This window comes from Python bivittatus, unplaced genomic scaffold (genome assembly GCF_059951505.1).
Source record: "Python bivittatus isolate LINGU-HERP-01145 unplaced genomic scaffold, Pbiv_v1 ctg000330_np1212, whole genome shotgun sequence".
Classification (NCBI taxonomy): domain Eukaryota; kingdom Metazoa; phylum Chordata; class Lepidosauria; order Squamata; family Pythonidae; genus Python; species Python bivittatus.
The window spans coordinates 11,156,685-11,228,773 of record NW_028277058.1 but is presented as its reverse complement, the minus strand read 5'-3'; the positions used below and the strand labels follow the sequence as shown (position 1 = coordinate 11,228,773).

The 72,089-nt window shown below is 38.5% G+C and overlaps 1 protein-coding gene, 1 long non-coding RNA gene and 1 pseudogene across 2 annotated transcripts; 1 reads left to right on the top strand and 2 right to left on the bottom strand.

Annotated features, from left to right (window-relative positions):
- Positions 1 to 27,082: 27,082 nt before the first annotated feature.
- Positions 27,083 to 38,745, bottom strand: LOC148215895 (uncharacterized). The gene is made up of 4 exons (XR_015796375.1): positions 38,587 to 38,745; positions 31,321 to 31,445; positions 28,989 to 29,035; positions 27,083 to 27,336 (listed from the first exon to the last, which is right to left on the bottom strand). It is a non-coding gene; the product is annotated as an uncharacterized LOC148215895 (long non-coding RNA).
- On the bottom strand, positions 31,452 to 36,026 carry LOC148215896 (ubiquitin-fold modifier 1 pseudogene; annotated as a pseudogene).
- A 2-nt stretch (positions 38,746 to 38,747) lies between the features above and the next one.
- Positions 38,748 to 68,821, top strand: TES (testin LIM domain protein). Its single transcript, XM_007432627.4, has 7 exons — positions 38,748 to 39,121; positions 49,338 to 49,423; positions 53,425 to 53,677; positions 54,773 to 55,108; positions 58,793 to 59,008; positions 61,011 to 61,169; positions 66,044 to 68,821. Exons 1-7 carry the CDS (start codon positions 39,095 to 39,097, stop codon positions 66,233 to 66,235), a joined length of 1,269 nt encoding a protein of 422 aa, XP_007432689.1. The 5' UTR covers positions 38,748 to 39,094; the 3' UTR covers positions 66,236 to 68,821.
- The last annotated feature ends 3,268 nt before the right edge of the window (positions 68,822 to 72,089 follow it).

Below are 72,089 nucleotides of genomic sequence, written 5' to 3'. Positions count from 1 at the left end.
AATGTTTCCCTCCTCATTGCTTTGGTAACAGATCTCACTTCTCTCTGTCAAGGCCATCTCTTTACTCTCTACAATAAGATGGTGGAAGTGCAGAGACCCTTTGTTAACCTTCTCCGCCTCTATTGCCCCTACTTGTCAATAGATGTATACATGCAGAAAGCCAGCGCCATCCAAAGTTGAATTCCAACAGTTTCCCTGTTTTAGGTGAAATGCAATTCTCTCCAGAATAAAATTAACATCATGTAACCAAATAGATAAAACACTCACAAAAGCATCCTCTCTTGTGTGGATTAAGTCAGTTTATTTGGCCTCAGCCCAGCCCAGGAAGTCAAGTCAAATCTCCTTATTTTGGTGACGGAACAGCAAAAGTGGTTCAGAATATTTATTGCTTTGTATTCTAGGAAAATGGTAAATAAAGTTGGGGAACATCCACATAATGCTGGCACTTCAATCCACATCCTGATTTTATGGTTTTGTGCCAATAAATATACCAATAGAAAGCATAAAAAGCAATAACACAAGACCAATAATATAATCCAAACATATAGACATTTGGCAGTAATACCAAAAACAGAAATATCAAAAACAGTGAACAAAAATCAAGTTGTTCCAATAGCCACAGACCAAATCATATATCCAGTGGAGGCTGAAGGATCTTGCTAGAATGGTGAAATCAGTGTTCCTGCATTCTGTCACAAGCTCTGCCCCTTTGATGTATTCATATGATGTCACAATGCATGTACCAAAGGGGTGGGGCTTGTATTGCAATGCCATAACATTGCTTCAGTGGTGTAGACAGTAAGGAAGATGGCCTTGATGAAGATATGCAGGATCTGTTGCTTAGACAAAAGGGCTGAAACATTTTTTAAAGTTCAAAACAAGGTAACATTTGGAAATGGATCAGGCAGACACCTCTCTAACTTACTGAGCTCTAAGAAAAAGAAGAAAGAGAAAACAATCTGACTGGCAAGATTCTGTTATTACAGCTAATCTCAATAAAACTAGTTTTAGCCTTCCTGTGAGGTTGATTTCATGATCTGGTCTACCTAGTGGGGCTGACAAGCAGACATTGATGAACATAGCAACAGTAGGTCAAATAGCAGACAGCAGAAAAGAACTGGGATACCCAAATTCCACATTTTTGATGCTACAACTGGGAAGGTTCTGTCCTACCTAGTACCATTTAATTTTAATTAAATTAAACATGGTTTCACATATCCCTGATTTCAAAGTGGCTTCCATTCTTTATGTTAATGATGCTAAATCAGGATTATTGCAAGAATGCTTAGATGCCAGACTACTAGACCAGGTTTAAAATATGTTAAGGAAAGGCCCAGAGTAATCAGTGAGCTGCTGACCTGAGGGAGCTTTAGGTGAGCACAACCATTTTGTAAGAAAAAAGTAGGTTCTTATTTCAGTGCAATTTATTTTAAGGTGCCAAGCAGATTGGTATGAATTGGGGGAATATATAAATTATACACTAAGCCATCTGCAGAGCACAAAGATAAAATCTGATGGAAAAGAAAGAAAGTGCAGGGGGAAAAAAGACATTTTTTTGAAGCTGAGTTTCCTCCACTAGATGTCCTTAGTGATTCATACATTGCTTTTGGAGACAGAAATTGAAACATCTATAATAGTATATATTCCTCTTTTAAAGAGCCTGATATTAAGAAATCCTCTTTCAAGGCTTTCACTACAAACTTCATTTGTATTTGGAAGATTAACAAGAAAAAAAGCTACAAGTTGACTGCAATAATTTAATCCAATACCTGCCTAAAGTTTATAGGCATCCTAATTTAAATAGATTTTAAAGTTATGTCTGGTTTCTACTTTGGAAACTACTTTCTTCCTAAGCAACCAAAAATTAAAACAAACTTTTAAAAAAAAAAGTAGGATTTTTAAAGCAATTCTGGGAAAATATTTTTTCCGCTAATTGTATTGGTTTCAAACACATTTCATTTCACAGGATATGCTATAGTTACACAGGGCATTCATACTAATCTGCATTCAAAAGCAGGGATTTTCTTTGAATTTTAAAAGCTCTTTAAAAGGAAAACAGGAGCCAAACTCTCAGGAACGATCACAAGTATCACTTTACACTTGCCTCCACCAAACCTATTCGCCACAAAGCTTAGAAGCATGAACCAAAGCAATCTTTTTACGAGCATGAGCAAACTGAACTAAGTCCATAACATTTCTCTCTTGAAATGGCCAGAAATGCTTTAAATAGAATTACTAATTACATGCAGCTATTCTAACACAGTTGAAGGCTTTGAACTTCATACATTCAGAAAATATACAGAGATTTCTGAATTCTGATTTCCTCTGCACTAGGGAACACCAATTTGGCGATGTTCTGGCAGCATGTCTGATTCTGGGAATATTAGGAATGATTTTGCAAAGCTTTAATTAGCAATATCTTTCCAGGGGAGCAAAGAGAGAACACACACAAACAGAGGTACACTACATAAAGAGAGGATTTTGAATGTCATTTTAAGCCTTAGCTCTAGCATGTAACTCCATAACAACGATCAATAATAAGTCAAAGATCTCAGCGCCACTGGTTTTGTGCCTTGCTGCTATCAGCATATGACAAAGATGACCAACGATCCAAGAAAAAAACAACTGAAAGTTGGTGTTTCAAAACAAGCAAAAGAAATGTGTTTTGCATACTAGCCAGTAGGGCACATTTGTGTCAATCAAATGTGCAATAACCAGTTTTCAATAAGTATATTACTTTGTATTGGCCATTAGTGCAAGTGTTAGAAATATCTATGTTTTATTGGGGGGTTTAAATTCTTTTACCATAAAATAGAGACTAGCAGACGTTGAACATTTGCTGTGGCGGGAAATGGAAATTGGTTTGGAGATTCTATAATGCAGGCATGGGGAAAACCAAGTTATCTGTGACTCTGTACCCTTAGTTGTGCACCCAGCACACTCCCAGGCACTCCCTATATCTAAATCAGAGCAAGTGTACATGTCACACAGTTCAAAATGGAACTTGATGTTTATTTATGAAATATCAGCAAACTTTAAAAACAGTTAACTGGCAAAATGGGACAAAAGGCAGGCAAAAGCAGGGAGAGACCAAAAGAGGAACAACTGGCAAGAAATAAAAAGGCAGAAGACAATAACAATTACCTATATTATTTCTATCTCTCTATTTATATATCAAAAAGCACAGAACTTTCCAGAGCCACTAGAAACAATACACGGGATAATTAGCATGGCCCATCCCACAGTGAATTGCCTTTGGTTATTCCAGGGTTAACCCTTTTATGTACATAACAGTGGCAGAATAGAGAGAAAGAACGATTCTGAGTCATCTGTCCTCTATTTTGCACCATGAAGGAAATAATTTGGTGGCAGGGATATACATGCAGTAACTTACATTGTAACAGAATAATGCAAGTGACTGTTATAAGTCCTCCCCTTCCATTTCACTGTGAATTCACATTATTTGTGACAAAGTTAATTGATTAACTTCCTCAATCAAAGGTTTATTGTGCTCACAGACCAGCATAAACACTGAACATCAAAACTAAAACTTAAAGCATTAAAATCAGCAGTTCAGAGTCTTTTTTTTCCCCCATGTCATTTGCAAAACATTTTGCTAAATCTTAATTGTCGTCTCTGTTTACAATATAGAAATATTTGATTTTCTTACTTAAAGGGTTCCTTAACACTTTTTGACTTATTTCACTGATGCATTTAATGAATAAAATGGATCATATAAGACATATACTTGGCTTTTTCAATCCCAGAAGGATATAAACCACAGGGAAATTATACATTGAAATCTAGTTACTGTTAGAAAACACTATTATTTAGAGAGATATTGAACTCTCTCCATTAATTCAGTAATCAGGAGCATATTTGGAGTAGGTGGGTCTACAATTCTAATTCTGTAAAGATGATGGAGTTTTCAAGCATTATGTAATTGACCAAAACTTCTATAGCTTCACTGAGAAAAATTAAATTAAATTAAAAATTCAAAGTCAGGCCAAGATGGTTGTTACTGCTGTATTGAGCAGCAGTTTTAGATAGCAGACTGGGCATAAAACAGAACTTCACCCCCAAAGCAAGGAAGCACAGAATAATATTAATATCTTCCCTAAAACTATCTTAATGGATCTCAATCAGGTGGAAGCTACTACGTTCTTAAGAACTACACAAAGTGGTAGCCTAAGATCAGTACTCTAGTTACCTGGGATTAAATGAAATGGATTTTGAAGGAATGGAATTTTAAATAAAGGCTAAAAAATTAGGGGCTGTATAACTGAACACTTTTAATCCACTTTTTTTAATAGAGTGAACTATTTCAGGGCAGGGTTAGTGGTGGCTTTCTAAATAAGTAGGTGAACAAAAAAAAAATATCTATAGTACGAACTCAGAATAAGTTCTGTAATGGAGAAGGCATAAGATTGCACTCCAGACACATACAATTATTTAAATGTTGTTTTCTTCTTTTGTCAGCATTATTCATAGACTTATCAGTCTCCCTAGACGACTTTCAACTGATTGATCATGACACGTATGATAACAGAGGGTTATCATACAGCATGGCTGAAGGCAAGCCAGATCATTGGCACAATGACCTTCTCCTTCTTTTCATAGCCTTTTTTAAAAATTAGGAAATAATTCAAGAAAATATCCAAATGAAAGAGGACAAAAATAAACAATGTTTATTATATTTAGACTACCTTATCTGGGCTGCAAAGACATGGCAAAGTGTGTTTTCTGTATTTCTCTGCTGCCATCTAGTTGTACGGATTCTTGCAGCCCAAATAGGGGAACCCTAGGGTATAAAGCAGGGTTCCTCAATCTCAGCAACTTTAAGATGGGTGGACTTCAACTCTGGCTGGGGAATTCTGGAAGTTGAAGTCCACCCATCTTAAAGTTGCTGAGGTTGAGGAACATTGGTATAATGGATTAAAATGCATATTCCATGTTAGAATTAAATGGTTATGTTATTAAGGTCAAGTAGGAGAGAGTCCACTACGGGGACTATAAGGAGGAGATGATGCTACAGCCACAGAGAGCAGAAGCATCAGCAGAGCAGAAGCTGGAAGAGAGAGATCTGTGCTATTTTCTTTACTGGGTGCTTTCTAGCCCTCCAGTTTCATTAGGAGTATCTCTATGAAATGACTGGGCAACTGCACCTCTTCAGTTTTGTCTGAGGTATCCCTCCACTTCTCAGACTTGATCTGAAAATACCAGTGCTGGAAGGCATATTACTTCTAAATCCATAATAGCATACAATGATCCACAAAGCCTTCACAGTTTCTATTGCACCATTATTAAGCACTTTATCTCCAGTTTACTGGCTTTTTGAAACATGAGCAGAAATTGGAATTAGATTAACACTTTATATTAAACTGAAATATAAATATAGAAGAGCTTCTACAAGTTTCTGGAACAGGACATCTTGTCTTGATTTGATTTCTCTTTCACTGCTTGTCTTTATTTCTTTGGTTCTACGTGTTGCAGTTGCTCCCTCTGAGGACCATACAATCCAAGGAAATGAAGATTCCCAGATTCTTTTCGATCCTACCTAATAATTTTTTGCATTCAACTAAAGAAGCAACATCCTTATGATATAACTGCCCATAGTCTTCTGACAACTTTGTTTAACATGATTGTTAAATGCATTTCATAAATGTATGCTGAGCACTAATGTGGAACTGTTCAGGGATGGAAAACACAAAGAAGAATCAACTTATATCATGTCCAGAACTCCTGAAACAGCTAAAGCTGCCAAACAGTTCAAAATCATGAATTCTATTCAGTCAAAATATTCAGACAATTATGCAGACAGTCTAAGTCTTGTTTTAATTAATCTTCAAACAAATTTGCAGTGTCGGAATTAGGATCAGAGGAGGAGCAGGAAAATTTGCCTATGGGAGGTTATCAACTTCTTCCCAAGTTACAATAGTGTTATTGTACCAAGGCTGCGATTTTACCAGCTGATAATCAAGAAGAAAGGAATGACTGGCTGCAGGGCTATGTTGCTAATTTTATTGTACCCCAGTGTTTATTAACAGCTAAGAGTGCTATTGCCGTCTTTAACCAGTCTCTTTTGACATAAAGTGGATAAATTTAAAGGCTCTTTTGAGTAGCTTACCCAGAACCATATGAGTTAATTCCTTCTCCCAGCAGAATCAACAGAAATAGTCAGTGTTGTGCCCATTAGGGGAGAAGCTAGAGAAAGTAGAAGACAAAAGAAATCTGTCCAAACCTGTCTCAGATAAAAGATCTTAAAAGCCAAGATGTCTGGCACGTCAAGCTGAACAAATCGGTACCCTTCATGTTCATTTGCTTGTGCTTTCAGTTAATTGAAATAAATGGGCAGTGGGTAACATGATGTGCTGCCATCCACTCTAAGTCTGATGTCATGATAAATATAGAGATCTAGAGGCTTTTGCTGAGCCAAACCTTTAGAAAGAGAATTCTGCTAATGTTCAAGAATTCCTGTATCCCAATCATGCTACTAAAGAGGATTTTTTTTTACATTTTTATTTCAAATCATAACAATTTGAGGTTGCTGGGTTTTTGTTTTGTTTTGTTTATTTTTGTGATAGAATGCCTCAACCTTTAATAACTCCAAATTATAACTCTGCAAAAAGCAAGAACAATCAAGAGAGATTGGAATGTTTAGATAATACACCAAAAAGTTAGATAGATCGTAAGTTAGATAGGCAAAGAGCCAGTAGGGAGCAGGATGATCTTGTAGAAGACAACTGATCAACTCTTTTGGCCTCCTTCCAGGAGAAGAGCAGACTAAGATTCTTTCAAAGCTACAGTTACTAAAACTTATTCCTAAATGCTGTTTGTGACATCATTAAGCCACTTGTTGAGCTGTCAAAATTTCTAGTGGGGGGGGTATTGGGAACAGTGGGTATGAAAATTTTCTCTGCCTCAAATTCAGCATCCTGATTTGATGTGTTTTAATCACAGCAGCCCACAAGACTTGGAAAGGTAAATATAGCAGGAAAATAAATTTGAGCACCCTTCTAGTTGATTCAGTGCTGCTGTTGTTGTTCTTATTGTTACTGTAAGGTGGTTAATAATGCCTCAAAAGGTGACCAACTCATTAGGCCAACAATTGGTGAGATGAGCACAATTCCACCAATGAGCAGACACTATGACCATTTTAACTTCTCAGGTTATGTTCTAGCAACAACTATCAGCTTCTCTAAGAAACCATCTAAGCATTTAAAAATGAAAATGATTCACTCTTACAAACAGGGAAAGGCTGTGTGTAGGAGTGGGAGGTGTCTGCATGTATTCACACATAAAATATAAAATCCAGCTAGCAATTTCAATGGTGAGAATTAATGTTAAGAAACAGACATTGCACAGAACTATTAAGTCCATGCAAGATCTGAATGAACAATCTCCACTGGTCTCCAAGTGGTCAGAGTTCATTGGAGTTGGGTGGCTTATCAATTCAAATAAATAATAGATAATAATAATGTGCAAAAGAGAATCCAGAAATCACTGCAAACAGCTTGCTGGAAAAAAATTAGCAGGACCTAGAGCTGTTGTCCACAGGTCCACAGTATAACAACCATCTCCATGGAGAGGTGCCAGAAGTAAAGCTTTTCTCTGACTTCCTCAGAAAGTCATTGTCTAAGAATACAAAAGAAAACCTTGATGAGCCTGAAATGTTTTGGAACAAAGTGCTTTGGACTGATGTGTGGTAGAAAAAGGTACCCCCCCCATACACATGTAAGCTGCATTCACTACCAAACCTATGAGATCTCCCCCCCCCCAGCACATATATATGAATTGCTTAAAGTATCCTGCTTAAGAAAACATTCACAGCAAGCTTAATTGACCCTGAGTGGCCACAGAAGAAGGAATCATACAGGGACTACTGGCTCAATAAACCAAATTGTTTACATTCACTGCCACGCTGGCCTAGTAGGAAGGAATAAATAATAACAAGGTCACCCAGATGAGTTTATCTAAAACATTCCAACAACATGCTGTAATTTACACTACATCTGCCTTTTTCTTTGTCTTGTCTTTGAAATGCAGTAGGCCAAAGGTATAAAATTCTGGTTCTGCTTTTGCTCAGGGGTGCCCAGCAAGCTGCCAACGCTTTGCTGCTGGAGCCCAGCATACACTTTATTGTTTGCGTGCCTAATAATATTATGTTGTGTCTTCAAAGTGATTTGGTTACTTTAGGTGAGCCAGAATTTGACCACAACAGGTGAAACAAAAATTGTATTGTTTTCTACAACCACAAAAGATACCTTTTGGATAAAAAAGGGTAGAGCAATTGAAGAAAAGAATCAACCATAAAGTACTTACAGGACAGAAAGGAAACTTTTTTAGGGTTGGCTTCACAGCCCCCAGATTGGAATATTATTGAAAATGTATGGGGAGATCTCAAACATGTACTCCTTGTAAGGATATTTCTGAGCTACAAGAGTTCTGCAAGGAAGAAAACAAAATACTCCAAAAGCAAGAATACAAAGATTCTTAGCTGGTTAAGGAAACATTTGGAAGCTTGTATTTCTGGACTGCTAGGAGGTCAAACCAGTCAATCTTAAAGGAAATCAACCCTGATTGCTCATTGGAAGGACTGATAATGAAGCTCAAGCTCAGATACTTTGGTCGCCTAATGCGAAGAGAGGAGTCTTTGGAAAAGACCCTGATGCTGGGAAAGATTGAAGGCAAAAGGAGAAGAGGACGGCAGAGGATGAGATGGTTAGATAGCATCACTGAAGCAATGAGCATGAAACTGAGCAAACTCAGGGAGGCAGTGAAGGACAGGAAGGCCTGGCGCAATGTGGTTCATGGGGTCACGAAGAGTCGGACACGACTTAACGACTGAACAACAACAACAAATTTCTGCTCAAGGAGTTGTTTAAAGCACTTACGACAAGAATGTCCCCATTTCTGCCCCTGACATATTCACTATTTTCTTGCTTTGAATCTGTAAACAAATGCATACAAATAATAAAGCAAAAACTGAAATGATCCTCAATTGATAAGTGATCTGCCAACTACACAAAGAACCTGAGAATAAGGTATAATTTTCAAGTACAAAACTGTGAAAAGATACCCAGTATGAAAGAGGTAAAATAGGAGCATGTGTTTGATTTTTATATGAATTCACTAGTGACACCATTCTCTGATCTGTTCTTTCATCCATCTACTGTTTTAGGAAGACCTCTGTCAGTCTGGCTGTATGTAAATTATGCAGCAAACCTTTTGGTGCTTTGATCAGAATGAGAAGAACCTTGTGAATATTTTTTACTTTTGTAAAGTCAAGAAATCTTCCCAAAATGTTTTAGAAGGGAATTGAAGCAAAGCGTAGGTGATACACTAGATCAACAACTCTCCCAATTTAAATATTTGGGGTAGTTATTCAAGACATAGCAGCCTTAAAGATCCTTGCTAGACACTAAGTAGTGTGGTAAACACATGTAGCTGCAATCACTAAAACTGAATGACATCATTAAGGTATATCAGCATTTTAAAAGTTTTTGAAGCATAACCAATACCTGTCTCCTCTATGGAGAAGAAACCTGTCTGTGTAAGTTAGGAGAAGTGGAAAGAAGAATCCGTGTTCTCTTCCTCTCCCATTTATAAAAATGCACATGCAATACTGATAACAGTTATAAAGAATCAATCAGGCAAAGATTTTTGTTGTATACATCTTAGCTTATACAAGACTAAAAATTAATAGGTCTATGCATAAAAGTGTCTATAGGGGGAAAGGGGTCAAAGCTGGCAATACGGCAGCTGCAGCAGCATGATTGAATCCCTGCCCCTTCAAACATGTGATGTAATGGCATGTGGGAATGACCTTGGGAGACAGGAGGGAGAGCCGCAGTCTGGACAACCAGCATGTAAAGATGTGTCAGCCCACAGAAGGGGGGATGGCATGGAAAACATTTCAGAAGGGACCCTCCCTAATTCACCAGAGAGTACAAGGAAAGAAGGAAAGAAATACTTTCAGTCTTGCAAGATTCTGTTAATGTAACCTTAAAATAAAGATAGAGCTAGTACTCCTGGTTGTGCTTCTTGTCTGGACTACCTCGAAGGGCTAACATGCATGATGCAATATCAAGTATTTACAAAAGGGATGGATTGTACTACTGCAACTGCCTTTTTGCCTGTATGTCCCCTCTCCCTTGCACCCACAGACATCACTGGCTCTGCATGCTTTGAAAATTATTCCAAAGAAATTCTCCAGTTCTCATGAGATCATGAGCACAGTATTTTGCTTCTATTCATTAAAGCAGTCCAACCGCTTAGGCACCTGCTTTGAGGTGCATTAATTTTAATGATTAATTCACCTCAAAGCAGTGTATTAATCATTAAAATTCAGATTTCTGCATGAACTAAAAAAAGAGATGCAGCCGCTTTAAGCTAAAAAAGAGATGCAGATGCTTTAAGAACTAAGATGGAGCAGCTTTAAAACAGCTGCATCTCTCTCTCTTTTTTTTTTTTTTAGCTCATGTAGAAATCTGAAAATGCTGCTCACACATGATCAAAAGTGTCAGTAATTATGGGGAATCTGCCAAAGGAATGGAAAGGAGCACAGACATAACCAATAAAGAGAAGGCAAATCCATGTGCAACTTATGTCATAAATGGCAGCTTAGCTCAGGTGGTGAGAAACCTAGGAAGAGGCATTTCAAATCATTCAAAAATACTCCACTTTAATGAACTAATTAATAAATGAAGATTGGAAATTTCTCCCATGGTTTCCAAGGTTCTGAATTTACTAGAATAATGGTAGTAAACTAGCATTAAAGATATCTTACTGAAATCTATGTAGTCCTTGATCTTGCCCAGCTGTGTGGGATTTGACCCAAAACACATCTTCCAAATCATTTTCAAAGTATGCACAGCTATAAAAATGAAGCCTTTTCTGTAAAATAGCTGTGTTTTATACTATCAACTGTTCCATGCATAATAATTGGTTGAAAGCAAATATTGGTCAAGAAAGGGTGATGTATTACACTTTTTTTTTTTTTGAATGAGGTTTTATATAGATAGATGCTTTCTGGTATAATGTATATAAGTGTGAAATTATGTTTTGTGAACTTGTATTGATCTCTGCTACTGGTCCTTTGACTGTAAGAAAATTATTTGCTTATTAATAACATAGGAGGAGAGACATCTAGTGGTTAAAGATAACGATGGGAAATGCATGACAATAATTAACATGAAGTTCAGCATTGCCGATGAAAGTTCCTATAGTAAACCATGAGTCTCAAGGCTTCCTAACTTAATCTTAACAGTACAGTCGTCAAATCAAGAGAGCGAATGAATTAACATTTACTGATGGATATTACATTAATTTATGGTTGGTACTTGATATCAGCACTTTTCCTAGAATTCAGTATAGCCAGAACTTAACAGCGTTCAGCATTCTAAAATGTAAATGAGAACCAACAGAATAAATAGTTAGAATATAGAATTCAGATGACAATGACGTAAGCCCCAATTGAGCTATAAAGTTCATTGGTGATGTCTGGTCAGCTGCCATCTCTGACTGACTTATATAACAAGCTTGTTTTGAAGGTAAAATGGAAAAGAAGAGAAGCATGTCTAGTGCCATCACCTCTATGTAGGAAAGATCAGGAAGTGATATAAAATCATTTAGGTGTAATTTGAATATGTAAGACTCTAATATGAATTAAAAATCCCAAAGTGTTTCCTACATATTAATCAATAAACTATTGCTGATGTTTGAACCAGTCTTTGTCTTGGTTTTAGTATGACAATGGAAATACGTTATGTAACAATTGATCTAAATTAGTTTTATCTAATCAATACAGGTATTTATTACAAAATATCACAATTTACTTATAACAAAATAACCCGCCAAAAGCTGGAAGACTTTCTAGATTAAATAGAACTACTTCAAAATGCAGAAATCTTTATTTTACAACATATTGTATCATGAAGTTTAACTGTACCACATTTATAATATACAGATTTGAAACACTTTTGAAAGTTAGGAAAGGTAAATGCTTATGAATTAATAAGAAAGGTAAAAAAATGATCTTGTGAGACCTCTTTCAGTCTAGTTATAATTTGTAGCAAAACAGTGCCTTTAACCCTGAATCATCACAAACTGCCAGTGTAAGGTTTCAACCAAATAATCCTTACTCAGAAGATAGCAAGGTTTTTACTCTTTCCTATTGCTGGTATTGTAATCCTAACTAGTGGGGAAAGAAACATTTCATGGCCAAAATGAATTGTTCTTCAAGTTAAATGGCCACTTGAACTGTGTAATAGGAAGAGACAGAACTTCCTGTATAATAGGAAGGGACAAACAGTTAAGCTTCATGATACAATATGTTGTAAAATAAAGATTTCTGCATTTCTGCAAGTTCCACCCCATGAAAGTCCTCCATCCAGACTAGGTCTTCCCTATTAGCAGTTAAGGAGAACAACTAACCCTTCTACCCAACTTATACATAGATGTGTAGTTTGGCATGGAAAGTACTGAAACAGAGGTCCCAGCAAAGAGTCTTCCTTTATTCTCCCACAAAAGCACACTCTTTTATCTGATAGAGTAAGTGTTGTGTTTTGAAGCCAACATCTAGGTTGCAGTATAAGCTTGTTTTAGCACTCAATCAGCAGGCACTAAGAGAACAAGCCCTGCTTATCTTGCCCTAAAAAGTTTAGCCTAAAAGATTATTCTCGATGAGGATACTGTCTAAGTATTTGCCTGGTCTGAAGCAAACTATGTGTAAGCCTGAAAAAGACATGGCTGTTTTTAGAGTGTCATTAAAGTCACAGCTGCTTTAATGAATCAACCCAGTAAAGCAGCCAAATCTTTCTTTGAGCACAGATGGAAATCTGAAAAGTCTGACTGTCTAAATGAGTAGCAGAGAGATGAGTAGCACAGCTACTTCTTCCTAATTTTTTTCAGAGTGTTAAATCATCCTAACAACAGTAAGCAATGGAGAAGAACAACAAAGGAACAATCCTTTTGAGTGGGGACTAATATTTAGGAAGATTTATTAGGAAAGTAAAGACACAAGAATTCTGGCAAGAAGCTTTGCTTTCAACTGTGAAACCTATTTAAAGGCAATTCAAAGCCATTAGATTCTAGCTTTTTTCCACCTGAACTTTTGATGTAATGGGGAACACACCAATCTCTTCTAAGAAAGCAAGTCAGTCTGCCCTTGGGTTTTGTTTTGCACAGGGTATCTGCTAGGCATGGTTAGAACAGTCAAGATTACAGCCATGATGATGCAACTGAAACTGTGCCTGTTTTTTTTTTTTAATATGTATCACATGAACAATGCCCATAAAAAACAGGCCGAACTTTGATCACACTGATGTGGCTGCCATCTTAACATTTTGGGGTTCCCTGATATTGACTATTGGACTATCAGATTGGTCACCTTTGAGCCCATACAGTGCTAAGAGCTAAAACAAACTCTCAGGACCAGCACAAAGATATAGCATTCCTTTAGTGTAACAAAGAGAAAAGTTAAGGCTTGGGGCTGGTCCATAGTACAGAAGTTCAAAAGTGAATGATGTGAAAGTGAATGAAGTCTAAAGGAATTTTAGCTTTGCCATACCAAAAGAACTCCAAAAGGCAAATAGAATGAGGTGAAAAAACTCATTGGCTGACTAGACCTGTAAAAATCAGTCTGTCACACTACTCAACTTTTCAATATAGGAAAATGATGTTGCAATATTGCCTGTTGTCTGCAAAAGGGCCCAAACTCCCCAAAGAGCATAATAGTCCCAAATCCTCAAAGCTTTTTGCAACCATCCAAATAGCTCTGTTGCTTTGAAGTAGGTGTCCACTTTCATTCATCCATCTGGTTCAGGTGGATATTTTTTTCAAAGCTTCATTAATAAACCCACCCATTCCAAATGTCAGATACAGCTGTTCAGCCGCTTAAATGAAAATATTTCCTACAGATTCAAAAATAAGGATTCAGCGAAACTTACTTCTACACTGATACATGGATTTCTCTGTGGTTTTTCTCTGCTTCCCCAGCACTGTTTTTGTACTGACAGGGACTCTACCAAGGATTAAAATCTTTTGCTTTCCCTTTCTATGACAGTGAAGAAATGAGAAGCCCTCAAACAAATATTCTCAGTTCCTTGATTTTTTTGTCCATTGTGTTGGGTGTTACATTTAAGGGATTCACTCTGTACTGTGGCTATTACAATTATTTTGTTTCATTTATAATCCCCTCTTAGAGTAAATGAATATAAAGACATAGATGGATTTTAAATGATTGCCTCTGTCACTTACATTTGTAGAGGACACTAAATCTCCAGAGAGTTAGATCTATGTTAATTAAATCTACCAAAAAGAGAGAGAGAAGTCTCCATAAGGTCCAAAGCATGCTTAATGAATTAACATGGAGGCCCTGTTGAGCAGCAGCCTTTTAAACTATAGTGAAACAAATCAACTCACACTTTATTACGAACCACTTAACAAATTAAATCTGTCACTTTATATCATAGGAAATCAGCATTTTTCATAAATGCTAATTAAATCCATTAAAAATGGAAATCTTCCGTGGAGCTTATGCAAAGAAGGCCTATTGATGCAAAGAGAGAGGTCCTATTTGTTCTTATGAATGAAAGCTAGAGTGTTAATTCTGACAAGCCATATTTGAATATGATCACAGATACATACACTTGTGGGAATGAACATATCCACCGACATAAAACGAATACAGGAATTAAAAATAAATTACAACAGAATTAACTTGAATGCCTGGGGATCATCCTGTAAAGACACTGCATTTTTGCCCCATCCCCAACTTTACACATGGCTGCAGTGGGGCATATTTAAAAACAGAGGTTTGCTACCACCATATCTTGTTTAGTTCCTTATTTTTGGTTTTTGGTTTAAACGGACAAAGAGATATGGGAAAACTATGCCCATAGTTTTAATGTAAGCTGTCCTCCAGCACTCATTTAGTAGCCCTCAAGCTTCTCCAGTGTAGGTTTGGCTGATCCAAAGTACATATTTAAATGTTATGGCCTCCAGCTTCTCTTCAATGTGTTACCAGCACTAATTTGCAACATGGATTTCGGCTTTGCTCTTCTTCTACCATGGCTTGCCTCTCTACCTGGAAAATAAATCACATTTCCCCTGAGCTGGGCTCCTGTGTTGGCTGCAAGCCTCCCCAGGAGAAAAGCAGCATGTTGGAGGGCTTGTAAAAGACCCTTTTACCCATGAACCTGCTTTGTTCTTAAAATCAGATTAATTATCAATCACTGTTCCATGGAGTGTTGAACCAGGCGTGCATTTAAAGACATGCATTGTTTCCAGGGGTGTTTCCAGGGTGTGGTCACAAATGTGAAGGTGGCAGCCATGACAGTGAGATTGACGTCCAACGTGTAAAAAACAGGCAGAGCTTCAATCGCTTGCCATCTTGATTTTTTTTTTATCACACCCCCTCATTGCTACAGTCATTTCCAGGCTGCTCCAAAGTAAAACACCATCAGAACAAACACCCAAGGAGACATCTTTCTTTTCATGTAAAGTGGGAATTCTGGAAGCTGGAGTATTCATGATGCAGATAATACATTATCTTTTCTGGGATATATCGTGAAGGAAAATGGGGTACAATACACCAGCTAAGTGGATTTCATCAAGCTCCATGAGAGCAGCATAACATGCTTGCTGTCTTGCTCCACCAGAATTCAAGAGGCATGCACAGTCTTTCTATATTTGAAGACACACTGACCAGGAGCACCAAATTGCAGCCCTCCAGATATTTTGAAGTGTAATTCCCAGAATCCTTTGTCACTGTTCATCATCATGAGGGCTGATGGGATTGCTTATTTCTGCTCTGTACATTACATAAATTTGGGGACACCGTGTGATAGTCCAAATGCAAATCAACTGAATCAAAGTGTACAAGTACATATATACAATATTTGTCACACTTAACATAAGCTGTATTGAATGTAATCCTTCTTCAGAGTATATGTATATAGAATTACATTGTAATTTCTGAAAATGTCAGTGCAACCTAGCCTTGTCTGGACTCCACCCACTGAAATGTACAGTATGTTGTAAGATTACAGCTCATAACCTTTCAGAACTAAAAATATACAACTGACCTTTAAAAGTAGGAAGTATGATCAGATGTTAAAATAAATGAACCGTATTTCAGCACAGTCATGCTAAAATGTTACATACTGAAGTTACATAAAACAATCATTGTTGATAACATCTTCTAGCACTAAGTCATTTCAATCAAATAACGCACAACACGATATAAGATTTCTGATACATTATTATTCATGCCGGCACATCTGGACTAAAAATCCTTGAAATATTCTATAGCTCTTGCACCCATCCATTTTAAGTCTCTAACTTCACCTTGTAATGTAAATGCATGGGTTTTCACAAGACATGACTCCAGAAACAGAGCAATTACATCACCAAGCATTAACTCATAAAGAAACTGAATAATAAAATAATAAAGTCAATGAACTTGAATGAATGAATCAGAAAACATTAATCTTTCAGAAGATTACTGAATCTGGACAGAAGATAATTTCCTTAATGAAACTGCTAAGTGTAACTTAAAACCCAAATTTGCTTCATACATAGTTAGTGTATTTTTTCAGGCCTTGTATTCATTTACTCTGGCAATTAGATAGGTTACTTTTCTTCTTTCTCACCATCTGGGAAACTTATCATATACCTCTATTTCAACTCTTTTCTGCAATACCAGGGTTACAGCGTTATGTCTACATACCTTCTGACAACAATTAAAAAAAATGTTATGAATGTACAGCATACTTAAATGAGCAATTAACTGGTATTCACTTCCTATAATCTTCAAACAATGCCATTTTGTTTAGAAGAAAAAGAAATTAGTGAAGCTATACAGTCTTTTGTGATACACAAGTTCAAGCTGGAGATGCAATTTAAGCTTTTAATCTTCAGATTAATCTCTGCTCCAAATATTCCAACTTTTCAGTATCCCTAAAGTACTTGCATCAACAGACATTGATTTCAAGATCCAGCCTTAAATGACAGGTGTGGAATAGGAGAGGAGATAAAGAAATGAGATATCATTTCCAAATAGTTCTCAAATTCTAGCAATATCTACAATTTTCTCATCCTTGAGTAAAAGTATTTAGGATTTAAGAAAGATCAGCTGGTCATTAATGATACCTTCTCATGACAAAAAGATATAGTCTGGTAAGCATTCAGAGTACATCAATACTTTATCATGATTATAGTCTTTCATGATTGGACAACCCAGTAAAATAAATAACAAATGATTCAAACCTGTTGAATTAATGAACTGTGACAGTTTGACTATTTGACACAAGTGGTACTCTTCCTCTGCATTTATTTATTTATTTCTGTACTAACTAAAAACATGCACACACACACGTGCACGCACAACAATAAAACACCCACTCAGGGGAAGGCTATGAGCAATCACAGGGATTTTTCAGAAGGGAGTGGGGAGGAAGATGTAATGTAGTCCATGTTCCAGCCCATATTTCCATTTTTCTTATAGTGGTGCTTTTCTGGTTAGCATTATATTTCATGAGAATAAACACAGTACATGTAATGGTATGTGGAAACGACCTTGGGAGATGGGGCAAAGAGATTCTGCCCAGGGAATGGTCAGATAAGAGACAGCATAGCCTGCAGCTGTATAGTGGGTGGGGCAAGAGACTCAGAAGGGACCCTCCCTGAGTTCTGGGGCTGTCAAGGTGAAGGCAGGAGAGTTGTACTTTTAGACTTGTAAGATCTAGTTAATGTAGCTTTACAGTAAAGTAGAATTAGCTGATCTGGTCATGTTTCCTGTTGAGTCCACCTGGTAAGGCTGACAGTGCAGGAGTTTTAAACATATTTTGGATATTTTTGGCAATATCACCTTTTTTATACATTTGGCAACTTCATAATATTTGCCAAAAGAGAGACCTTGATTTAGAATAGAAATTGGTCCATCTAATTTAATAGCATCTTCACTAATTAATGGCAGCTTTCCAAAATTTCAGATTGTAATCTTTCTAGAGACTACAGAGTTAAGCTAGGACTTTCTGGACACAAAACAGAGATTCTACCATTAAGCTACAGCTTTTCACTTCTTCATAGAAACCTTGGTGTGCATTCTGTCAAAAGCACCAGTGGAATCTGTGGAGACTAGGGGATGAATTCTGCAATGGGATAATAGAAATGGATGAACCTGACCAGGATTTGGAGCTTATTTACTTTCACATTTCACACTCAGGCAGTCAAAAGACAAGTAAAGAACGAGAACTCAGGGAAAAGAAAATCAGCCTCTTTTGGCTTGCCTCTGTCTCTCTGTCAGATGCTTTTGTGTTCTCTGGACCCACACTGATCCATTTTATCTTGTTAGACATGGTGCCCAGACTGGTCATCAGCAGAGCTTTCAGAACTGATAGACTGTAGATTGCCTACATCCCTGAAGATGTCAGTTTTTCCAATAGTGACACATGTTTTAAATACTGATTTGAGTTACTCTAATGTGCTCTGTATGGGACAAATTTCTATTCATGTGTTTGGGAATTTCAGCTGGTCCAAACTGTTTCAACCACACTATTAAACAGGATGTCTACATGGAGCATGTGTTTACTACTACTTCTAGGAAAAATGCAAAGTACTGGTTCCTAAAAAGCCTTGGGATCAGCCTGTTTGAAATATATCATTCTTCCATGGGAGCCATATAAGAAGTTCAGAAGAAGCCCTTCTCTCAGGTTCACCATTATCAGATTCTGCCTTTCTGTTTTTATTTATTTATGCTATCCATAATGCTACCCATTAGGGCAGATTTTAAGAAGGTCATCCAGGACTTCCTTCCTCAGGCAGTATTTATTGCTAGGAACATTTATTCACTGGCAAAAAGCACTGAAATGTAGGAACAGAAGGAGGACATTGGCAAGGAAGGTAGATGTTAAGTTTAACGAATCAGCACTTTTTTCCAGGCTTGGATTGATTTGGGAAATAAGCTCAGCCCATATGTAATGATGGTTTAGATCAATTTTTCTCAACCTTGGCAACTTTAAAATGTGTGGACTTCAACTCCCAGAATTCCCCAGGTTGAGCAACACTGGTTTAGATTATTTTAAGGAAGGTTCAAAAGCGCGTTTGGCAAATTCATGGAGTATAGGACTGTCAGTGATACTAGTCTTGATAACTACTCATTTGCCTACTACTTGTAGAATCAAAAGCAAAATGTCATGTCAGTTGCAAGGAAACAATAACTGAAGAGCTTTATCATCCTCACATCCTGCTTATCAGATACCTGGATCCATTTGTTTGGCCACTCTATGACAGAAAATGTTGGACTTCATAGGCGTTGGCCTGATCACGATTCTCATAATTTTGCCCATTTTTTGTTGCTACACCCATATGGGTTCATTTATAATACTTCCTACTCAGAAGCATATTCAGACTCACTGTGAACCATTAGAGTAGATGTTTTTGTCATGTCCTGGTTTCCATCAGGAGGAACTTTAGGTGAAACCATGAGAAACAAGTTCAAATAAATCAAGACAGTATTATTAGTATTAATGTGTTGTGAGTCTTTTTCACTTATCTTAGATACTATATTGCTAATGGTTAAGCTTGAACTTTCCCACTCTAAGTTATAAAATACACAGACTAAAGAATAAAGCATCTAATGTTTATATACATTTATTGCATTTACTAATTAACTTTTTAAAAACTAAATTAAAATCTTACATAATTAAACTTCTGTACTGAACTATTTTATTAACAGACTTAATAAGTCTATTTTAGTTAGCTGTGACAAATATTTCTCCATTATATTTGCATTGTTTCCACTACAGTTAAGGCTATTCATGCTCAAATATCTGAGAAGATGCCTCATGGGACAGTTTGACTTACTTCCAACTAAATATTCAGAGAATCATGCTGTTAGTCTTTACTATGAACAACAGAACTTAATTATGACTTACAATACAATGAACAGCTGTGGAAAGGTATCTTGTCAAGTTTCCCAAGTCACAGAAGTGATCTGTCATTTGGCTCAGCTGATTTACTTCCCGTAAGTTTTTTTTAACAAGGAAAACAAATTTAAAAATTACCTGCATAATAATGTCTCTTGCATCTGACTGGAATCTGCTGCTTTCTCCGTTTGCTTTAAACATACAGTACATGGCTAAGTTGAAAATGAAGCTAGAGAGTTTAAGCGAGATCACTCAGAATTAACTTCCTCTTTCCAATGTGACAGTAATATAAATGGTAGAGTTGAACTAAAATATTAACAAAGAATGAGTAATCCCACGATGTCACAAGGGCAATTGATATCATCAACAATTTTTTTTTTAATTGAGAATGCTATATGTTGAATACCTTTCTTCTCTGAAGAAGGATCATTCTGGAAAACACAAATAAAGTGAATATCAATGCATTTTTTATTTTGAGAGAAAATTGTCATACAATGTATCAGAAGCATCCAGACAAAAACATTGTTTTCTAATGCATCAAAAACCTATTAACAGTGCAGAAAAAAGATTCATTACATTTAGTAATGTACTAAGTGGGGATTGGATTGTAGCCCAAATTACAATTAATCAAATATTATTTTTCAGGTTCTACAGCTTATTAACTTTTATTCTCATTTGGTGACTAAATTATAGCTGTACTCAATACAAGTAATGCTGCATTGAACATTATCTTCTTGGTATAAGGCTAGATCATTATTGTTATTGTTATTGTTATTACTACTTTGTCATATTTTCTTGGAGTAAACTTTCTTGCATGGAAATTTTAAATAATGGGTCTATATCTAACACTGTTTTTTTAAATTGGTCGCCAGCTATATTTTGCCCATCATCTGTCTGTGCCACAGGAAATAATACTTTCAGTAACAATTGCTACTGATATTTTGTAAAGTAGAGAGCAAAAAGAAAAAAATGGTGCTGGTGGGGACCTGCATGCAGCTTGCCAGCACTCCTTCCTGCACCCAGAACAACACAGGGCAGGCAGGGCCAAAATTGTTGGTGCCTTTTTTTCATTGAAGGAAGGGGGTTAAGAAGCAGAAAAGGTCTCTTACTATAAGCCTTGCTAAGTTTAAGGCACCCAGAGAACTTCTGAAAACCAGTCTCAAAATGGATGGGGGCTTTGGAATACACGCTTTGGAATGTGGCTTTTATATGCCATGCGAAGTCTAACCTTCAAGCTACATCATGGAAATTGTACCTAACCTACATCTTTTAAAAAAAAAAAACACAGTCACTTCACAAGATCCCATGTTAACTCTAAACTTCACCCCAAGGGATATAAACTGATGTTCCCCAACACTAGCTGCTAGAGAGACTTCAGCACTATCCTGGCATGCAGTGGGCCAAGCATTACACAAATCTAACAACATATCCTTAGCATGACCAATCTCAGTTGAGAACCTATCAAATGGCCATTTCTAAAGATTGAGCTCATATCTCACCTCTCCAAATCTCTGCTTTCTCTATGATAGCAGATGAGTTGTCATCAGGGATGGGGAAATGTTTCTTACATGTCCCGGGCACGTTAACACTTTGAACTTTGGGGCAACCAAAGCAAAGCTCACTCAACAGAGGGACTATGGCTTCCATATACTGCAGTAAATGAAGTACTATACATTCCACTCTGAAGAAATAAAATACATTCAGATATATAGTACTGTAGGACTTGGTTGATTTTTTATTCAGTTACCCTTAGGTTTTGTTGTAGGACCAAGATGGGTATGATAGCTGGTTAACAAACTTGGCTGATCTTGGAAAGGGCCTTCTCAACAGGACTTGGTCATGCCAATTTGCTGGCAATACTACATTTAGTTAATTAGAATAGAGAGCAGAAGCAGGCTGTCACAGAGAGATAGGCAAGACACAGAGGAAGAGATTGATACAGAAAAAAATGGCATTTGGGGCCCTTCACCCTTTATTCTTAATAAGGGAAAGTTGTAGAACCTGGCTGCCTGACTTCTTTCCAACTGCTTTACAGGAATATCAGAAGCAGCAACTGTATTTTCTTCTGTAGTAATGTATTGCGTTTCTGCACATACATGCACTTTTTCTCCAGAGGCTAATCTAGGTGTGTGCGTATGTATTGCCTGGGTATGTATGCTTCTGCTTCCTCCCCATGTTGCATCTCTGCATTGGTATATGTGTATTTGGAAGCATAGAGTGGGCTACATAGGGTCCAATCTGGGTCACATGACCAGGAAGGATGTAGATTTAGAATGATGGAGTCAGCAGCATTCTGAACCACTGCATCTCCCAGAGGGATACACAAAAAAATCGGGAATATTTATCTCAACAATTCTCGGCTTGATCTAGCCCATTTTGTAAACTTGATCTTTCTTTTGTCAATTTCTTCCTGCACAAAAAAATTCTGTCCAGTTTTTGGAGACTTCTCGTGCTGATGAAGTGACACAGTCCTGAACTCCTTTACATAATGTCTTTCCAACCTTCCATTCAGCTGGAAAGAATAAAAACAGTAAAAGTACAGAGCAGCAGCTGTGAGTATTAGCCAGACATTGTGTTGAAAGGAAAATAGTCTCCCTGAGAGTAAGCCTCAGTGTCTGCAGAGCTTAAAGGCTGCACAGAAGAGGGAGGAAGGAAGAGGATGAAGGATGAGATAAGAATGATGAAAGAAAGCTAAAGGCAAAGAAAACTGTTGCTGGAGTCCTCTTCTTCTCTAACTCTAACTCCCCCAACCTTCTCCAAGCCCAGGCAGAGAACTGAGCCGTTCCCTCAGGCAGGATCACAAGGAGGGTAAAATGGGAGCTGGATGCTGTAAAGGAGAAGGGGCTGCCCAAACACCCCCAGCTAAGCTGACAAACTAAATATGTCTGTTGAGAGAACAGCAAGAGCAACTGCCAATAAACTGCTAGATAGCACATCTCCTCAGTTGGACATCATAAATTGAGTTAATAATCTGAATGACTGAAGGTTCAAAAGAGACTGTCCTTGTGTTTAAGTTGTGACTCTGAGGGCTTAAGGGATAGGGGTGAATAAATTTCATCAAAATTCCTCTTCCTTTGGTGTGTTGGCTCTTCCAGCACTAGCTAGTCTGCTTCCCATCAATTTGCTTAAAGCGGTCATTACCACAAACATCCTTTTCCTCATTGTCAAGAGGGGAGACTACAAACATAAAAGTCTGATTCAGGAATGTGTACTGGGCTGGCCAAGCTGGAGCCCAGAGTCAGAGTACTAAAAGTTAAATTGAATGCCTCATTGTGTGGACAAGAGCTGGACAAAAAGGTAGCACTGCACTTGCACAAAGGAGAGCAAAGTTAACCTTGGTGGTTAGCCACCTAAAAAGTTTAGAACGGAGAATGTGAAAGAAGCCTATAGTATTGTTAGTCCACCGCATCTTCTGAGCTCTGATAGGAAGAGGAGGTGAAGAGATGCCAAAATGCATCTGGCTGCATATTCATGCCAACGGCTGTGAGCTGATCTCCTCCTGCCTTCTCAGTGTTGTCTTTATATGGAAGTCCAGCTGCCCCCTTACATGCTGTCTGTAACAAATCCAGAGGCAACCGAAAAGCCATCCGATCTGCAAAGTGTTTCAACAGGCTATAAAGCACTTCACAGCCCCTTGATTTGATTTGCTGCTTCAAAACCAGCCCCTCCTTTGATTTCTGAATCTGCTACAAAGGTGTGTTGAATCAAAACCCCTCTTTCCCAGCCCTAATTGTTAAACACCAATCAGTACATTTTGCATGCTTGGTGAAATGATCAGAATTTATAACCATGTAAATCTTCAGATACCCTACTAAACCCAAATGTTTAACTTTTGCCTAGCAGTGACATTTAAAGCAATGTTTCATGTTAAGTATAAAAGGAATGAAAATAAATATATGCCATTATGATGTCTTTTATAGGCATATGGTGTTGCATTTAGGGCACTGTGTAACGTTATGACTCTTTGCACTGTAAATTCTTTCCTCCGAAAGCTGACTCATTTGAGGCAAGTAGTCATGCTTAGTTTTTGGAAGATGATTTATTTTGTTTTGTTTCTTTAAAAGAATGATAAATAAAGATACATTAAAAAAGAAACAGATCTGTACCAGAGATGGTGAAATAAATTAGTTGCTTTTGTCCTAGAGTTGCCCATGAGTATCACCTGATCTCTATATTCAATAAACATTACAGATAAGAAAAAGATGATCTGTGGAGTCCTTGGGGTTCTCTGAGCTTGGTTCTTTTCTTGCAAACGTTTCATTACCTGGCTAGGTAACATCTTCAGTGCTAGAATGGGATGGGGTTTGCTCTCAATTTATGTGCTGTGGGCTGTCTTGGTAAGGCGGGGGGGGTGGGTTGTTTTGCTCCTCTGGTGATGATCTAAAGCTGTCTCTAGATGATCTGAAGTTGTCTACCACCAGAGCTGGCTGAGAAAAGGGCTTTCTAGCAGAGCAACTTCTCTGGCCCCAGTTATCTGTTGTATGACTGAGGTGGGCCCAGGACAGGTCTAGGATTCAGACAGCTATTCACAAGGCTTGCAGATCTACATACACACAATACCAAATGTGCAGTTTCACATCCTTGTGTGCCAATCACTGCAGAGACTTCTGTATGTAGAATATGTTGGTAGGATTCTCCATGCAAAAATTTTTTTCCCACAAAAACTACTTTAGGAAATAACTTAGCTGCTCCACTACCCAAAGACAGTGCCCACTGTAGAAAAACTTACAGCAATACAATTTTACACCAATCCTGAGTCTGTGTGTAATAACTGCATTTTAGCATCCACCTCAACAAGCAGGTAGTACATACCTCATAAACAGTATTTGTGGTTGATCTGGAATAGGTCTGAAAATGAATGCAAAACCAAAGAATAGATTAAGATGATAATTACTCAATAGAAAGGGCAGAAGGCATAATTGTATTTTTTTTTCATTTCCTTCTTTCTTACTTTCTATCTTTGTTTTGCATACATTTACTGCATTGAAAAAATTATGTGTATATATATATATATACACACACACACACATACATAGAGAGAGAGAGAGAGAAAATAAACGCAGAACCAAAAATATAATCAATTGCCCTTGTGTCAGATTCAGACCCTTGATGCTCACACTTTAGGCCCTCTGGAATTAATGGAACAATTTAGACAGGCCTATCTGGATCCTTTATAAAATTGATCTCATTTCCTTTTTAGAGAAAACTCCTATCATGTGCCATAAAGAGTAGGAAGAAACGAAACAGATTATTGATTCCTTTAGCCCAGCCTCTTAATTAGTCTTAAACTCACCTCACAGGGTTGTTCTTGTGGGGAAAATAGGAGGAGGAAGGAGTGTTAGGTATGTTTGCCACACAGAGGTTATTTATAAAAAAAAAATAAAGGCAGGATTAAAAAAAATCTAATCTAATCTAATCCCACCTTGCCTGACAGTGATGATTGTAATTTGAGGCATTTCTTTCCACTTAAAGATGAGATCACATTGAAGTGCTACAGGGGAGGGGGGGGGGAGCTATATTACCTCATTTTTCTTAATCAGGTACATATGTTCAAACAAAAAGCTGTGATGTGGTTTGGCAAAAGCTACAGTGACAACAGTTAAAATATCAATAACAGAAGATTATACAGCAACTAAAGCAAGAATAGAGAACTTAAGCGAGAGCTTTTAAAAATTATCTACACAAAGAAATTTAAGTTTCTCTTTCTGTTCAAAACAATTGTACTGCACAATTAGCTTGGAACCTTGGTTATATCCATATAAACAAACTGAAAACAATGGATGAAATCTTGCAAAACAGGTCTTTCTCCTCTACTACCCTATAGCCTCCACAAAGTCTGTCCTCGCCCATCTCCAGCATATGTTGAGTACACCAAAGAGCTGCAAGATGGAGGGAGAATTGCCTTTTCAGTGTTTCACTGAAAAGGACTGCATTAGATTTTATCTATTGTGTTAGACTCTATCCATCCATTCATCCATCCATCTATGATTGTTAATTTTTGATCCTATATACACTTGATAAAATGGGAAAGAGTCTTGTGATACTTTTAAGTCTGACAGATTAGTGGACCAAAATCCACTTATTTATATGTTTGGGGATAATGTTGCATAAAACCTAAAGATGCAACATTACCTGCAATTAGCAGCTACAGCAGATTTTTTTCTGCTAGCCATTCCAAGTACAATAGAGAAGTTTGTCCAATTGTCCATTAGGTGGCAGCATACGCTTTCTGTTGAAGTTTCTGGGAAGAGATTTCTGTTCTGAGCTCTTTTGCCTAAAATATTCTACACTCTGATCCCATCTGTAATAAATGATAAGAATGGTTCTTGAGAAACACAAGTTCTTGTATATATCTTAGGAGAACAGTTCCCTTTCCAGTCAGATAACTTATTGGTAACAAAACAGATGGGTTAAAAAAGAATCCTGCACATATTTATCCAGGATGGGAGAATGGAAAAATATGCTGTTTGACAAAGAGACATCTCCTCCAACTCATGATCTGGCAAATGCCTGATGCTTTAGTCTTGACAAATGAGGAGGACAGACTTAGGAAGAAGATGAACTCTAACCAAAGTGGGCTGGTAATAGTGGTGGGCAGTGGGCTTAAGTAAATGAAGCCAGCCAGCCAGCCCATCTCCAGTGGTGTTCTTGGTGCTGTCTGAACTTGGTTGCTTGCTTGAAGACATTTTATTAAGCCAACCAGGTAACGTCATAAGTGCAAGTGATTGCAATTTCCTGCTTACTGTCCAGAGCCCTCTCCAACCATTATGCCAGATTTCTGTACATAGAACAAAATTGTAATTTATTTTGGGGAGGCCCAGGCCCAGATAAAGGATGGGAGAAGATTCAGTTTGAAAGTCTCCTACTCCTTCCATGCACACAACCCATGTCTGACTTCCTCATGCCCCAGTAGACACGGATGGCTTGGAAAAGGATTGAAATCCCACAATGGCCAACTATAGCCAAACCAGTCTCCTACACAAATATGATCCATATGTGCTTCAGGTTCTCAGCCCATGTTCTTGTAAGAAGAAATTTTAGGTTCCCTACCACCACTGCCCAGTGTTAGGGATATGCAAGAATAGAAATGAGGGAGACATTTTATTTATTTATTTATTTATTTATTTATTTATATTCTACCCATTCCATAATGTACACATTAGGAGGGAAATATTCACGCACATATATTCAGGCATATGCAAGTAACATTCATTATATTGGTGAAAAATGTATATATTATGCAAAATTGCATACAAAGGTTAGAACACGGCAGATTTCCTGCTGGTGCAATTGTTTCTATCATCAGAACCGGGGGGGGAGGGGGAGCAATTTCTTCTTTTCCTTGTAGCATTCCCATCATCTTCAAGGTGTATTCTGGGTGCTTGACTGACCCTTCAAAAAAATTCTAAAAAGAAAAGAGGAGGAGAAAACGCCAACATGCAAGCCTGAAGTCCACCCAGTCATGCGAAACTTAGAAGGAATATACAGATTTCTTTAAAAAAAAAAAAAAAGAATCACACATGGATACAGAAATGAATTTAAATATATCCATGATTGGGAATGAGAAAAGGAGAGATACAAACATTTACAGAATTGTCCATCCTTAATGTGAACTCCCAGCTAGACAGGTGCAGTAAGAATTGACCCTCAGAACGTTGTAGCATTCTCTCTATTGTGGGTCAAATGGTGGTTTCCTGACTTTCATACAGATGTTTATGAGACCTGGATTTCTATTGATATCCTGCTATTTTGTACGATCGGACTAACGCCTTGTCTCATTTCCTTCTTTTTGTTACATGGTGTTGAACTGGTGTAAAATGTCTCCACAGGAAGAGGAGGGAGGAAAAGGAGGGAAGGGAAAGTAAGAGTATATCAGAAACACAGGAACGAAACAACACAAAAATACATTTCCAAACAAACATGGATTGCTCTTTGTTGGAAGAACTGCAAGCCATCTGTTTTTATTCTGTGCTAATTCTGGATGTAACAATCATTCTTTATCTTGTCACGCATAAGGTATTTGTGTGTGTGTGCATATGTGTGTGTGTGTATGTATGATGCACTTTTGCTAAACGACCTAAATTAATAGTGCAAAACTAATTTGCTAAGGTTGAAAAACTTTATGGTTATTTTTAAAAGAATCTGGATGAGATAGAACAGCATGCAAAATACCATGGATTCTTCCCCCGCTGTCCCCCACCTCCAGAAATACTACTGAGGCTTGTGGAAGAGTTGGGTAACAAATAAAACTTCTTGCCTGTATAACAAAAAGTCAATTCCTGGACATGCTTTTAAACACACTCCCCAAAATGTAGTATATCATTTCTAAAGGGTTCTTCTAATAGTTGGTATACCAACATAAGGGTATCTAAAAGTTGTCATCACCTCACACAAAGTTCAAGTTATTTCAAGGAAATTTTAAGGAGGAAGTATCAGATTCCCTCATGGTTTGGCTGCTAATTAGAGGAGAAAATAACCTAAGGAACAGAATAACAACTTTTTTGTATGTTTACTAAGTAGTATGTCCACCTTAGTTCTATATGGAATTTATTTTTGAGTAGCTGTACTTCAGTTTGTAACCACTGAAGTACCTTCCAACCAGCTTTTCCAACTGAATGGCCTTTCAATATATGGACCAGCTCCTAGAATTTTCAGCAAGGCTATGTGGGATAAGGAAATCTGAGAGTTGAAGTCACCAAAGTGGGAAAAGATTTTGTAAACTGCCCAGAGTTGTTTCAGTGAGATGGATGGTGACAAATCTTATAGATACAGATACAGATACACACACACACACACACACACACACACACACACACACAGAAAAAAGACATGAAAAAGCAGAAGGAAATTGCAAGAAGCTTGCAACTGGAAAATGACAAATGTCTGGACTCTCCCCATAAAATTCCATGAATGAGGCAGGGTGATTGCCCAAAGTAAGTTTCATCTCGAAGCAACTTCCACCAATTGCAAAATAAGTATGCAAAGAAGGATTACAGCCTCATTGAACTATGGTTAATCAGCAACATTTTAATAAGGAAAAAAAGAGCTATTGCTTACCAAAATACAGCTTACAAGAATACAGTGGAGGCTTTACATTCATTCATCTGCACACAAAGAAGTAAATGGAAATATCACCCAAAATGACAATGATAGGGTAAGGCATAACCTGATAAGCAGCTTAAGCAGCTCCCTGTGGAGAAATGTATCATTTCTGGACCCCAAGAGAACCTTAATGCAACTCTACAGATTCAATATTTCACTGTCAGAGAGGGCATTAAAGGAGCTTATACTGCCTCAGATAAGCTTCTGCCTTTAAGAATCATTTCACAAGCAATGTCTCTACAGCAGAGGCTAACACATAACAGCCAGGATATCATCATGCCAGATTCTGGAAATATCCTGCCTTTTATTATAACAGCATTAAGTTATTTCCCATGATATCTGAAAAGGATTTATCTCCTCCCATCATTATTCAAAACAAGTGATTTCTTTTGGTTCCATTGTATCTATGTACAACAATTACATTTAGTCCTCATTTAGTGACTGCCTCATTCAGTGACCATTCGCAGTTACAATGGTGATGAAAAAGTGACTTTATGACCAATCCTTGCATTTAAAACCTTTGCAGGTCTGTAAAGCAAAGGAAAGCTGAAATAAGATCATAAACAGAGTTGTGGTTTCATTTAGTGACCTCTTCGCTTAATGATGGAGTTGCTGGTCCCAATTGTGGTCGCTAAGCAAGGACTACCTGTGCTGATGCATGCTTTCAAGTGACATCAGTAAAACAGAAACAAAGAACCTCATGTACTTGAAAATGTAGCACACTGGTACTTGGCTGGCTTTCTCATGTCATTATAACCAACGCATCAGCCCCCAATACCATTTCAATATTGCACTAGCCTGTGCACTGATTCACAATATTCTCTCAATACTGCAGGAAGAATTTTGTGAGGAGCCCTCCAGCTGGTTGTAAAAGTGGATTGGGTTGAAGTATGAACAGCTTCAATCTCACACAGCACCAAGAACAAAACTGACAACCTTAATTACGGGCCAACAAATAGGGAGCTGTGTCATCATAAACAAACTGAGGACAGAAACCTGAGAAGCATCTATCTCACCCTACATTTCACAAGTTCCATCGGTAGATTTGACTGAAGAATACAGTACCTATGTAAATCTGAGGAAGGAATGTGCAGTATTATATTTTAACAGATATATCCCCCAAAGGCTGGGCTATCTTTTGGAGCAATATGAAATGAATTTATGAGATAGCATTGGCTTCCAAGGAAAACTATAATCCACTGATAATTTGCCAGAGAACACCATCCTAGCTCCCTCAGAAAATGAAATTCTTTACTCCAAGAACGGATAATTTGTTAGTCTTTTGTCCATGCATATGTTTTGTCAAAGGGCTGGGTGGCAGTGAAGCAAAATAGGAGTGGTTGTGTATCATCACTTGGGTACAGTCAGGATTTTCCATGTTTCCCCATGTCAGTGGGGTTGCTCGGTTTTGTTAGCTTTCCTAATTTGGAAAACTGGTCATTAAGCGAAGCAGTCACTAAATGAAACTGTGACTGTGCTTACAATCTTACTTCAGTTTTCCTTTGCTTTACTGACCTATGAAGGTCGTAAATGCAAAGATTGGTCATAAAGTTACTTTTTTATCACCATCATAACTGCAGTCACTAAACAAGGCAATTGCTAAATGAGAACTAACTGTACTTTAATTCAGATCCTTGCACTGGGCAAGAGGTTGAATGCACCGCCTTCCCAATTCTTGCATTCTACACATACCAGCTTTATTATCTTTCACTAGATTGGATTTCTCAGATAACAAATCTGCTGGAATGGATTTCTTTTAAAGGAAAAAGATGCAGGAATATGGTACCAAGATTATTCATTTTTTTCACAGTAACTATATCTAAACTTATTTCATCTAAATTAGCTTACCACATTTAGGTAAATTATGATGCTTGATATTGGAGGGAATTAATAAACTGACTTTTGTTTTCTGCTCTTAGGATCAAAAACATTCACATAAATGGATTGGAAAAATATTTTTATTTACCCAATAATGCTGTCTTTCATTTTGCAATGTTAAAGGAAACTGTATTAGCATATAAACACACAATCACTTTTAAGGTTTGAATTGTTATTTGTTTACAAAATACTAAATATGCTTTTCAATCAACAGTGATGCAAAAAGGGCTTCTGTCTTTACACAATAGTTATCATTGCTCTTTATGAAACCAAAGACCATAATGATAATGCTGTGTTTTTAAAACTGTGCAATATGACAGTTATAAATAGTATCACCCAGGAACTGATTTCCAAGTTCACAGAACAGTTGATGTATCCAGTGAAAGATTAGTGTAGCAATAAATCTTACCTTAGCCAGCAAGGAATATTAGACTTTGTATGGCATACATGACCTCATCAGGACTTGGGCTCTTAGTTGAATTTGAAAATGGCTTTATCTAAACTCTTCATCACCCAAAGGCAACTGTCAGCCTCCTAATACAGAATTCATCACAGTGACATTAGTATTCAGACACCATAATGAAAAAACATTGATTCAAAATATTTAGTACTTTGCAGCTGAGAACAGCATTCAGATCTATAAATTTTCCAGTTGTGTTTATTCTGCTATACATTTCCCCAATCAGCAAGAAATATCATAGCACTTTCCAAAATTACTGGAAATTTAAGATGTTTGTGAAATATCTGAGTTGGATGAAGAAGCAGTACACATATTACTGTAATAAATAAATAACACTCATAAAGATGCACTCCTAATGGAAGGGAGCAGTACAGTAGCATTCTGAAAAACAGGATATCCAATATCCAGTCCACCAAACAGCACCATTCCTTCCCTAGAATACCCTTAAGCAAAGATTTTATTGTGCAATTTCCATGTCTCATTTCATTGGAAATTTGTTGGACTGTGTGCGGAAAAACATAATCATTTTCCTGTTATAACCTCCCGTGGTCTCTTACCATTTCTTCTACTCTTTTTCCTTATAACAAAACCACTACAAAATTCACTGAAGGAAAGGAGGAATAGATGCCCAATGCCTTTTGATTTATAACATTAGGAGGTCTTGTTTGGAAGCACCAAGAGACATTTTCAGTCTTATAGAACTTCAAGCCTGTTCTAACTAGTTTACATTCAATCTCCATGACTCTTACTGCACTTTCTTTATTCAGTTTACACATGAAGAGTTAGGCTGCTCCAATTTGGCATCCTCCAGGTGTGTATATCTAATGGTCGTGCTAACTGGAGATGAGAAAAACTATAACTGAACACATCTAGATGCCACCAGGCAAAGGAACACTGGATTATCCCATAGTAACTACAAGGAGAAAAGGCATGTCTTTCTGCAATTCTAAAATGACGTGTAACATAGCTTTCCTGGAGGGTACCAAGTTGGGGAAGGCTGATATAGGGTGCTCTACAGTTACCAGACAGCATAGATCTACTCAGAGCTGCTTCTGTTCTTTTAAACATCCAACTGCTCTTTGCGATCTTGACAAACAACAGCTTTTCCTACTTTAGTATTCATAGAAACAGCCTGCTCTGGTTATTTCCATGTTAAATGCCATCTTCTTCAATTATAATTTCACTTCCATGTTCATTTTGTTACTAACTCATCTTTATTTGGCATGCAGCTAATACATCAGTAAAATTAGAATCTTAAACTGAAATTAAAAGCAAGAAGATGGAGGTGCTGTAGGTCAATAGAAAAAAATTAAGACAGGATGGGAATTCAACTCTTCTGAAAGGGAATGTACTCCCACATACAGAGCACATTCACAGCTTAGGAGTGCTCCTTGACCCTTTCCTACCCATGGACTTCCAGATGGAAGCAATGATAAGGAGCAATTTTACACAGTTGCATTTAGGATACTAGCCACAAATATTCCTAAATTGGTCAGACCTGGGAACGGTTATCATTGCCTTCCTCATATCATAGGTAGATTATTATGATGTGCTGTTCATATATTTATCCTTGAAGAGCATTTCAAAGATTCAGTTAATGCAAATTGCTATTTCTAGATGATTAACCAGTGTATAATATCATTTTTATATCACACACTGAAAAAAATGCACTGGTTGACAGTTGAGTGTGAACTTTCCAAGACAAGATTTGGAAGAGAACACCTTCTGAAGATGCTACATTGATTGGCCTTGTGGGAAAGAGTTCTTTCTTATGGAATATGTTCTCTTTTGTGGTGATTGGCCCCTGCTCTCTGATCCCAGGATAGGCATGAATGGACTACAACCTTACAAACTATTGACATATGAATTAAAAGACCTAATAACAAATATTAATTACTTCATGGCAACAATGTAAGATAATGCTATGTTAAACTGTACTAGGATAGCACCAAGCTAGGGGAAAATGCCTTAAAACATGCTTGTTCTCCCACAGGTCACATAACAGGCTTTATATTAACATCTTTTCATAAAAATCACCAGGAAGTATATATCATTTCATCTCAGCTGATATCACAAATAGCCTGCACACAGCTGGCCTTTCCTGTTACCAAAATCCATTTTTACTTCATCATGGCTGTTCTAGGACACATAACATCAAATGGTTTCTAGCTGAAAAAGAAGCAAACACAATTCGGAAAGCTAAGGGAACTGATGGAATGCCCATTGAAATATGGCAAGCAACAGAAGAAGAATCAGTCAAGGACCAAGCTATGCCAGTAAATCTGGAGAATGTCACAGCGGCCAACAGATTGGAAGAGGTCAGTCTACATTCCAATACCAAAAAAGGAGTCTTAACAGAATGTGCACACTATTCTACAATACCCTTAATTTTACATGCTAGCAAAATAATGCTTAGGATCATCCAATGCAAATTAGAGCCCTACATGGAAAAAGAGATGCCAGATGTTCAAGGCGGCTTTAGAAAAGGCTGAGGAACATGAGACATTGTTGCTTATGCATGCTGGATAATTAAGAAAGCCAAAGAATATAAAAAAGAAGCCACTGGGTGCTGTATTGATTATAGAAGGCCTTTGATTGTGTTGATCAAATCAAACTGTGGAAAGTGCTCAGGAAAATGGGAATCTCGGAACATCTTATTGTCCTCATGAGAAATTTATATGCAGGTCAGGAAGCCACAGTACTGACAGAACATGGTGAAACAGACTGGCTCCAGGTCGGCAAAGAAGTGAGACAAGTCTGTACACTCTCCCTTTATTTATTCATATGCCAAATATATATTAAGGGAAGCTGGATTGGAAGATGAGTGTGGTTTTAAAACTGGAGGAAGAAACATCAATAACCTGCACTATGCTGATGACACTACCATAATAGTCAAAAATGCAAAGGAGCTCTAGTAATAAAAATCAAGGAGCACAGTGAAAAAATGGGACTAAAATGAAATATAAAGAATACCAAACTAATGACAACAGGTAGAACAATCAGCCTTAGAACTGACAATGAAAATGTCAAAATGCTGGACACCTTCTGCCTTTTAGGATCAACCATCAACAGTAAAGGAATAAGCAGTCAAGAAATACACCACAGACTAGCACTTGTTAGAGTGGCCACAAAGGCCGTGGAAAAGATATTCAAATGCTGGGATGTGTCTATACCTACAAAGATCAGAACTGTACAAGCCATGGTATCCCTGTGATACTCTATGGAAGCAAAAGTTGGACTCTGAAGAAGCAAGATAGAAAGAATATTGATGTTTTTGAATTTTGGTGTTGGAGAAAATTCCTGAAAATTCTGTGGACAACCAAGAAAACAAGCAAATGGATCATCGAACAAGTCAACCCAGAGCTTCCACTCAAGGCACAAATGTTCAGGCTCAAACTATCCTACTTTGGACACATTATGCAAAGAGCTAGCTCTCTGAAGAAGAGTCTAATGTTGGGAAAAGTGGAAGAAATAGTTATGATAATTATAATAGCTATGCATAACTTTAGCAAGCATTGGAGGTACGTCCCATAATACTTCTCGTTATACAATATTCAAACACATCACATCATCTAAACCAAATTAAACTTCCCCAAATGTATGTCCTATGGCTCTAAAAGTGGCTGACTCACTGCTGGTGAGCACAGGAAAATGCTTTCCTATTCACTTCAATGGAGAAGGAAACTCCATCCACATATTCACTGCACGTGGCAGTGATATCTGCTCCAAATAAGCAAACTGGGATGCTCTGAAAGCTAAACAAAAACCTACAGCATAAAGACTTCAAAGAAAGGAGGCACATGCGTTCTTATATTGGCGATGAGATCTCCTCCAAACATTGTTCAAAAAAGGAATTCTATCACTTTTCTTACTAGGAATTAACTGCAAGATGTACATTATGGTATGAGATGCCAATTATTGAGTGATGTGCATGTTAACTTCTTTGCTGTAGTTCTGTCAGCTAAGTGTAAGCGGACTCTGCATGTACCAATAACTTCTCATGTGATCTTTGGGAATAAGTCACTATTCCAAACCATGCTTCAGGAAAACATTTCCAGCTGTGCCATCTGTGTTTATTTCTATTCCATCATTTGTTATAATGACACTTGTAGCTGCAGGGACTTGGAATTCCTCTGCAACAAACTTCAGGACAGTACTGTAGTAAAAAGTTTGCTTTCAGACATATTTAGCATTTTGTAAGGCAAGAGGGGGTCTGAAACAAGCATGACTTTAAAGGAGACCTTCACCATTATCTCATCTCCGCAGCTCTGGTGGTCCTGTTTCCAGAGCTTGTGCTACCTATCATATTTTACTGAATGCACTTCATACAACAGATCAGTTTTTGCTATGTTGAACTTAACACTACTAAGAGTTTCCCATTGGTTAAAAGTTTGCAGGGGAAAAAGAGGCTTCACTAAAATATTTTGCCACCTACAGTATTTTGTAGTTCAGTTCTACGCATATTTATTCACCGGCAAGCCCAACTATGAACATATTTGTCTTACCTCCTACTAAATGTGTTAGGATAGGTGGTGTAATTTCTGGGACCAATGCAACCACCACTCTCTATAGCCAAATATCAATAGAAATAATCCATTGAGATAAAGCAATTGAAATAAAATCCATAGCTATTATATTAATACTTCTAAAATTGAGGAAATGAACTCAAATTTGACCCATCATAGTTTGTAACGCTTGAGCAGGCAACATGAATGTATTATGTTGTTCAGTCGTTAAGTCGTGTCTGACTCTTCATGACCCCATGAACCATATTGCACCAGCCCTTCCTGTCCTTCACTGCCTCCCTGAGTTTGCTCAGTTTCATGCTCATTACTTCAGTGATGCTATCTAACCATCTCATCCTCTGCCGTCCTCTTCTCCTTTTGCCTTCAAGAATGTATTATATTCTATATTAAAGCGCACACAAACAACTTTAAATAATTTGAGGCCACATTCATCCTCCCCCCACCAAAAAAAAGGCACAATAAAATCTAAAAACTTAATCATAGAATATTGTGTGTCAGGAAATAAGAGCAGATATAAAAACAGATGTAAAAATGTAGCAGAGATGGCCCCAGTTGGCTGACTAGAGGTTCAAAAGAAAATCTCTTCACTCACAACTTAAACAAAGGGGGAAAATTGCAAATTTCTGTGCCTAGTAAAACAAGGAAGGAAAGAACAGGATTGCAAAAAGTTATGACAAAGATTTTTAACAATTCAGCTGGTTTTATTCTACATAAATCTCTAAAAATATATAAATTAGCTCACAGATTGAAATTTAGATACAAAATTCAGCCAGTTTTTAAGGCTTTCTATCCTCTCAAGGTTGCTGAATGACAACATTATCATAACAGCTGAGCCGCAGTAGCTGCTGGGTCTAGATCTGCTGGGTACCAGTAATATAAGATTTTAATATATGTATATTCTATTCACTAGCAAGCTACTATCGTAGCTGTAGTCCAAAATAAACTGGAGGTTGCTTATGCCCAGTGGTGAACAACCTTTTGTCCACATACAATTCCAGATTCCTCCAAGATGAGACCACTAATGGTTATGTAATTTTTTATTTTGAAAAATACAATACAATAAGGGTGCTGTAGCTCAAATAGGCTTAACATATTTATCATGACAGCCACCAAACCTCACCAAAAGAAGGGGGCAAAGTTCCCCCTTTTGATTCATCCTCCATGATGAATCCTTATCACCATGTCTCCTGCAATCCTTAACAGTCAACATAAAGTTTTTAAAAAATGTTTAGCCCTGTCCTTAACCTAACTGTGAGATCCTAGCCCCTCCTCGGGTTCCAAGCCCCACCAAACCTCTTCCAAATGTCCCCTGCCATTGCACAAAGTAATTTCCTGTATCTGATTTTGCTCCATGTCCATCTTCTCTTAAGTGTAATATATCCACTGTGCTTCTTAATTATTCTCCAGGTTTGGAGGAGTCATTTATCCTCATCTGGGCAATGACTAATTGAAAAGAGCAGAGCATGTAGTCAGCCTTTACGCATACAGTTAGGTCTTTTAAACATTCAGGCTTCACAGATCATGCCAAACCATCATGGGCTTTATTTGATTTTGATTTAATGTGGTCCAGTATATGAATTCAGCCCCTGTGTTTTGTAAGCGAAGGCTTAGCGTTGGATGTGAGCCAGCCACTGTGATTGATTGATTAAATCATGCTTAAAACAAACTTGGATTAATGATGTGTGAGTCATTCTATCGGCTTTGCAAAAGCTGCTGAAGAATAAACACCTCCTTAGGAGCTGAAAGGAAAGCTCAGAGTTTTGCACTTTGTCCTACTTCACTCTGAACTCCTTTTCTGTATCACTCTCTGGCTCCCCACCCCTGGGTTCAAGGCCCAGTTTTTCAGAGACTCTATCTGCTTTTTCTTGCCCCAGTTCTGTAATACCACTCCCACCAGCTAACCCTCCTTTCACTGTTTCTTATTCAATCCACATCCTGCCAAGAAACTTCTTGTCTCCCACGTATCTTACTAACACTCAGCTCAACACATATGAACTTTCACTTTCAACCAGACCGACTATTTTGTTACTCCATCCTAGAAACTGCATTGCCACCGGGTCTACTTCCTGAGCAAATGAATCAGCTGTCACACCCAAACCTAGACCATACTGCTTTTCTGTATCTTTCTGCTGCCATCTAGTGATTGTCCAGGTTTTTGCAGCCCAGATAAGGCAGCCCTAAGTTTTCCAAGGACACCTTGGTTTTACTTTTGATCATAAAATCAGCCAGATGCAAGCAGCAAATTAATGAAGTCATGTGAGATAAAATGGGAAAGGCAAATATCTCCTTCAGCAGAACTCAACTCCTGTTGATTCCATATGCATGTTCATACATTTTTTCCCACTGCCTTCTGATTTATTTTTTTTTTAATTTCCTACAGCCTTGGATTTCCAGGTGTCTCTCCTACAAGTGCTAACCAGATCTCACCGTGCTTAGCTTTTCTAGATCTGGCAAGGCGATGCCACCTAGCTGAGTCCAAATATCAAGAGGGGTGAGAAAGACTCTAATTATCCGAAGGCGGGGGAGCAGTTTTTGAAAAGAAAGGATTATCTAGTTAAGAGCGGCCAGCCCCGCAATACAATCCAATAATAAATTGTTCTTTTCTTTCCTTCGTCCCAGAAGAGAAAGGAAAGACAGGAGAATGCGCCAGGAGCAATTGGCTGAGCTGGGCGGCTGCGTCAGCAAATACCTTTGCCATGACCTTCTCTGACACCCCATTCACTGACTGAGTCAGAAGCTCTGCCAAAAGATCCCGTTTTAAGCCTGGCCGCCGCCTTGGGCCGGCTCACACCGCCGCCGAGCCGTTGACTTGCGCTTGCTCGACGCCCGGCAATCAAACGCGAATTGCCTCCGGGCAAAAGCCAGCCCGCTGCTTTGGGTGAGCAGGCTGGCCGAGCAAAGGTATTCGGAGGGCCCGCCATTGGCTGTCAGACTTGCAAGCTGCTGCGCTCTGATTGGCTGCAGGGCTTCCTTTGTTCCTTTCCCCACTGCCGCAGAAGACGGAAGTTTGACTCTACTCCGCAGCAGCTGGAGAGATGCAAAAGGAGACCAGGAACGAGCGGTGTGGAGCAATCTCTCGAAACACATTTCCTTTCTAACCACATCCTACTGTCAGTAGGGGTGGAGGAGGAAGGAAAAAGGCGTCTCTGCTATCGTTGGTCCCGGAATCTCGTGTTGCCTGTGCTGAGGATCCCGACATGGATTTGGAGAGCAAAATCAAGAAGGTAAGAAAACAGCAAGTCAGGGAACTGGGGGAGTTGGTCAGAAGTTACCTGTCCACGCTGGGCAACGCCCTGATCCCTCGGAATCTTGTCTTGTCCGTTGACATAGTTGAGGAGATCCCAAATTAGACACCCCACCATTTCAACTTCTCCTAATTCTTCACCGAAGCGAGCAGGATGGTGCTTTGGGAAGGGAATTTATGATTTTCTTTATTTTAGCGAATATCTATTTGGTTGGTTGGCTGACTGGCTGTTGATTTGGTTGAGGGCGAGATTATATGCATGTTTATGAGACTTGCACAATGCAATCATAATTAGATTTACTCAAAAGTAAATTGCGTTCACTTCTGTAAATAAAAGTTACATGGAATTACGCCACTCCCCCCAGTTGAATGCAAAAATGTAAATGGTTGGGGGAGGACCCTTAGGAATATACAATCATTTGAGTTAGGAATACAAAGTTGAAACTAAGTAATGAGGATAAAACTGCATGCCTGGGCATATTATCCAAAATGCTACATGAACAAAATTGCTCAAGTAAACCCCCAACATGAAAGGAAGCCCATCTTCCTTTCTCCTGCCTGTCCACATAGGAAGACATCAGAAACATAGGTTCTTTGGGTGCAAAGAAATGACGACATAAATCAATCTATGTTTCTGTGATAAATAGATTAATTTATGTCAAAGTTCTATAATTTCTGCATTTGATTCTGGCTTTGGTGACTTTAGGTGAGTTGATCTCTTGTATGCCTATTGTAGTTCAAGACGTTAGGTAAAAACACTGAAATAGTTAAACTTGTCATCCTCTCAATATAATATCCTCATCCTTTCAATCAATGACTTTAATTTTGAATATTTCAGATTGTAATCTGGAGTATAGGTTCTTGGTGACTCCCAAGCTCACAGAGCCAAGATCTTGGACAATATTAAAACTGAATGAAGCTTCTCTTTCGCCTCTGATGACAGATAGAAGTTTTACTATATTTGTGTAGGCGGGGTGGGGAGAACAGATCATCTGTCCTGCAAGATTCTTTACTGGCTATTGTTATTTCTACTGCTTACCCATTGGTTGAAATTGTAGGTGGTCCTCAATAGAAGGTCCCATGAAAAGCCCCAGTCCTTGGTCCCTTCAGCAGAAAAGTTATTGTGACACATTTGGAGGACACCAGGATATGAAAAGTTGAATATATAAGTCTCAGGCATGTGAAATCATAATCATTAGATCGTCTATATGATTAGATGTCTGGAAATACACATCTGAACAATGGACTTTGCTATATCAGTTTGCTGCATAAGCTTTTGATTTGAACAAACTTTATCTTATACCTGTGAAAACTATGGATTGACTGAGAATGTGCTTTTTAAAAATTACAGGTAATTTTCGTTATAGAGCACACTAAATGTTAGTAATTTGCAGAGAAAGCTTTTTATCATTACTATTATTATTATGACTTGTCAGACATTCCATTTTTATCAACTGTTTCTGATTGTGGACAAACATACACATTTATATGAGGAAAAATAACTGAAGAAAATATGGGGAATACAGTTCTTTATCACCCTTGAAATAATGTCATGTTGTCAAGCTGAACATAGAAGGATTCAGTCCTAGGATAACTGCAACCTTTAATTTTTTCTTCCAGTTCTTCCTAAAAGAGAGTTTTAAAAAATAATGTATGGAAAACCCATATGGGACCAAATGCTTGTGTCAGAGGTTAAGAACATCTCTAGATGCTGTTGAGTTTTACATCTTAGTAGTCATATCAATGGATGATGCTGGGAGCTGTAGTTCCAAAACTTTTAGTGATTCATAGATACCTAGTGTTAATTATGTTGTCTGTTCCCATGTAGAAAACGAGATGCTTATTTGTAGCCCAACAGCTGGACACATATGCAGTAGCATCTTCCCCACCATAAGATGGTGCTTAGTGACTGGCTGAGGTTCAGACATGATGCTAAGACATTATTTTTTAAAACCAGAGTTTGATGAATAACTTGTTTAAATGTAAGGCTAAGCAGCAATGGGTAGGTTTGCCCCTCATTCAGCCCAGATGAAACCAGCTACATTATGATTTAATGTTACCTGTGAACCTGGCCACTCTTTCCAACACTTAGCCGTCACAGCTACAAGGCATGGATAGTCTAATCCTCCATGAATTTAAAACTACCCAAGTTGTTTGCCATCATTTCATCTTGAGACAGTAGATTTAATCATTTTAAAATCTGCTTTCGGGAGGAGTATTTTTATCTGTCTTGGCAGAATTTCTATATTCCTTTGAATGTCCTTATTTTTGGTCAGGTCATTCCATTTTGGCTTTTCTCTAAGTATCCAAAAATTAGATTCGTCTTTGCTGTATGGAGCAGTGTTTCCCAGTCTTTCATATGTTACATCCCACCAATCCTCTACCAACTTGAGTCCCATCAAGGTAGAAACCACAGGGTTTGTATGTATCATACATTCAAATACATATTTGTTATTAAATTTATCAATTATGGTAAGTTTTAACAATATCACAATACTTTGGAAAATATTTTTTCTCAAATAACTGTAAAAGAATGAGTGAGAGCTAACTAGGACTGAAGCTATTTTTGCTGTTTTAAGAGCTATCTTCTCCTGATCCCAAATAAAATATAATTCAAATAATGAAAGGGAACTAGTGCATAACAATATTTTATTTTGGATAGCTATAGCCCACTGGTAGGTTTGTAACTATTCTGACCTCCACTATGCAAGAAAAGTAAGCATGGTCACACCTACTTAATATTTGGATGGAAAACCTCCAGAAGATATCAGAGTTGTAAACTAGACTGCAAAATCAAAAATACCCAGTGCACTAAGGAAGTGGTAAACTGCTTCTTTATTATTACCAAGATGCCTACATGGATATGTCTGTAAAGTCACCAGGGCAACTTAAAGAGACTTGCCTTTATTTATCAACTGCCCAGAAAAAGGATGAAAGTAAGCTGACGCATTTGCAAAGGGTCCTGCAGAAAAGAGGGCTAGAAGTGGTATTGGGTAGCATTCTAAATCTGTACTTGGTACAGAGTTATGTCCCCATGGCAGCCATTTTACAAGAGAAGCCACAATATGTTCTCAGAATCCTGAACGTTCCTGTCGCCCCAAACAGACTCCTTGTTCTTTCAGTAGTAAATGCCATGGAGTTAAGTGTAGGGTCTATATTGTTTAAATGCCTCACCCAATTACCTGTTAAATCCAAGAGAAAAATCCATAGAGTCTCTCACACTGTCTTATTTCATTGAATGCTATGTAATTCAGTGAAGACATCTTAGATATATGGAGGGTTTGACAAATTAAGGGTAAGATCATAAGCATGACATCAGCCTACTGGCATAATCTCAGGGAGATCGTTGATTTTCAACAATAATCTTGAATCATCCATCTCAGAAAAAAATGGGTGGTCCTGAGCAGTATTGTAGATGGTTTGGAAACCTCATAAACCAGATCCTAAACACCAACAAGCTTTAAAGGTCACTGTTTAATAAATCCAGTAGTAGACCCATTTCAATGGATGTTTTACCATGCCAGAGGTGTCTTTAAAATTAGTCAGGTCTCTTCCACAAATAAAGTTATTCCCATTATATGTGTGGGTGTGTAAATAATGATTTAAAGGCTGTGTGTGTGTTTGTGTATATAGTATGTGTGTACAAATATATGAATATGTGTATATTGTGTGTGTATCTATCTGCATACACATAGACATTTTATATATCCCCAGCATATATTACATCAATTTCACCAATAGAGCTGCCAAGAACAATCCAGTTTGTCCTTTATTAAATGCTTCCTGGCTCAGCTTTTGTTCTAGGCTGGGGTCTGTGTTGCCCTATCTGTAACACTGGTGAACTCCGTAACATATGTCAGCAGGTCACAGACACGGATCACATTTGCATGCTAAGCTGACATAATTTACCTCGGGAAAGAGGAAACTGGCACAGAAGCATGAGTGTTCCTGGTCTGTCTGTCTGTCTGTCTCTCCCTCTCTCTTTGGAAAATAAAAGATATTTCTATTCAGATGATAAATCTTTGATTTGGAGTATATTCTTGGATGTGTGAAAAATTAAAATGAAGAGAGGCAAAAATGCAAGCTGGCTTAAAATTATATTGTACAAGTGCTATTTAACATACGGGAATGAAGTTTTGACTCCTGTTTACTGCAAAGTACTAGTTGGTCATTGTTTTCCCAGAGCTTTACTTGCTTTATGGCTGCTACCTTGGAAACAAGCAAACATGGAAATCACTACTTTAATTACTCTGAAGCTGGGTTCAGTGCCATCATCGAACACAACTTGTCTGAAGTGAGGCCAAATGGAAACCACCTCTTCTTAACAAACTTACAGTTGCTTTACTATCCAAGGCAATTTTATAGAAGTGGCACTAACGCAATAAAATCCTCAGTTTACTTCTATACTTGGGAATTCTGTCAGAGCAGGGCTAAGCAAGCAATGTGTGGTGATGCTTACAGGCAAGGAATCTTTCTAATAAAATAACCTAAGAGTACAAAATAATAACGTGAAAGAGTAAGTTTTTCAACCGAAAAGCCAATCCATTTAAAACCTTGCTGTATCAAAGAAATGTTCCATAGTGTTTATATTCAGATTGTGTTTAATGGCAATACATTTTTTTGTGTTTCTATATATGCTCAGTATGTTCTTTAGGTTCTGGAACTTGGGCACCTCTGGCTGTGTGGGCTTCAACTCTAAGAGTTCTCAGTTATGGCTCTACTGGTGAGAAAGATGCCAGGATAGGATCGAGTTTGCATTTATCACCTTCTTGTTTCCCTTCTGTGTCTTCGAAAATGTGAAGAAGAAAGACAGTAAATTTTCTTGCATATACTGCAGTAAGAAAAAAAGGAATATATCCCACATGTGCATCATCTTTACAAACAACAGACTTTTCCCCAAAATACTTTTTTTGGTTTGCAAATTGCATTCTAAGCTGCAGAGAATGGTGATTTTTTTAAAAAATTATAACTATGTTTCAAAAATGCAGAATTCAAATGCAGTCTGGACTCCACAGGGGCAGGGTCTAGCATGGTGCCTGGAGTATTCTCTGGCTGCATTATCTGAGGAAGTGGATAGGGTCATTTCTAGGGTGATCTTGTCTACCTGTAGGCTGGATCCTCAGCCCTCCTGGATCCTTTGGGTGACTGGAGGAGGGGGTTCCATGGAACCAAGAGGTTATTAATACTTCCTTGTGAGATGGGAAAATGCCTGTGGCTTTGAAAGATGCCATGGTACATTCCCTCCTTAAGAGGCCCTCCTGAGTCCATCTGTGTTAGACAACTACCGTTCAATCGCTAACCCTCTTTTGCTGAAGGTTGCTTAGACAGTGGTTCGGGATCCACTGCTGCGCTCCATGGAGGAAATGGATTGTTTGGACCCATTTCAGTCAGGATTCAGGCCTGGGCATGAGACCACGATGGCATTGGTCACTCTAAAAGGTGACCTTTTTTATGACTGTCTGCAAAGGGGTGGGGATTGGAAACACAATGAGTGTTCCACTCCTTGCTGAGCAGATTGTACCAGACAATGATAGTTGCAGAGGGGAGATCTACTTCCCTGTGGGCTACTGCAGGGGTCCGTCCTCTCTCCTCTGCTATCTAAATGAAGCTATTGGGAGAGCTCATCTGGCAGTTGGGGGTTTGGTATCATCAGTATGCCAATGATGCCCAGCTTTATATCACAACCCCAGACCATACTGGGGATGCTGCTGAAGTCCTATCTAGATCAAGAAGACCAAGTTGGAACTGAACCAAAGTAAGACAGAGTTGCTGTTTGTGCATTGGGGTTCTCTTTCAGATCCACTGATTACTTTGGACAGGGAGGCACTGCTCCTGAAGGAGCAGATCCATGACTTGAGGGTCCTTCTGGACTCACAGCTCCTGCTAGAGCAGCAGATAGAGGTCATGGGCAGGGGGGGTCATTGCTCAATTTTGACTGGGTTTTCAGTTGCAGACTTTCCTGGGATAAGGGGTCCTTGTAATAGTGACTCCTGCCCTCATCACCACACATCTAGGCTACTGCAATGCAGCCTACTTGGGTCTGCCTTTAAAAACCATCCAGAAGCTTCAGCTGATACAAAATACAATAGCCTGGATGCTCACTGGCAGTTATCGCTGAGAGCATGTGACCCTGTACTGTGAGCCTTGCACCCCTTCCCTGTTAGCTTCTGGGTACAATTTAAAGTGCTAGTGATAACCTGTAAAGCCCTTTATGGCTTGGAACCAAACTACCTACAGGACATCTCCCTGCAGAAGTTGGCCTGACCATTATGATCATGCAGGGAGAAGCAACTGATTGTTCCCCAGTTTCAGGAAGTCAGGGGTTCAATGCTCAGAATTGTTTCTTGGTGGTGCTAGACTTTTGAAATAGCCTCCTCCTTAAGGATAGGTCTGCCCCTATCTTTATCACTTTCTGGGAGATGGAATCCGAGCTTTTCCAGGGTTTGGGTTGTGATTCCTCTGTTTGGTATTGCTTGTTTTATGGTTTTTATATCTCTGTATTTTTTTTTCATTTTTGTTTTATTGTATATGTAAACCACTAAAAGTCTGTTGAATTGCAGTGGAGTAAACATTGGATAATTCAGAAGAATAAAATTCTCCCCCATTCCCATTTAATCCAAAATGTTCCCAGAATCAGTGGGAGCGGGGGGGGGGGGGAACCAGTCCTCCTGTTTCTTTTTTTCATATTTGGAAGATATAAAACAAGAAGAGCAAAGTGAAATTTCATTCATTTCATTCTGAAAGTGAAATAATCATTCTTCTTTAATGAGAATCTGATCCAGTTCTGCAAAGAAATGAGCCTGAAAGAGTAGGGTTCTCATATCATTTCCCATTATCGGAGTTCATGAACAAATTACACCTGATCATTGATTGAAGGGGCTTGATGGCATTTTCTTTTTCAGCAGGGCAGAAGGAAATCATCTTGTATATTCCTAACTCTGTAAGCTACATGAGAGTCCTGAAGTAGAGATGGTTTGGTCTAAGATGTTCAAATGGGATGGGTGGGGCTTTGGTGTCGCTGTACCATTTCTATAGCCTCTTGTGGCAGGTCATGTGATTGTTTCAGTCTCTGTGGCTGTGTTCTGGGATTTGCCACAAATTGGCAAGATTGCACCTGGGTGGGAAACCAAAGGAGTGGATGGATTCATTTTCTTGTTAGGATGTGGAGCGTAAAGTAGCTGTGGGCTCTGTACACATGGTTCCAGCAAGTTACAACTGTTCAACTGAGGGTATTAAAAGGTGGGCTGGTTAGGGTGCCTTTCCTCTTAAGCAGCATGTCTTGTAAAACCTTCCAAGCCTAAAGTAATTGGGACCCCAGGTATCTATCTTTGCAGAAGTGAAGGGTTGCTTCCTGGCCAGTCCATGGCGTAGCATTTGCTTTCAAGAGATTACTCTCTATTTCCTTGACGCTCTCAGGAAGCAACATGGAGGCAATCTATTGGAGAGAGCTGATTTTTTTGGCTAAGGTAAAAGTAGTCATGTTAAGCAAAGAATTCTGAGAATTGTAGGGACAGCGTATCTCCCAAGCAAAAGGAAGGTAAGGTAAGAGACATTTGAGTGACGCCAGATGCAGACTGAGTTTTGGACAATGCAGTTTAACGTAGAAGTGAGCCAGTGCTGACTCCCCAGAAGCATTCCAAGCTGATTAAAGCAAGCCCTTTTTTTCTTCAAACATTAGGCTGCCTGTAACCATTTATAACACTTGGCTCTGAAGTCATATTTTAGTCATAAAGGCACTGTGCAACAGATGATTTCAATCAGTACACTTATAATGCCTTTCATATGCAGACGGGTTTAAAATCAGACTCAATATGTTTAAAATGCCAGATGTTTTTTTAGAATTTTTAGCAACTGACATACAGAAATCTCTTCTGGCAACATTTCAAATGACCTATGTATCTTAGTTTCTTCCATGATTCCATTTATGGAGAAATTGATTCCATCCTCCGTTAGGCATGGCACGGGCCTATTTGTTACAGTTTTTGGATATGTTGGAAAGTTAGTTTTAGTGTTCATAAATAATTCCATGTCAGTCCAATGTAATGTATAGTTTCAGTCCAATGTAATGTATAGTTTCTAGCAGTTATAACACATGTTCTGAGGTAAGCAGTAACAATGATTATGAATGAAGCCATGCTTGAGATCTGCTTGTCTTGAAACTTTTTCTTTCAAAGTTCAATGCAGTTAAGTTGGGATAAGCCCACTTGCTGACTGCAGTAGGTTTGTATTGTTTGTTTCCAGAAGAAGAAAAAAAAAGCAATTTATTTTCTGCCCAGTAAATCTGCTGGCTCGAGCACTGTTACAGAACATACATTTTGCATAGGTCTTAAGTTATATTAGGGTATGGAAAGATTACATTCAAGCTCTTGTACACATTTAATCCTGAGAATGGATTAAGCATGGCCACTACAAAAGGAAGCCGATGGCTGAATTAAGGAAAATGGTAGACTGTTAATCACTGTTGCTTTTCTATATAGGTTAAAACCCAGTGATTAAAGAATAGTCGTACATAAACAGAGCAATATTACATAAATCAATTGGTCTTAATTAAAACCTAATACATATAGCATCTAAACCGTTCATTTTAGATCATTAGACTATAATCGTTTATACTATAACAGTTTGTGCTATAAGCTGCCTGTTTCATGAACAGTTCAGTTCACGTCATTTTGCTATAAATGTATTGCTAAATAAATAACAGTCATTGTTTAAAACACAATGGGCTGGATCTAGAGTTGTGCGGTTCAGCACCTCACAAACCGGATGTTCCAACTGGCAGCAAGGAGTTTCGCTATCTCACTGGCGATGCCTTGTGTCCCTAAAAAAATGGTAGAGGGATAGTGACCAAAATTACACCTCCACCTTAGGCTGGAGTGGGGAATCTGCTTTGAGTCCTATCTGCTTTTCTTTGCGGATTACTCAGTCCAATATCAGTTGATGTTGTTAATTATTAATCTACACAAGTCAGAGTAAGCTGTGATAACTACTTCATAGTGGCTTTTGATATCAGAGCTCTGCAAATCATTCAGAGGGCCCCTTTCTTTGCAAAGCAAAAGAAGTGCCCTTCTGAACCCACTGCTAAGAGGGTTGCGGTGGCTTCATCCCTTCAAAGCTTTGGGATCAGCTTGCTCAGAAGACCAGAAAACAAACTCAAAGCAGCAGTGCTGAGCTTTCAAATAATGCAGCTGCCTCAACACTTTGAACAGTGGGTTCAAAGAAGTGTTTCATAAAGCTCTTTTCTGAATCGTTTAAACAGCCCAATTAAATACTCCTAAGTAGCCAGGAACTAGTTCCTGACAATAACCAATACACAAAGTAGTACTTCTTGAGAGCTATGTACAGGTAGTCCTCATTTAGCAACTGCCCTGTTTAGCAACCATTCACAGTTACGACGGTGATGAAAAAGTAACTTTATGACCAATCCTCATGTTTACAACCTTTGCAGGTCTGTAAGGTAAAGGAAAGCTGAAGTAAGATCTTAAGCACAGTTGTAGTTTCACTTAGTGACCACTTCATTTAGCGAGCAAGTTGCCAGTCCCAATTGTGGTCGCTAAACAAGGACTACCTGTATACTTTCTAAATTCCAACCAGAACTTGGTTGGAACTTGCAATATATTACAAATGATTTATTTTTCTTTGGAAAACCTATAGAAGTTAAATATACAAGGCCAAATGAATTAACACTAGATATAGTTTATATAACAAGATATTGTTCAAAACTTTTTACCATTGATTCAAAGATGTGTTGCCATGCTCAAATTCCCGTTTTTAGTCTAGTTTGTAGTACAGATTGTGCTTTGCTATGAATCTTTCAGGTACTGCTTATAATGTACAATAATGAAGTGAACATGCCACTCTAAAATGTACAGGCAGACCAATAATGGATATTCATTCTTCTGAAATCCAGCCTTTAATGGAAAAGGGTCAGTTGTATATGTATAGACAAGCATCCGTCATCAAAAAAATGTGTTGTATATTTTTTCTTCTATCATGATTGTAATCTTTTCTGGGTACCCAGATAAAGCATCATAGCATGATTTATTTCATTGCAATGCCAAAATGACAAATTTTTATTTTATTTTGGAATTATGTCACTCCTTCCCCATCAATGAAATAGATCATACGGCCTATAATAATATTATGCTAATACTGGCTTTTTCTCCCCCCCCCCCCTTTCTCTGCTTCTCTCACTCTAGATGGGCTTAGGACATGAAGAAGGATTTGGAGCCCCATGTTTAAAATGTAAAGATAAATGTGAAGGATTTGAACTACATTTCTGGAGGTAAAATTACACACACACACACACACACACACACACACACATATATACATATATACATATATATATATATATATATATATATATATATATATATATATTGTAGTACAGATAAAATCTGTCATCTAAGGCATTTCATGCTAAGAAATAACCTTGGTTCTGAAACAAGAATGAAGTTTGGAAAGTGGCTATGTTTGGAATTTTAAGAGTATGTGACGGGTCCTCTCCCCAAATGGCCAACATAATTGGTAGAGCGAATCAGAAAACATCCACTTATCAGATGGGCATACTTGCAAATATTTGGTCTGCAGCTACTTAATTTTATGTTCTAAGAATGTCTCTGGGGAACATGGAAGGCCCAGAATCATTTTTTTGGAAATAAAGATTATGCTTGAAATTGGTCCTCTGTACAGGTAAATAATCTAATGAAATAGGTGGGGCACAGAGCCAGGTAGGTATCAAAGGATGTTTCTGCAAGCATATTAGTACCCTCAGCATTACATTGGGGATCACAGCATTACCCTGTGGCACTTAGAGGCACACAGGTGGGCATGATTCAAGTCAGGCATATCTGGTGAAGGCCATAAAGCTATTAGACAGACAGACAGACAGACAGACAGACAGGTATATGTTTTGCTTTAGAGCCTACAGTTTAATATTGTACCACTAGGTGGGAGTATAACACTTGTTACAGTAAAATGTTTGCTATGAATGAGGAAAAAATTTAAAACCCTCCATTAAGCTATAAAGAAAGTTCCTAACATACCAGTCGAGGAATTTAAATTACTGCTATGTGAAGATATCAAGATAAAAGCCTTGAATAAATGACTCTGACATGCCTGATGCAAACTACTGGATCAAATATATATACACACACACACATACACACACACATGTTGAAAGGCAGAAATTTGAATCTTTTATGCTGGTCAAATCAGAAACAGAAAGCTCTACTACATCTTTAGGAACTGATTTTTTTTTCCCTCTGACAATGTTCTCTGATATACTGTACCACAACCAAGCTGCTGATCAATAAGGAGGCTTACTCTCTATGAAGTAAGTTTAGGATTACCTCTGTCAAAGGAGAGAACAGGTCAACTCTTTGCCCTTGTAAAGAGTTTTTTTTTTCCTGATTATTTGAAATAATTCTTATTAATAATAGGTGAGTCCTTCTCATAGATTTTTGTACTAAGGATAGAAAGGTTGAAAAATGGATTGTTTGCGTGAGAATGGCCTTGTAACTAAAATGTTAGTTCTGTACTTTTCCCTTCCTGTCCTGTGACTAATGATGGAAAAGAGGCAAGACCTTAAATCTGCATGATGGTGTTCATCAAACTTCTTTTAGGATAAGGTGTCTCACCATATATGGCCTGAAACTGTGCATCGGTGCTTTTGGATTTTGTAATCTTTCTTGTTGCTCACATAAAGAAAGAAGGATGTGAATAAAGCCCTTTATATCCTTGAACATTTTCAGAAATTTGGGTAGGAAATACATATGTTTATGTTGTGGTGCAGAAGAGACCGCAAGTTGCTTTTAATAATAGGAACATCAGAATATCCCTGCTGGGTTAGATCTGTTACTGTGATCAAGCAGAAGTCTGTGGGGGTGGCCTTGAGCAGAAAGTAGAGCAGCCCCATATCCCGTTGCTGTGGGCCTGTTGGTATAGAAAGGGATGCTATTCCCAAACTAGTGGTAACAATTTAGTCTCAAGATCAATAGCCTTGAATAGTTTTGTTTTGTCTTCAGCTTGGTAGGTAGTGGCCTAAATTAAAATTATTCTCAAAGCAGCACATTTTAAACTTTGCTGAAATGTAACCATCGCTTCCCTAATTGTTTGGATGTAAATTGTACTGTATTTTTTCTCTTTTGTATTTAAATATAATTTAAAGAGAAAACCTATAGTTAAAAAATTGTAGACCGAGACAAAAATCAATTAAGTACATTATAAAAACTAAGGATAGAGAAACTGAAATAGTACAATAATACAATAAAATTAGGAGCTTTAAATTAGTGAAGAACAAAATATCAAATGCTGTTTAATTCTTGTCTATACAGAACTTTGCTACCCATTGAAAACAGAACAAGTAAGAAACTCATGTTACATCCCATAACAGCAAGTTCTGAAATTTGGGTGCTACTAAACAGTCCTTGTCATAGACTCATTAGATGGTAAAGCAAATAATAAGACTTCTAGTAATTGTAGGTAACTGAGAAACGTCCTCAGTGCTTCTGGACATTCGTTCACGGATTTTGCTAAATACAATTTTTCAAAAGGGAAGAAGAAGGGTGCTACAGTGGGGCAAAAAAGTATTTAGTCAACCACCAATTGTGCAAGTTCTCCCACTTAAAAAGATGAGAGAAGCCTGTAATTTTCATCACAGGTATACCTCAACTATGAGAGACAAAATGGGGGGGGGGAAATCCAGAAAATCACATTGTCTGATTTTTAAAGAAATTATTTGCAAATCATGGTGGAAAATAAGTATTTGGTCACCTACAAACAAGCAAGATGTCTGGCTCTCACACACCTGTAACTACTTCTTTAACAGGCTCCTCTGTCCTCCACTCATTACCTGAAGTAATGGCACCTGTTTGACCTTGTTATCAGTATAAAAGACACCTGTCCACAACCTCAAACAGTCACACTCCAAACTCCACTATGGCCAAGACCAAAGAGCTGTTGAAGGACACCAGAAACAAAATTGTAGACCTGCACCAGGCTGGGAAGACTGAATCTGCAATAGGCAAGCAGCTTGGTGTGAAGAAATCAACTGTGGGAGCAATAATTAGAAAATGGAAGACATATAAGACCACTGATAATCTCCCTCGATCTGGGGCTCCAAGCAAGATCTTACCCCGTGGGGTCAAAATGATCACAAGAATGGTGAGCAAAACTCCCAGAATCACATGGGGGGACCTAGTGAATGACCTGCAGAGAGCTGGGACCAAAGTAACAAAGGCTACCATCAGTAACACACTATGCCGCCAGGGACACAAATCCTGTAGTGCCAGACGTGTCCCCCTGCTTAAGCCAGTACATGTCCGGGCCTGTCTGAAGTTTGCTAGAGAGCATTTGGATGATCCAGAAGAGGATTGGGAGAATGTCATATGGTCAGACCGTTTTGGTCTAAACTCAACTCGTTGTGTTTGGAGGAGAGAGAATGCTGAGTTGCATCCAAAGAACATACCTACTGTGAAGCATGGGGGTGGAAACATCATGCTTTGGGGCTGTTTTTCTACAAAGGGACCAGGATGACTGATCCGTGTAAAGGAAAGAATGAATGGGGCCATGTATCGTGAGATTTTGAGTGAACACCTCCTTCCATCAGCAAGGGCATTGAAGATGAAACGTGGCTGGGTCCTTCAGCATGACAATGATCCCAAACACACCGCCCGGGCAACGAAGGAGTGGCTTCGTAAGAAGCATTTCAAGGTCCTGGAGTGGCCTAGCCAGTCTCCAGATCTCAACCCCATGGAAAACCTTTGGAGGGAGTTGAAAGTCCGTGTTGCCCAGCGACAGCCCCAAAACATCACAACTCTAGAGGAGATCTGCATGGAGGAATGGGCCAAAATACCAGCAACAGTGTGTGAAAACCTTGTGAAGACTTACAGAAAACGTTTGACCTCTGTCATTGCCAACAAAGGATATATAACAAAGTATTGAGATGAACTTTTGATATTGACCAAATACTTATTTTCCACCATGATTTGCAAATAAATTCTTTAAAAATCAGACAATGTGATTTTCTGGATTTTTTTTCCCATTTTGTCTCTCATAGTTGAGGTATACCTATGATGAAAATTACAGGCCTCTCTCATCTTTTTAAGTGGGAGAACTTGCACAATTGGTGGCTGAATAAATAGTTTTTTGCCCCACTGTATATTTCTTATGGCCTCTGTGGGCTGTACAGTTGAGACTCTGCTGGGATGAATAAGTTCTACAAGACCAGTTCTATTTCCATGTATTTATGCAGCCTAAATTATGCTTCTCTTTTGAACCTAGAAAAATATGTCGAAACTGCAAGTGTGGACAAGAGGAGCATGATGTTCCCACCAGTAATGAAGATGACCGCAAAGTGGGGAAGCTCTTTGAGGATACAAAGTATACAACTCTAATTGCAAAGCTGAAATCAGATGGGATTCCCATGTATAAGCGCAATGTAATGATACTGACTAATCCCGTGGTAGCCAAGAAGAACGTGTCCATCAATACAGTAACTTACGAATGGGCACCTCCTGTTCAGAATCAGACCCTGGTGAGATATCAGCCTATGATCATAAAGACTCTTTTGTCAGTGAGGAATAATTACCCTTCCTACTGATGGTGGGGTGGGGAGGAGACAAGCAAGTCAGGAATAGTCTCTTTTGGCAGGCAGGAGGTATATAAAATGAATGTAATATGCAAATGACATGATCCCAGCTATAATTCATGACTGAATATATAGATATGAGGAATTTGGTCTCATGGTTATCTCAGGTAAATTTCTTCTCAAGCAGCCAAGTGCAACTGGCTTGCAGCTTGGACCTAAGAAAGCTAATGGTGTTTGAGTGAGGCTAAGAGGCAAAGTGAGGAGAGTTTGTGTTAATAGTTAGGAGTAAGCATTACATTGGAGACATCTCCTGCCACTTAGGATGATTTATGAATCCCCAAATGAACCATTTGAAAATGACTTCCAGAAATGGGACACCACACTGGGAAAAAAACTACAATCGTATGTCATCTTTAAAGGCTGAGGAAAAGCACTCAAGCACGCACATTTCTGTTACTGTATATGGTCAGAATAAATGCAGCGTTGTCAACCAAAAGCAAAAGCTCCCTCTGGTTTATTAAACGATTCTTCTAGATGAGATAGTTGGATAGCCTTGCTGGGATTTTTCTTTTTCCTTTCAGTGCTTCCAGCCTAAGTTTATATAATGTCATGCTGAGTGATCTAAAACAGAAGCAGCTTGTAAACGTGAAGGGGTTAGTTAGGTTTTAGGGATTATTTAAGAAACTCAGTGCAGGTATTTGTCGGTTCTGTTCTATTTTGTCATTGGGAAAATGATCCTTTTTCTGTTGGGGGAGCAACAGCAAATCATAGCTATGTTAAAAGCGAACTAATAGCTAAAATACTCAGTGTTAGTGCTGAAGTCGCGGTGGAGGAAAGCCACGCATTTATAACACAAAATCTGAAGCTAAATTAATTAGCTCCTTGTCCCAAGTGACTCATCTCCATCATCCACACCTTGCTGTCCATTCCCCCTGAAGATTAGCCATTCATGCAGAGCACTCCTAATCTCCTTTCCTTTTTTGTTTAGAAAGCTGGGATCCCATGGACCATTAATTCTGGCACTTTCTCCTGACTCTTTAGGCAAGGCACTATATGCAGATGCTTCCAAAGGAGAAGCAGCCCGTGGCTGGCTCCGAAGGGGCTCAGTACCGAAAGAAACAGTTGGCCAAACAGCTGCCTGCTCACGATCAGGATCCTTCCAAATGCCACGAGCTGACACCTAATGAGGTGAAGCAGATGGAGCAGTTTGTGAAGAAATACAAGACCGAGGCGCTGGGCGTGGGTGATGTCAAGCTTCCGAGTGAAGTGGAAGGCAAAACCGGGGAGAAGAATGTCCTGAGTAATGGCGAGAGGGGAACCTCCGCTACTGTAGGAGCCATGGAAGACAAACTGGCTGGCCAGAAAGGAACTCAATATGTAAGTGGGCGATGCATGTGTATGTGTAGATGTGTGTAGAAGGGAGTGCGTGCGCAAACAGGAGCAGAACTGCAGATCAATGAAAGTAAATTATTTGGAGGTTGATTCTCTCGTAGTACTGTACTTCTTGCATTCATGGCTTAATGTATTACAGCTTTTGCCTTCTTTGAAAATGATGAGAGTTTTAGCTTGCAGAAAATCCTTCCCTTCAGATGTTGTTTTTTAGGGGATGTTTTTGCAAATTAAACTTAATAGAACAAAAATAAATGTCTCTGGTGACCAGGATTGGAGGTTACTGATAGGAGAGGGGAGCATGGAATCAGACAATTTTACTATTGATTAGACTTTAATGGAAAAATGACCTTAGAGGTCACCTAGTCTAGCCCCATGCTCAGTGCAAGAATCTTTCTTTTACCAAGTAACTGAGAAGTAGCAGTGCAGGCTTTGGTTAAATACTTTCAGAGGTAGGCACCATCTTTGAGATAGCCTCAATTCCCCCCCCCCCCCCGCAAATCTGAGCCAAAATATCCACTTCAAAATTAAAATATCTTCTGGGTAGCAACAGAGAGCAATTCAACCATGTAGAAGATGGTAGAGCTCTTACAAAAATATTAATATAACATGCCCAACTGGAGACCTGCATAGAGATCAATATTTGTCTTTTGCTGGTGAGTGCGCTATATTTAGATGAGAGCCATTAGTTCCCCAAAGCAGTGTGCTGTGTTATTGGTTTTTTTTTTTTAATGTTTTTCAAGAGGAAAACTGATAACCCTGCAGGAAAACAAATCTCTCTAGAGGGGGAGAGAGGAAGCGGAACATTGAATGGAAGCCAACAAAAGAAAGCCAATCTTGTTTCCTCTTTTCCCAATTAATTTAAAAGGGTTTTGCCTCCACTTTAAAATGGAACTTACAGCTTCCTCACTGTTTCAGTCAGTGAGTCAGGCAAACATGCACACTAGAAAGCCAGCATGGTATACAGACCCAAACTGAGTCCCCCCTCAGTTTGTTGATACTCATGGGAGGGACTCTCTCAACCCAGCATCCTCACATGGTTGTGGTAGAGAAAAATATGATGAAATTTTGGTAACCTGAACTTTGGACACTCCCTCTTCCTTCTCCTCCAGAGTGGCATAAAGAGAAGACCCAAAATATCTGCTTCCTAATTTAAATATATTGTCATTTTCTGAAATGCAGACAATGCTGTGCCTAGTTAAAACCACGTTGTTAAAATCATGAATGATTGAGGCAATCCAGGGTCAGAAATTACTATTTAATTGTGGCCTTTTGAATAACTTGGGGTTCCCAGTATGATGCCTGTGGCCCCAGTTTGCCTGTTCTCCAGGCATCTTTTCTGGAGTCCCACCAAGCTTCCTGTCCCATCAGACTTTCAAAAATATGTATCTGGAATCGTTAAAAACTTTAACAAATGACACTGGTGTGTTGCCTCCAAGTATCTTTATTTCCAAGAATGCCTTTGGGTCCCATTATAAATGTCATAAGCCCTCTTAGAAAATAAAAATGGTGGATAGTTACAGCCTAGTGCCTTTGTCTGAAAGTCTGCTCACCTTTGGAAGATGATAAGAAACTTCCTGGAGGGCAGTGAACTGTTTCAGGGACTTGTGCCCATTGTAAGCTTCCAAAATTTCCCAAAGATAGAGAATTCATGAAAGGCACCATTTTATGAACCGTAGTATGTTCTTTTCATGTATAATGACAAACATGTCTTTGTTTTTGTTAAAAAGTAGTTGTATTCTAACTTTCCTTTGCAACCATACTAAACAATATATTTCAATGATATTCTTGTCTGTTGCTGGTAAATGTTTTCTAATGTCTGGGTTCAAACTGTTATAAAACTAGTTTGGTCAGCCTCTGGGGTCTTTGGACTCTTTGCTACATTGCAGGCTGATTTACAAACTAATTTAGAAGATCTGTTCAAATAAAACATGAACCAGGCATAGATTAAAAAGAATCTTGGAGTTTATTTAGATTTCATGTATTGCTTCTAGGACATTCTGAAAGATTGCCCCTGCTACTCAAAGTTCTTTGTGCTCCCACAGTAGCTCTGAGATATGACAGCTGACTTTCTCACATTGTTCGTTAATCTAAGTTGATAAATACAATTTGCAAAAAGGGAATGGTAAGCAACTAGCACGCCACATATTTGTCAACTAAATTTCCAGTATACCTTACGATTGGTCTGCTAGAAGTTGTAGTTTAGACCACAAGAGGGGCATAGAATTTCCATCCCATGCTAAATCATGAACTGTTATGTAATTTAAGGTTCATCACATATGCAGCCATTCTGCCTGGTTTGATCTAGGACTCGTGAATTTTCCAAATCTCTGGCGTAAACATGAGAAGCTGTGATAGAGTCAAATCATCTTCCATTCCTTCTCAAGGCAATTCATACTATTGACAGCAGTAACATTTTTTTTCCTTTTTTAAATTTGCAGTGCTTAAGATATAGAATTTCCCTTTGTCTGTTTTTTTTTTAATTGAGCATAATGAATGAATTTTTCTTCTGTAATGCAATTAATTATTGAGGTGCCATTAACTGGCCATGATGTTAGTGAGATAAGTGAGTCTCTGTGGGATATAGGACCATATTTCTCTTTTATTGTTTTTCCATGTTCTGTAAAGCTTTGAAATATAATGAAGTATTTCAGTACATCAAAGGGGATGTATGTTGCTCTTTATTCCTTGGAGTCTTTTTCCCTGTCATATAGCTTCTTTTTCTAATGTGGTATTCCTTGGTTGGATGAACACATGGTCTGTTTCAACCATGGTTTGCTGAACATGCCATATGGTCTGGTACATATATACTGAGCCATAATCCATGACTTGCAAAGCACAGTGGCTGGATTTTTTAATCATGTTCAGTGCAAACCAACCCACATTAGGCAATCCATGAATCCAGTCTATAGGGATCAGCATCTAGAAGCTACTATGGAGTTGATTACTCTACTTTGAGTAAATGTTCAAAATCTAGTGTTTATCTTAAAGAATTTTGACCTGAGAATGGAACTGGAGCAAATCTTCAAGTAGACTCAGAAGCTTCAGCTGGTCCAAAATGTGGTGGTCCTACTGGTATGGCCAAGCCATAGCATGCTTATGTAACAACTCTGCTATGCAAGCTATACTGGTTATCCGTAGGCTTCTGGGTGCAATTCAAGGTGGTATTTGTCATCTATAAAGCCTTTTGTGGTATAGGACCTTGTTATTTGAGGGACCGTCTTTGTCCCATGGTGTTTGCCCATCCTATAAGATAAGATATCTATTAAGCAGTGTCCTTTGATGGGACCTAAGATGCATGCCTTCTCTGTTGTAGCACCTAACCTCTGGAACAGCATCCCCACAAGAGCCCTGAAACACCCCCCCCCCCGAGCCCCAATTATCTTTTTTAGATAATCCTTAAAGACCTGGCTCTTTCCCCAGGAATTGGGCTGAGGTATAGCGCAAGGCCGATGAGATTGATTTAGCTGTTATAGTTCTGTTATCTCCCAACTTGAACATTTTTTCCCTTTCACATTTTGGTTGTTGTACTAACTTTTTATGTTTTTAGACTACACATCACCAAGAGTTGTTCTGAGTGGGTGGCTTTCAAATGTGATTAATAAATTAATAAATAATGGTTTCATTTCCCACTTAAGCAGACCCTAGTGTGACTTTGTGGTTTCCTCGCAGTTCTGTTTCCGGTGCAACCAAAATATGAAAGAAGGTGACCCAGCTGTGTATGCTGAGCGGGCTGGATATGACAAACTCTGGCATCCTGCTTGTTTTGTCTGCTGCACCTGCAGTGAACTCCTGGTAGATATGATCTATTTCTGGAAAAATGGGAAACTCTATTGTGGCCGACACTACTGTGACAGTGAAAAACCCCGCTGTGCTGGATGTGATGAGGTGAGCAAGAGTCTCCTTGGTTGTCCTTTAGTGCCTAGAAGAATTAATAATCTGTGAGGCAAGGATCCTTTTTGCCCAGTTTTCTATCTCCCAAGACTGGCCACCAGATGCCAAGCAGACCTAAAGATATCCTCTGGTCAGCATCTGAGCATGATGGTTCTGCTTAGCAATTCTAGCATCTAGCTTTGTCAGATTCTCTTTTTGTACAAAGAGGGAAAAAAAGTTAAGTATCTCTATGCAACTTTGAATTCCATTGGCAAATTAATTCCTTTAACTCTTGAAATAGTTTCACTGATTGACCTTAAGTATCATGTGTGCACTCATGTCCCCAAATTCAGAAGCATTCTTTTGCTACTCCCAGCCAGCTTTGAATAAAGTAGAAAATGAGGCATAGAAGCCATCATAAAGAAGATTGGATTCAGCTGAATTCTGGCAAATGGAGGATGGACCAATTGCCTAAGAGAGGTTTTTAGGAATCTTCTTGATAGAATAGCCCTCCTGGATCAGGCCAAGGCCCATTTTATTGCAGCATTTTTTCCTCTCAGAGTGGCCAGAGGACACTCTTCCCCTATTGTTCCATTGCAACTGTTATTTAGAGGCAGATAAATAGCCCTTAATATCCTCCATGAATTTATCCCCTCCTTTTTTAAAGGTTACTATATGTCCTATGGTAATGAATTCCATAGGTTAATTATGAACTGTGTGAAGAAATGCTTTCTTTTATCTAAGCCTTCCGTTCATCTTCACTTAATGACCTAGTCCTAGTGTTTGAAGAAAGGGAGAAAAAACTTTTCTGTCTCTACCTTCTCAGTACTTTACATTATTTTATACATCTTAATCAGGTTCTCCCTCAGTCACTTTTTTCCAACCCAAAGAACCCAGACATTCTATCCGTTTCTCATAGGGAAGGTGTTAAAACCCCAGTTATGTTGATTGTCCTCTTCTGCATTTTTTTTCATTTCTGTTATATCCTTTTTTAAATGTGGTGACCAGAAACATACATGGTATTTCATATACAAATATATCAAAGATTTCTTTATTGCCATTACAATATTCTCATTTTATTTTTCACTGCTTTTCCCAATGATCTTAGCATGGAATTCCCCCCCACCCCACTCCGAAGCTGCTACATACTGAGTTGGCATCTTCTTTGAACTGTCCCCAAGAATATTTTTCCCATTGGTTCACCCAACTCAGAGTGTGAAGTTATGGGTTTTTGCCCTAATGTGCATCACTTTACGCTAATTTAAAATGAACCTATGGATAATTTGCCAACATGTCTATTACAATCTAATGGTATAAACAAATTTTTATAATGTTAACTATGAATTCTAACCAACCTAGCCAAAATCCAAGTAAACAGTTTTTTTTAGGCTCCCTAGATAAATTCCACAACTGTGATGCAATCATTATGGACAGTGGCCTTAAAAAGCCCCTGAATTTCTTTTCTGAACTTATCTCAGTGTAATGCTATATTGAACTGAGAGCTATTCTGTAGTCCATCGGAAAATTCATCGGTAGGCTTTGTCCTAGCTATAACTCTCAGTCCAGGTACTCTTCTCTACAAACTGATGTATGCTTCTCTTAGTTCTGTTACATACTGTTTTCCTATGTAGATGGGATGCCTCATGGACAAATTATCCTAGGATCAGTTAAGTGAGAATTCAATTCTGCAAAACCAGTTCAGTACATCAGATGTTGCCATACCACAGTTCCTAGAAACCCTTACCATTAGCCATACTGGGAAGCCACAGTTTTCTACCCTTGCACAAAAATAATCTGTTGTTATTTTTTTCTCTGAAGAGGCTGGCTACCCTTCATCTTCACTGTTTTTAAAAAGGGATCCTGGAAAGTCTTGTTTAAAAGATTCTAAGTATTAAGTAGAACAAGTTATGTCACACCTAGGCACGCAGGAAGCATGTCTTAGTTCATCTTCTGGGGCAGAAGAAAATAATTTTGCAGCTACATTAATGTGAGCCTGATAACTTTGTCTTTCCTGTAGCTTATTTTCAACAACGAGTATACGCAAGCTGAAGGTCAGAACTGGCATCTGAAGCATTTCTGCTGCTTTGACTGTGACTGTGTCTTGGCTGGAGAAATCTACGTCATGGTTAATGAAAGGCCCATCTGCAAACCCTGCTATGTGAAGAATCATGCCGTGGTAAGAAAGACTAGCTTTGCCTGGAATATATAACTACAGTGTAAAGTTACATATTTAAATGGACCTTCCCAAACCTTGTTTCAGGTGTAGTTTCTTGAAAGACCATTCTCCAGGAGAAAAATAAGAAACAGCACAATCTTACACACTGTAAATATTGTTGATGGCATACTGTAATTAGGATAATATAGTAATACAGAATGTAACAATTACTAGCTGATTTCCAATCTTCCTTTTTAGGTTTTTGAGAAAGTGATGGTACTTCAGTACAGTTACTTGTAAAGGAACCAGATTATCAGGACCTTTTTCATTCAGAATTCAGAATGGGAATTCTGGGCATGGAGCAGAAATTGTTTATTTATGTATTTATATGTCACATTTATAGAGCCGCCTGTCTCACACAAAGCGACTCTGGGCGGCGTAGAACAATTAAATAACAAATAAATAAAAATTATCATTATAAAAGATAAAGAAGTGATTATTAAAATACGTCATCAAAAAGTTTAAAATTTTTAAAATATATAAACCCCATGGAGAGAGCAGAATCAATCATAGTGGAGCCACCTAAGAATGTTTCCGGTTTCCAAAAACCCCCAGGCCTGATGACATTGCACTGGTAACCCTAGTGGATGATCTATATCAGGACTTTGATGTAGGAGTGTGCCCTTTCTGGTCCTTTTAGATCTCTTGATAGCTTTGAGTACTGTCACCTACGCTATCCTGCAGGACTGTCTGCAAGTGTTGATAGTCAGAGGCACTGTTTTATAGAGTTTCCACTCCTTCCTAAGTGGGCAATACCAGTTGATGGCAATAGGGGAAGAGTGATTGTCCATACAGTTGGTCATCCTCTCTATCCTGTTATTCAACCTCTGTATGAAGCTGTTGGACAAGGTCATATCTCAATTCAGCTTACAGGATCATCTCTATGCTAATGATACCCAATTATACATCAACATTCTGGGTTAGGTAGGAATTCAGGGAAAATTCTGACATGGTGCCTGGAGACTGTAAAGGAAGAAACAAGATGAGACTTACTCCTGCGGCATATAAAAATGGATTATTTTAGAGTGGAGGAAGTGCTCTAACATCAACAATGTGATTATTAATTTCTAGTTTTCCTTGTATGGTGTTCTGAGCACATCTCTGAAGTAAGGAGGGCTATGGCTCAGTAGTCAGGCATGTGTTTTGCACTCAGATGGTTCTAAGTTCAATTTCAATTTCTAGGCAGGGTTGAAAAACTCCTGCCTGAAATCCTGGAGAGCCACTAACTAGCAAGTATTGATGATCTTGGAGCAGTAATCTGTCACAGTATGAGTTGCTGGGTAGTAGTTAAGGCCCTGGTCTAAGATCAAGAAGACTGAGTCCCAAGGTAGCCTTCAGCCATGAGAATTTTATTCTCAGTCCAGCCCACTCACAGAGTTGCTGTTAGGAAAATAAAAATGAAAGAAGACCCCCATGTAAGACCCCATGAGCTCCTGGAGGAAGGGTGGGACATAAATCAATAGAACTTCCTGTGTTCTGTATGGGAGTATCTATGTATATGCCCATAGATAAGAGCATTCTCTAGAAATACCACAAATAATGCAGAACAGGGTAGGCAAGTTGAACCCCAATGGTCTGGTGTGACCCCTAAAACTCCCTCTGAACATATTTCTTGAAAATCAGCAACACGGAGATAGGAAACGCAAGAAAATTGTAGTATAAGCCTTCAAATAGGATTAATATAGAGTGGAAAACCAAATCCTCTGCCCCAAACCAAGAAAATCAGAAGATCCTGGCTCCCATGTTCTTAACATGCTGTTGCTCACTTTGCATCATTGTTGCATCCCCTGTGCCCCTCCCCCAGAAATGTTAAGTATGGTGTGTTAGGTTAACAGTGAATAAGGACATTATCTTATTGTCTAAAATATCCCACCAGTTTGTGAAGCAGAAGTAGTACAAGATACCTGGTTTGTCACTTCCTTTATCCTCAGAGTCTGAAAATATAGTTTGACATTGACTCAGTAGAGAAGTAAGAATCCAGGATTCATACTTCTTTAGCTGCTCTTGCTGGTGAATGAGAGAAGGGAGGTGGTCAGTTAGTATTTGTGAATGATAAACCAGAATTCTCAGCAGTTCTCGTCTGTTGTTATAATGGAAATGTAACCATCGTATTGCTGCATTTTATTATTCCAAAAGAACTCTAAAGCTGAATATAGATACGTAAGCATCAGAGGTTGGAGATTCTTTAAGTTGAAGTTCTTATTCCCACCTAGTTACTTAGGAGTAAGCACTATTGAATTCAGTGGCACTTAGTTCTGATAGATCAGACAAGAATGGATTGTTGGTTGCTCATTTAAGTGTTTTGATCTACTGAGAAATATGTTCTATTGCATTTTGTGGGATCTGCACCTAGATAATCCCACAAAATAATAATATTAGAATTGTAACTTAATATTAAATTCATGTGATGATTTTTCTCAACCATAACAATAATTTTAATTTTTTAAAAATCTTGTCAAATATTCCTTTTTGTGGTTAGATTTCAGCTACTGTGACTGAACTGTACCTTTTCAGATTTTATATTAAGGAACTCATAGATCCATATACAACTATAGCATAGTTATTGGGTATTCAGCCAAGCAATAGCACAGGGATTTCGGTTTACATAATGTGGTATCCAAGCTGAAGTTTTTTTGAAGCGCTGAGCAAAATAACTATTTCCATATGCAAAAATCTTGTTCTGCATACAATGTCATCTTGAATAGCATTTCTCTCAGTGAGACAAATTAAGCCATTGCTATGTTTAGAATTGTTTTAGGGCCAATTCAGAATAACAAGTGAGCATGTCAAATAAACATGAAGATCAGAGAATAATACTGTCCAGCACATAAATGTTCAGGTTTGAAGGACAGATGATCACAAATGTAAAGGATGCTACCGATGTGTGTAGGTGAGTTGCAGGTATTCAAATTCTGAATTTGCAGGGTGACTTTTCAGATCTTCACTTTTTAGTTTGTAATCTAGGTTTGATGAGTATAGAATTATTGTGATATTTATTTTTTATGTTGCAATTTTGTGGATTGTATTCTGACTTTGGTGAGCAGTTCTGAGTCAGCCACGCTGAGGCATTCTAAAAGCCACATCAGTGAATGAATGAATGAATGAATGAATGAATGAATGAATGAATGAGCCCCAAACAAAGCAGAAACGAAGCAATAGTGTACAACAAGGCCAGAAAAGGGTGTGTGTGTGTGTGTAGAGGAACAGCCCAGTCCTCTGTTGCCTATGTAGAATTCTTAGGTCCGTGTTTTGTTGGCTCACAGAATTCCTGTACAGTACCATAAAATAACTTGGATGCAAAGAGATCAAAATTAATATAGACCACAGGGGTGAAGATCTGAAAAGTGAAGTAAACATTCTAACCTCACAATTCTTTCACTCCTCAAAGGCTTTTGGAAACAGCCCGTCATGAATATGTTTTCTAAATATCCTCAGGGAAGGGGCCAACTTCATCTCCATGAGCAACTTGTCCCTGCTGGAAACTCGTGACATGCTTTCCCTGCTTGCATATATTGCAGGCAGATTCTACTTAGAGTCAATAGTCTCAAAGATAATCAGGTCCTAAGCTATAAAGGGCTTTAAAGATTATAACCAGCACCTTGAATTGGCTGCCCGTGCAGCTCCTATACAATAGGAACAGATTAACATGACAGTAATAGGTTTGGCCTGTTGACAAATGGGGAACTGCATTCTACACCATTTGAAGTTTCCAGAGAGTCTTCAAGGCTAAAGTCCTGTGTAGAGCACACTGCAGTATTTGAGTCAAGTCTTGACAAGGACATGAGTGCCACGGCCAGCACCCTCTGTTCCAGGAAAGGCTAGAAGTGGTGCATCCACTGAAGCTGGACAAAGGGCTTCTTAGCCATGGCCTCCACCTGCTCTTCCTGCAATAATCATTTGTCCAGGCTATTGCAAGCCTGTCCTTTCAAAGGAAGCATCCTGGAAGCAGCCAGCTTCTGAATTAAGAGGTACTCTATCTTGCTTGGTTGATCCTGAGTCTGATATTCCGTGGGCAGACTCTTAACAGCCTCCAGGCATCTGTTCTTTCACCTAGGATGGAGATGATTCATGTAGATGTTGAACAAAATGTGGAAAGGGGCTGAGTCCTGGGAAACCTCATATTGGCATGGACAAGGTCTTGATCCTCTTCCCCAACAAACAGTGACTGGAATTAGGAAGGAAGGAGCAGAAACACTCCCCATCCTCCCCATTGCCAACCCTTACAAGCAACTCAGCAGGATGTGATGGTTGATAGTATCAGATACTGAAGTATCTAGCAGGACAAGGAGGATCACTCTACCCTCAAAATGGATTATTATTATTATTATTATTATTATTATTATTATTATTATTATATTGCTGTAAAGCTTACATTGTACATTGTATTATTTCGATACTGTAGTATTTATACAATGCTGGATAAAAATTATTCATTCCATTTCTGAGTTTCCACCCCAACTAGGAAACCACCCACTGTGGTTTAACTTTGTCTGAATCAAAACACTACAGATTGTTTGACCAACCATAACTTTCAAATCCTGCATTAAAGTTGGGGTTGGGTGTGAACCAGACTATTCTCAGAGAGCATTCTGAATGTGAAAGAGTCTTCAAATCAGTTCAACGTGGTGCAAGAGGGCGTAGTTGCAAGGGGGGAGAAGTAACATGCTAAACATGCACATACATTTAAGTGCACTACAAGTAATGAGATCATTGGCATTTTTGTGGGCTAGATCTAGAAAAGTTGACTAATTTCAACTGGTCAGTTATGGTTATGTTGTGCTGAATATCCTGGGCTTCCTTACTTCCAAACTCTGAAAGTTTCCTTTATTCCCCAGGTCTGCCAAGGCTGCCACAATGCTATTGACCCCGAAGTTCAACGTGTGAGTTATAACAGCTTCAACTGGCATGCTGCCACGGAGTGCTTTCTGTGCTCCTGCTGCAGCAAGTGTTTGATTGGCCAGAAGTTCATGCCAGTAGAAGGAATGGTTTTCTGCTCAGTGGAGTGCAAGAAAAAGATGATGTCCTAATGGGAAGGAAATCAAGCTGTGAAACCAAGTTTTGCCTTATTTCAAAGTCCTCTGCATGTCTACTGTATTGGGGCATTTTTAACAAAATCAGCAGTATTAAATGGCAGAATCCAAAGATTTTTGTATTACTAACTTGATTGCTTATGATTTTAATTCTTAGGCACTTCTAGGTGCTCATGATTTCTTGTTGCAGGATGTTTCTCAAGATAGGGACCTCGGTGTATTCATATATTTCAAAAATTATTCTAGAGAGGGGTGTGACCTTAGGCCACTAAATGTTGGACTGTATTTCCCATTATCAATGGCTGTTGGCCATGAGAATGAATTCCGATGAGAGCTGGAATCCTACAATATATGGAAGACCGTGGGCTTTGCACTCTTCTCCTATAGTCCTCAGTTTCTTTTTTCATTTATATTCGGCTTTATACAGATTCTTCAATAACAAAATATCGATTGGATACTTTGTAAACATTATGCCTTATATTGGTATTTCCCAACCTGGTGCCTTTAAATGTGCTGTGTTAAAATGCCCACACTTGCCAGCTAATAAAATACACTAACAGTATCTCTGTAGTATGAATCTCGTACTGAATCATATTATTTTAGAGTCCATGAATATATATACACACATGAGCAGAGCACTTAGAATTTAGTACTCCGTTTATTGCAACTCCCTGCATATGCCATTACAGCAGAGTGTAGGAAATACGCTTTTGATATTTTAATTTGCTCAGGGAGATTTTAAAGGGTGCGATACCATTCCAACACCTGAACCCTGCAGGACAGCCAGGCATAGGTACTTGCATTAGCACTCAGTAGCCCTCAAGCATAATTCGGCTAATTCCTTCAAAAGCCTTCTAGCTCTCATCGCCACCACAGGGGGCAGCACTCACCAATTCCGGCTGATGCTGAAAAACATTAAGCAGCACCAAACGTGATTAGGACCAGTGTGGGAGACAGTGATAAAATTCCAGGATCGTGGGCTAGGCTTGGACATTGAAAAAATATCCGAAGGCCTTTGGTAATAGGGACCCAATTGCCTTTTGTTCCCTGGTTTAATGATTTGATTTTATGGAATCGTTATACCAGCAAACCCAGGATTTTAAAAATTTTGTTAGTACGAGCTCTTTTCTATTGCATGTTGTTCTTTCCTGCACCATTCTTAAAATATTAAGAGCTCTAATTAATTCCCTGAGTGATGAGGACATGGGTTGCACCATTCCAAGTGAGTTTTGAAAGTCCAAAAAATTAAACTGCTCTCTTATGCTCTGCAATAACTCTCTGGGTTTGTTAGTCCCCCTTACACCATGCTGCTGATGCCAGTTAAGTCAACAAAGGAAAGCCATAGACAGCAGGGTTCCTCAACCTCAGCACCGTTAAGATGGGTGGACTTCAACTCCCAGAATTCCCCAGCCAACCATGAATTCTGGGAGTTGAACTCCACCCATCTTAAAGTTGCTGAGGTTGAGGAACCCTGATATAGAGGGCCTTCATTCACATAGAATGTAAATTGCTTCTGAAGCTGGAATGGAGGCCATGTTTGCTGGGCACCCCCTAATTTCTAGATCCTTTCTCCTCTTCATTTATTGGAAGGGGTATTTCTGAATTGTGATGTTTGCTGTATGCAAGCAGGTTCTCTTGTGATTTAGAACTCACTCCACTTGTGGAAGCTTTGGTGAAGCTACTTGAGTGAAGAAGGCTATTGTTTGCCCAGCAAAGCACATACAGTCACAGAGATAAGATATAGCAAGCACACCTCTGTCCTCATATATTCTAGAATATATCAAATGAGATGTTAATTAAAATAATGTACATAAATGGGAAGTTAGTCTTTTGTCAAACAAAGTGCCAGCTTCCTACATATTTTGTTTCTAGGAGTGCCCCTGGACTCGATCAGCAAACCACATACTGGTTTGTTTGGGCATGTGCCTGTTTGCCTAGAATGAAGCATGTGCATGCGTGTGTGTGTGTGTCTGTAATCACAGAGAGAAAGACTGTCAGATTGTAGGGAACATCTGAAGGGGATAGATGAAAGGGTAAGGAGCACTCTTACCAGTTTGTCTTCTAGTCAATGATATCCTCACCATGGCAGTTATTTTGCATGTGGACATACTTTATCAAGAATTCAGGGTGGCAGCAGCCATGATATATTTTCAGAAGTTTAAATGTGATACAGAAAAATCAAGGAGTCCTGAACTTGTTTTTGGTGAACTATATATATCCAGCAGAAATTGAAGTGGATGAACCAAGAAGCTACCAAATTTCATATCTGCTGAGCACATCTCTCATTTGACATTCTCTTGAGAAGTAGAAGCTTAGTAAAAACTAGGAATGTGTTGAAAATGATCTTAATCAATAGTAGAACTTCTTCTCTGCATACAAAAGATTTTCAGGTTTGGTCTCCAGGTAGGACTGGTCAGTTCCGTTATGTGAAACCCTGGAGAGCGGCTGTCAGTTTGTATAGGAAATAATGACCTGGTTTGACCACTGGGCTGACTCAGTGCTATGTACCAAGCTTTGGCTTAGTGTGATGTAATTAGTAGCATGCTAAATACACACAAAAGAGTGGGGTGGGGGTGGGAGGGGAGAATGTTGGCTTTGTAAACCTTGTAAACTCATTCAACTCAACTCTTCTAAGACTAAAGAATTCTGTATGCATATAATAAATGCTCACAAATAAAATATTTTGCTGGGATTAAGCTTTCCTAGCTTTAAATTGTATGTTTCATTTTCTGTCTTGGCCATTGTAATGAGCATACTATTCCAGCAGGGGGTGATGGGTTCAAAGGTAAAAAAGAGCTTGTTAAGTAAGTTGAAGCTTTATACTTTGATGTAAAAAAACAAACAAAACCCAACCCATTTCCTCTAGACCCTTAATAGTAGTTGCCTAGATAAGTCCTTCCATAAATCTATAAACATACCTGTTATTAAGTTTTATAATAACTATATTAACTATATTAGTTGCAAATCAGATGTACCATTAACATTCAGTGACTGTAAAATGTACATAATCTGAGCTTTGATTTGAATCTATTCAAGGTTCAGTTAAAAAAAAATGTCCCTAGGTTATAATAGGGATTCATCAAAATTTCTTTTTGACAGAATGGGAGAGAAAATAGCAGATACAATAGTCCCTTTATATGAACCTGCCAAGTTTCAGCTGGATATCTTCAACAGTTTCACCAGAATACTTTTTTGTATTATTTCCTTGCATCTCTTAATGTGAAGATGACTTTGCATATTAGCTCAAAAAAAAAAAAAAGTGAACGTCTCTCATACCTCAAGTTACAGCAGATGACAAAAATGAATGCTAATTTCTTAGTTTTGTATTAACTCTGGAGTACAGCCATAGATGTCTTTGCAAATACAGATAATCAAGGCTAAATCAAGGCTGCAGGACCAGAATCTCCAGGCACAGATATGACCTTCAGTGTAGCACCAAAGCTTTCCAGAAGCTGCCCCTAACTGTAATTTGTAATATACTGAAACAATGATTAGTGAATTCATGGAAAGTAAGCCTATTGACTTCAACTTAATTTTATCCATGTTTTTGTCCTGAATATACTTTTCTTGAGAGTAGCTCCCAAAGGCCAAGTATGGGCCTCACTCTCAAATGAGATCTGTTCCTGGTCTAGATGCATTTATTTTTTTATGTGATTTATCTCCTGACTCAACCCAAGCAAACTGTAAGTGGTCTACAGATACTAAAATTAAAATTACTACTAATCATAATAATGCAAAATCTGAAAAAGGCACTCCAGGGCTGATGGGTGCATGTTCATCACTGAAGGCCTTCCAGAACAGCCAAGTGTTTGCAAGCTTCTAGAAAGCCATAAGAAGGAGCCATCCTCATCTTGGGGAGATGGGGGGGGGCAAGCTGTTCCAAAGGAAGGCAGAAACTTCCACCATCATGAAAGAGGGCCACCTTCAGCAGGTGTTCTGTGACTGTCCCAAATGGCCTGACAGAATCCATCTGGAAAAGGTGGTTAGTTACTGTAGATACACAAGCCTGAGCCTTTCAGAGCTTTGTAGGTGGTGACCAGCACCTTGAAATGAACTGGCAGTCAATACAGCTCCCCCAACCAGGGCCTTGATTATATTTCTGGCCATCGATGGATATATGTACAGGGCTATGAGACCTAAATCAGAAGTTAGCATAGGTCAGGTTTGCAGAGAAATCAACAGTTTCTCACTTTTCATTTCTAGCTTTCCAGGTATAAATCGATCTTAGGCTCAGCTTATCCAACTCAAGCTGGTGGCTTTCAGGGGCATCTGGGTCAAAAACGTCAAGGTAGCACATGTGACTCTTGTAAAAAATGGGTAAGGTTTCAATCATGCAGTCTCAGCTGCCACTTTGACTTTATTGACACCTTCTCTCCACCACCACCCCACCAAAATGTCCCTGCTTGTTTTAACAAGACCAGAAGCTTAAATGATCAGTGCCCTCTTCTTCAGCCAGTCTGACAAGATGTTTCTATCTTCTTTAATATGAATGGAGTATTGCAACAAGGATAAAGCATACTGTGTCCTGCATGATACAACATAATCGCCCAAGCATTGTATTTGTACAAATTATGATTTAATTTAAATGCTACCCTATTACATCCCACTCCTCCAAGTGTCATGCAGCATTTTATCCCACTCTTCACTTGTTTTGTGCTCTGGCCAATGAGGTAATAGTAGGAGAACTAATGATTCGCTCAGAATTGCTCATGAGCTGTGGAACCAGGCTGAGTGTGATTTAAACCAGGTCTCCCTAATCTGCATCAGGTATTCTAACCATCCTCTATAACTCAGGACTACATCCTCTGCACCCACCAAAGCCTTGGATAAGATGCCAAAAGCTCACCCAACAAATGGCTACCTACATAGAGAAAAAACTGGTTGGCTGCATTTCATTAATCCAGATCAAATCCACCCACATTTAGGTTTTTCTTATTTTCTTCCCCACTCCTAATTTGGAGTTTGCTCCCAATTTTGTCTGCTCTTAATCTTTTGTTTGGGTTAATGAGATTATTGAGTCCTCATCAATTTTCTCTGCTTTATTCTTTAATACTGAAATAGTCTTGTTACAAAAGCTTTCTAATTAACCCTTTGTGTGTTTATTACAGATCTTCACTTTTTCCAAAGGTTTTCTGATGCCACTGCTATTTCTTCCTGAAGTTCTTAATCATACATCCATTTTTAAAAGTTTTTTTTCTAACAGAATATTTTCAGCGAGGAAATATTTATTATTTTGTGACATATTGCTTACTTTCAAACTCTGTTAAGATGTCAGAAAGCATTGTTTTTGGGTTGATTTTGTTTTCGTTTATATGTTTGTAGATACTAGGTACTCATTTCTCTGGTTTCTGCCCCCTCCCCCCCCCCATTACCTTTAAAAAGTTTTCTTAATCCTTTTCCTACTTCCAGTCTTTCCAGGAATATTCTTCACTTTATTCATTTCTTCATTTGCCAAAACATTACTGGGAATATCTGAGTTATGGTTTATATTTTTGAATATACAATTTACATGTTTGCATTTTTTTCACACTTTGGGTTAACACTTTCGTATAATTCAGGGCAGGATAGAGGGGGTTATTGTATCATTCTTGCTTGATGGCTTTGCTTTTTTGTCATATTTATTGTTTTTCAGAAGGCACTTTAAGAGATGTTTTAGAAAATTATTGAGCCTTACTGTCTCAAGACATTTCGCTGGCTGAGGTAAAGCAAATTTGGCTCAGCCAATAAATCAAGCACACAACATTATTTCAGCATGTGAGGTATAGCATTTCATAAATATTTCTTCTCGCGCCTGGCAGTAAAAATAAATAAGCAATTCCCTGCCTTTTATCATATCTAAAATCTGCTTTAG

What these genes read in the sequence shown, in the direction of transcription:
- TES (XM_007432627.4), top strand. Translation starts at nt 39,095, where the DNA reads ATGGATTTGGAGAGCAAAATCAAGAAG. An exon ending in GCCAGAAAGGAACTCAATAT is followed by an intron (nt 55,109 to 58,792) that starts GTAAGTGGGCGA and finishes GTTTCCTCGCAG; the next exon opens with TTCTGTTTCCGGTGCAACCA. An exon ending in GCTGTGCTGGATGTGATGAG is followed by an intron (nt 59,009 to 61,010) that starts GTGAGCAAGAGT and finishes TCTTTCCTGTAG; the next exon opens with CTTATTTTCAACAACGAGTA.